Genomic DNA, 70092 nt, shown 5'->3' on the forward strand with positions numbered 1-70092 from the left:
CATGTTGCAAGCTGATTTCATCCTCTCAGCAACCTTATGAAGCTGGTACTCTCCTTACACCCATTTTACAGATGAGGAGCCTGAGGCCCGGGGTGGTTAGCAACTTGCTCAAGGTCACACAGCTAGTAAGTGGCAGAGCTGGAATCTGCACTTAGGCAAGTCTGGTCTGCCAAACCCCTCATTCTTGAATCCTAGACTGCTAGATTAAAAAAATTATCGGGGCCGGCCCTGTGGCCGAGTGGTTGAGTTCATGCGCTCTGCTTCGGTGGCCCAGGGTTTTGCTGGTTCAGATCCTGGGCGCGGACATGGCACTGCTCATCAGGCCATGTTGAAGAGGCATCCCACATGCCACAACTAGAAGGACCTACAACTAGAATATACAACTATGTACTGGGGGGCTTTGGGGCGAAGAAGAAGAAAAACAAAAGAAGATTGGCAACAGAGGTTAGCTCAGGTGCCAATCTTTAAAAAAAAAAACAAACGTCAAAGTCTAAACTTACCTTCAGGTAGTTGTAGGACAAGAGGCCCTGGGGGACTGAGCCCCCGAGAGCAGACTCCCACCTGTATCTGACATCCACTCAGGGCGTGCATGTGCTCAGTGGGCCACTGGTGCTCTATTTAATTTTTCACCTTTCTTTTCTCTTTGTCCTCAAAGCATATTAAACATGCACAATCTGTGATTCTATTGTAATCTAAGTGTGAAAGAAGACCAAAGGGACTGTGAAGTGAAGGCAGGTGCCTCTCTGCCTGCAGTGGTCAGGGAAGGCTTCTGGGAAGAGGTGGCATTAAAGGTATAAAGGGTGAATAGGAGTTTAAATGGCATTCAAGGGAGGGAGAGAAATTCCAGGCAAGGAGAAGAGTGAAGGTAAAACCCTGCAAGTAAGGAGAGACTGTCTTTGAGGACTATCAAGTCCTTGTGGGTGGTTGTGTGAGCCAGGCAGGAGGCAAGGGCAGGGGGCAGGCCGGGCCCTAAATGCCTCACTAAGGAACTGGGACTTTATCCTGAAGGTGGTGATGATCAGTGTTTGGACTTGGGGTTCCCTGGGGACTTCCCAGCTTCACACTGTAGCCCATGAGGGGAAACTGAGGCCCTGCAAGGACCAACCTCAGCCTTCCCTACTCCATTCCCCAAGGCTCTGCCATGCTGACTGAGTGCCTCCTCGAATGTTCTTCTCATCACGTCTGGCAAATGAAGAGGCTCAGTTCTGTGGGTCCCCCTGGAAGGGCGTCTCTTGGGGGTTGGAGGTAGGGTGGCCAGATAAAACCCAGCATGCGCACGCTCAGGTAAATTTGAATCTCAGATAAACGACAAGTGATTTTTTAGTATAAGTATGTCCCAAATATTGCGTGACATATATTTACCAAAAAAGTATTCATTCTTTGTGTGAAATTCCAATTTAATTGGTTTTTCTGTACTTCTATTTGCTCAATCTGTCAAATCTAGGTGGAGGGGAGCAGGCCACTTTCCAAATACAACTCAACCCCCTGTGCCTCCGTCACGGTCCCCAGGGAGCAGAACCTTCATGAGTGATCTAGAAGGAAGGATATGCCACAGGGTGGGACCTCCTGCAGGGTGCGAGGTGGTGGGGCTATCTGTGCAGGTTGTCTCCTCGGCTTCTATGTCTATGTGTCACCCCCCCCAACCTCGATGCCACAGTGACCTGCAGGAGGACTCAGAAGCTGGAGGAGACCTGACGGGAGCTGCAGGATCTGCCACTCTGAGCTCTGCCCCCCTCGCCCACAAGATGAACAGCAGGTCAGCAACAACCTGAGTGAGCCGCCTCTCTGCTTGGCGCCCTGCACAGACCTTCAGAGCGTAAAACGATGGTGGCTCCTTCACTTGTGCCTTTGAAATCTTGAGCAAAATGGCACACGTGGCCAGTGTCAACCCAGAACCATGCAGGAAAGGAATTCTGGGACATGCAGCTCCAGCTTAGCCAGGTTGACACAGTTCAAGGCCCTGCAGCTGGTGAAAACCATGATTACAAGGAAGGGTCCTGGGGCTACGGGGCTGCATCCCGGCTCTGCTCTTGAGCAGCTCTGCAGCCTGGCGTAAGTTTACTTCTCTGTGCCTCAGTTTCCTCACCTGTAAAACGTGTACAAAATGCACACCTCCCTTGCAGAGTCGCTGAGAAGAGAAAATGAGGCCACGGGTCCAATCTGGCAGCTGACCCCTCATAAGCAGCTAATGAATAATAATTACTATCTGCATCAAGAGTTTGCTCTCCATCTATTTTGCTCTGGAAAGAAAAAGTCACTTGTCTTCAAAGATGAAATGTTAAGAAGCAGACTCTTGCAAAATCCTCTCTCAATTAAGTTACTCACCAGGTTAGTCTTGGAAAGATAACATAAACCATCTTCAAAAGCTTCTCCACAGGCCAAGATTAAAAACAGACACCACACGCACACTAGTTATGAATCTCTGAGGTCTTAGCAGCCTTTTCCCTTCCCCAAAATAAACAACACAAATAAGCCCTAAGTGATGAGAAAATAGTAAAATTATGCTTCAACACTGCTGCAGATCTTGTGGCTGCTGATTAAAAGAAAATCCTTTCCTTAACAAGGCCGCTTATGAAAAGGAAAGCCTGGCAGTGGGGCAGGTATGGAGTGGAAGCCAGGAGGCCGGCCAGTGGGTGGTGGCCACCACCAGGGGACACTGACAAAGCCAGGTGGGCCCCGGAAGGATGGGGGGCAGAGGGCTCAGAGGACAGTGGCCCTCTCCATTCCTAGTGCTCAGAGTGGTAGGGAGAAGGGTGTTCCGTCTGGCCCTTCATCATTTGTGACCCCAGGACCTGTTTTCTCTGCTGTCTCAGTGCCGTGCCTTATTTTCACAGCCGAACAGAAAAAAAAGAAGCAACTTCTCTCTCGGTGGTTGGAAGAATGGGGTAAATTGGCGCTCTGTGGAGTGTTGGAGGCTTCTCTCTGACTCCCACTGGAAAAGGCAACCGCTGGGCAGTCTTTTGAGCACTTAGCCTGATTCTGAGATTGTCTTCTAAACGACTGGTAATTCCAGACTGCAACAAGAAATAGGAACGCATTCAAGACTTGTGGGTTGGTGCCAGGGCTGGAGAGGTGGGGGAGAGCGGTCACAGGAGCAAAGCAGGCGGAGGACGTTCAGAGAGGGAACTGCAACTCCAGCGTGGATAACGGCAGTGCAATGAAAGGCAATGTGGCAATCTGGATGTGGAAAAAAATGTTTTTGTGTTAAATCCGACCATCCCACTTCTAGGAATTTCTGGGCAATGATGCTTATGGTAAAATTGTTTGCAAGCAGGGAAAAAATAGAAATAGCCAAACCTCCATCAATGGGGAATTCATGACCTTCTTCGTTCCTCCATTAGTGCCCCTCCGGTCCATCCCTACCCAGCAGCCAGAGTGGTTTGTAAAGATGCATATCAGAGGGGCTGGCCCAGTGGCGCAGCGGTTAAGTTCGCACATTCTGCTTCAGCGGCCCAGGGTTTGCTGGTTTGGATCCCGGGTGTGGACATGACACCACATGGCATACCATGCTGTGGTAGGCGTCCCACATATAAAGTAGAGGAAGATGGGCATGGATGTTAGCTCAGGACCAGTCTTCCTCAGCAAAAAGAGGCGGATTGGCAGTAGATGTTAGCTCAGGGCTAATCTTCCTCAAAAGAAAAAAAAAAAGATGCATATTAGAGCAGTCTGCTCCTCTGCTCCAGCGGCTTCCTGCTTCTCTCAGGATAAAACCCCAGCTCCCCACCATGGCTCACAGGTCCTGTGTCACCAGCCCCAGCCCACCTCTCCACCAGCATTTCAACAGTGCTCTTTCTCTACCTCTAGCCAAACCACACGGAGCTCAGTCCAGCCTCACGGCCTTTGCTCCGGCTGTTCCCTCCGCCTGGAATATTCTAGCCCAGGTTCTTCCCTTGCCTTCCCGCCTCTTTCTGCTGGTGGCAGAAGGAAGGCCATGTCCTGGGGGGAGTTAGGACTCTGTATGTAAATAGTTGTCTCTCCTCTGTCCAGGATCTTGCCATCACTTTTTTCCTTTATCTTGTTTCCTTCCTAGCACTCAGCATAAGGTGAAATGACCTCAGTTAGTTATTTGTGTGCTTCTTAATCATCTCTCCCACTAGAACTGAGAGCAAGGACTCAATGTGTTGTGCGCCTTGGCCTGGTGCATTGAAGCCGCCACTTACAAATGAATGAATGAAATGAGAATACTATGAAGCCATCTGAAAGAACGAGGTAGGTCTCTAAGTCATCCTTGGAAAGGTGCCTCAAATATATAAAGAAGTTGGATATGAGCCCATGGATGTAGGACAGAAGTCTATACAATAGGAAAGCTACCAGTTTTTTGAGGGCTCACTGCCATCCAGGCCCAGTTCTAACCACGTTTACCTTGATTGTCTTGTCTCATTTGATCTTCACAGCAACCCTTTGGGGTAGGTACAGTTTTAGGCACCATTCTGCAGAGGATGAAATCGACACAGAGAGGTTAAGAAACTTGCCCAAGTTCACACAGCTGGAAAGTAAGGAGCCAGAAAATGAATCCAGAGAGTCTGACTTCCAAAAATACATTCACTAAATGGTGTAGAGTGGTTATCTTAGGGAGTGGAGAGGGGCTGAGGTGAGATCCGGGAGGCCCCGGGATGTCAGGGCAGGGGTCCGGCTTCCAATGTTGTTCTTACAGCACTGTGTGAACTTGAGCAAGTCACTTCCCTTTTCTGTGCTCAACGAGGAATCCAGGGTGGTGGTCCAGAGCTACTGAGAGGAATAAATTGGATAGTGCACCCAAAGGGCCCAGCACAGGCCCTCAACACACGGTAGCTCTTAGCAAAGTTTATAAATGTTCGGGGAACCAGCCTTCTCTGCCTGAAAACCGTGTTCTGTTTCTTGGAGCCAAGGCCACACCGGGTCTCCACAGGGCCTTGGCTCAGGACAAGGATCTTCCCTTAGGGCCCAGACGCTCCTCCCAGCTGTTGCCCACTGCTGCTCCCACTGCGCTGGAATGCGACTCCCTGGGCCCCTGGCCAGGGGAATGCGCAGGGGTCATTCTTGAAATAGCTGAGCTCCACGCAAGGTGTCAAGAGCAGGGAGGGCGATTTCAAGGGGCCTTTGCTGCATCTCTTGAAAGATGAGACTTTAAAACCTGTCCTGCATCAGCGGAACACACGGCTCGGAAGGGCAAGCAAGTGAGAAGCAGGTGGCCCGGGAATTCCGTGGGCGCCCGGGCAGCGCTCATTCCTCACAGATACAGGAGGAGGGCGTGGTCTTGGGCAAACTCTGCTTGGGACTGTGCATTTGGGGCCCCTGCAAACCCCTCCTCTGGGCACCCATCCCTGACTGCAGCTTCACATTTATTTTGTGATTTGGTGACCCTCTCTCATGTGTCTCCTCATCCCCCAAGAACCAGGGACTTTCTGCTGCACCCTACGTGTCCCCGGGGTGACCTGCCGAGCATGCTGGGTAAATACTTCTGGAATGATCGAATTTTCCCCTTCCACCAGTTTTGTCATACTGAAAAGGCCCTGGGGCTTCATCCTGCATCTAGCACGCATTAGTTGGGTAACTGAACTTTCTTTCCAAGACTGTAAGGCTCCCTCCGGAGTCAGTTGGTCTGGATTTGAACCCAGGCTCTGCCTCTCACCAACCACTCACCTTGGGGGAAGTTTCTTAACTTCTCTGTGCCTCAGATTCCTCATCTTGAAAATGGGGTCCCCACAGTGCCCACGTCACAGACATGGAAAGCATTTCCAATAAGGACTGGCACAGAGTAGGGTCTAGACACATATGAACTCGTATTTTTTTAATTATTATTATCAAATCACCTTTATTAACCTATAACTTACAAACAATAAAATGCACTCATTTTCAGTATGCACTTCGCTGCGTGTTGATAACGATATACACCCATGCAAAGCGCCACCTTGATGGGCACAAAGGACGCCGCCATCTCCCCAAAAGTTCCCTGTGCCCCTTGGGTCAAGCCGCTCCCCTGCCCCACCCCCACTGCTCTGTTTCCTGTCCTGATGGATTCGTTGTCCTGGTTCTGGACTTGACATCAGTGGAATCACACAGCGTGCGTTCTTGAGCATCTGGCTTATTTGGCTCAGCACGCTGTTTTTCTGAGATTCATCCACACTGTCCTGTGTATCAGGAGTTTGCTCCTTTTTATTGTTCTAACTCATGTTATTACCCATTATTTTCTCAGTCTCTGTTTCCTCATCGGTAAATTGAGGTCAATAATTTCCACTTCACGGAATGTGGTGAAGAACAAACAGGACTGTGAGAGATGCTGAGGCCTTGGGGATCTCCCCACAGAGGACCCGCATCCCACACTCAAACAGCGTCCGCTCCTAGCCCCTCTCCCTTCGTCCCCGTCGCCGAGAGGGCCGCTCCCAACCTTCCAGGGAGCCTGGAGCCCAGAGGTCAGGGGCGTCGTGGAGCCGACGGAGAGAAACCTTCCGAATGGATGCACAGCCACGCGATGACGGCCGTGTTTATAAAGCAGATTGTTATTTTTTAATTCTCTGCCTGGTGTCCTTTCCCCTACTTCCCTCTTTTGAGGATAATTAAAATGCAGGCTGGCACTCCCTGCAAAGAGACAGCAGAAGATTTAATTGCCCCAAGAAAAATTTTCCAGCAAAAGGTCCTGCCATAATGGCAGCTCCCAGCCAGCTGCCCGGGCTCCTTTGCATCCCGCGCACGATATTAGCGGTAATGCGTTCATCTACGTGTGCGCCGAGTCCATTTACTGGCACTGGGGGAGCCGGGGCAGGACGGAGCCGACAGCCGCAGTCAGGCCACAGGCTTCTCCCCATTAAACTCTCACCCGGCCTCATTCTGGAGACAGGCTGTGGCCCAGATCCACGAGACCGGCTGCCGCGCCAGCTGATCCTGCCCAGGGCAGGCCTGCGGGGGCAGAAGGCTCGGGCGCCTGGGAACGGCACCTTCCACCAGAGGGCTCGGCCTATTGTCCTTGAAGTGGGGCCAGGAGGACACGATTGCAGCGCCCGGCCTGCTCTCGACGTTGGGCCATCCACCAGCCGTGCCAGGGTTGTGCAATTGCAGGATGGAGAAGGATCTTTGCAATCTCTCATCCTGTTTTCTAAGTATAGGCCCAGTTTTCCCAGACGAGGCATCAAAGACTCAGACAAGGGTCACTGGCTCCTTGCCTGTTGGGGAGCATGCATCAATTTTTTATGAAGTGATTGCTCTGAACCCAGGATCACGATGAAAGGCAAAGGGACTCAGTGGGAAAAGTCAGACGGACCGGGGTTTGAGTCCTAGTTGCAAACCTGCCAGCTGGGGCACTTTCAGTTCTGCTAAGATGCCGCCGTCTCCTGCTGCTGGGCTTTTCTACATGCTCTTCATGCTCTTCTTTCCTCACCTTTTCTTCCTTCCTCCCTCACCCCCTCTGGCCCTTCCTTCGTCCCTCCTTCTTTCCTTCCTTCCTCCCCAGCCACACATCCATCCTCCCATGCATCTATCCATCCATCCATCCATCCATCTTCCCTCCCTCCTTCCCATCCATTCATTCATCTTCCCATCTTCCCATCTTCCCATCTTCCCATCCACTCATCCTTCATCCTCCCATCCCTCCACCCCTCCTCCCATCCATCCACCAAACATTTATTTGATGCATCTATGGCTGAGCACAGGAGTAACACTGGTGAGCAAGCCAAGACCCTCCTTACCCTGAGGCAGCTCCCAGGGCAGTGGGAGAGAGAGATGTTCATCAAGTAATCACGAGGTAAATGTGTAATTACAAATTGTGACAAGGGCTACAAAAGGGAAGTTCTGGACAGGGTTGTTATGGTGGTGTTTAACAAAGAAACTTGACTCAGTCTTTGGATGGGAGGACAAGCAGGAAAGACCCAGCAAGTGTTCCAGGCAGAGGGAGCAGTGTGTGCAAAGGCCCTGTGGCTCATTCCGGGAACTATTAGGAGGCTGGTGTTGCCAGTGCAGGGGGTGATGGGGAGAGTAATATAAGATGGGGTTGCAGAGCTTGCCCAGGGCCAGCCCACATGGGAAAGGCTTGCGTCTGCCTGGTGCTGGCTCCTCCGCACCCTCTTTATCTGGCTAATTCTTACTCATCTCTTAGGTCTCAGCTCTGGAATTTTCTCTGCAGGGAGCCTTTTCTGTCCCATGCAGGCTGAGTGAGGCCTGTGAACTTTCCCCTAATAAGAAAAATATCCGAAACTTGGAAAGAAGGCAAAGAAGGTGGCACTTCCTTTTGTTGCCACACTGGTGCATTGTTTAAAAGGCCCACTAAAGGATGATTAATTCTATGGGGGGTATACTTGAGCTTGACTTTCTACTCTGTATTTGTATATATCATGTTTTATAACTTCCGAAAATTACACATTGACGCCCCCTCATCCCAGTGGCAGTTGTCCACATGTTGGGACTTCCAGAAGTTCTGGCTCCCTCACACCCCATGAGCTCATCAGGTTGTGATTCATCTTTTGTCAACATTGTATCCTCAGAATTTTGCACAGGGCCAGGTTCACAAGAGAAGCTTGAGCAATAATTACTGGCTGAATGGGTGATCTTAAGCTTATCTCTTCTCCTCTCCGAGCCTCAATTTTCTTATCTGCGAAGTGGACATCACAGCTCCCATCTCCAGAGGCAGTGACGGTTCAGGGAAATAAAGAATGTAAATGCTCGGGATCCTGTCTGGCACCTGGTGGGCTTCAGGCCCGCTCCTTCCAGGGCCCGGCTCCCAAAGATGGGAAATGAAGTTCTGGTGTTGGGGAGCTCAGGGTCACGGCGTGGGGAGGAACCACGTCACTGGGGCGGAGGGTGATTCACTGTGGGACCGGGGCGGGCAAAGGCGGCCCTGCCTGGTATTTGGTGGGACAGGAAGACCAGCCTGGCCAGAGTCGAGTCCAGGCTGGGGAGGAGCAGGAAGAGGTGGGGTGTAAGGAAGGGGCTTGATGGGTCAGCTGGGGTGTAAGGAAGAGGACCCTGGAAACCAGGCTGGGGTGCTGGCGTCCCCAGAGTGGGTAACTGGGAGCCACCCCAGGCTGATGAGGAAGGGAAGGACTTGATAAAAGTATTTCAGCCAGGAGAGGAGACCCGCCATTGTTGAGCTCCTCTGAGGACCTGGCCTTAGTGTGTGCGTGTGAATGGTGTGTGCGAGCGAGTAGGTGTGAATGCGTGAGTGTGATTGTGCAAATGTGTGTGAATATGGGGGGTGGATGTGAGTGTGTGTAAATATGTGTGCGGGTTCACTGCGGTCTGCCCCACACCATTGCAGACGTCCTCAGAGCTGTTCCTATTTAACCTTCTCTCGGTCCCCAAGGGGAAGACTTGTACTATGGCGTTTCACAGGTGACCACCGAGGCTCAGAGGTGGAGTCCTTTGCCCGAGGTCACAGGGTGAGGACTCAGTCCGTGCTGGCTCCCGTGCCCTGGTGGAGGGAGGAGGGGTGTGGGCGGAGGGTGAGTGGGGAGGGGAGAGGAGTCAAGGGAATCTCAGTAGACGTGGTGAAGACAGATAAATGGTTCATCCTTGTCTTCGGCCTTGGCCTCGCTGCCCAGTTTGGCACTTTTTCTTTCACCGTTTCGTGTGCTATTTTGGTCCCTTGGATGCTATCTTTCATATGAACTCAGCAACGCTCCCCGAGCCCCTCACCTGGGCCAGGCGCTGGGCTGGGCACCGAGACCAAAGATGTGGCATTGACACTATCTTTAAGAAAATGTCAGGTTGGGGCAGGCCTCAAAGCTGGGGTGGGTTGAGTCCCAAGGGAGACAGGGCACTAGTCTTCTTAAATTGTGTAAGTTATTCACAGGGATTGCAGACACGTTAAGCGTGCACTTGATGGATTTTTAAGGGATCCCATGTAACCACCACTCAGATGGAGATACAGAACATTTCGTCGCCACGGAGGCCCCCTCCGTCTCCTCCCCGTCACTGCCTCCTTCCAAGGATAGGCTCCTTCTGACCTCTGTCACCAAGGTTTTTCCCTGGTTTTGAATATCTGGGGCACATGTCTTTTTGGAAAGCATTTTCAATTTCATAATTCTGTATTCAGAAAAAAAACGGAGACCCTGGTCAAGCACAGGGCCATGGTTAAAGGGGGTGAGGGGGACAGTGGGGACCTCAGCGATGGCAGGCTGAGCCCTGGGGAGGCCCGAGGGTGTGTCAGCTGGCTGGTGACCAGGCAGGTGACTGGGACCATTCTGATGCTCTGATGCTTCGAGGGTGAGAGCGTGTGGTATTTCCTGGCTCCTGATGGAGCCCAGTGCACCTGAACAGTCTGTGGCGCCCACCCTCTCTCCAGGGACATCTAGCCTCCATCAGCCATCCAGGGCCCACCCACAGCCACGGCAGCACCGCTTCCTGGCTGGCGGCCCTTGAACAAGATGGGTAATCCCTCTGTGCTTCAATTTCTTTATTAATCGGGGGATAATCATAGTTCCTACCTCATAGGTTTGTTAAGAGGATGGAGTGAATTAATATTAATATTTGGACCGAGTTCAGGAGACTGTCTGATACGTAGTAAACGTTTATGTAACAATGAAATGAAATAAATAAGCCTTGATGAAACCTTGGCTGGTGGGAATATGCTAGAAGACACAGGGACTTTTACAGCTGGGCATTAGCATCTTGAGGAGGGGGCAGAGATTTTCCTGATTATCATGTAAAGTGGGTGGGGGCTGTGGATGACTTCTGGGTCCTCAGGGAGCGGGGTCCTACTGTTCTCCTTTAGATGACATGGAGCCCGGAGGAGCTGCCCGATAAATGCCAAATGCTTGAGTGATTCCCTGGTGGGCAGGAAGAGGGTCGCTTGGCTCCCATCAGCTTGCATTCCGCCTGCCAACTCGCAGCCCTGGAGGTCTGGGCGGTGGAGGAGTGAGGCCCAGGCGCTGCATAAAATACATCCCCCGAGGGTCCTTGCCTGGACCCGCCGTCCGTCATCCCCCACCTTCCCAGAAAACGGAAGGCATCTCCCTGGCTTCTTGGCCTGGATTTGTGCCCTGATCCCCTCATCCCAGCAAGCGGCACATAGTTCCCAGGTTCAGCCCTGAGGGAGGCCGGGAGCCGGGTTCTGTGTCTCAGCCGAGGGCCTGGCCTGTGAGCAGGCGACCTCTGAGTCTTGGGAGGCTCCTTGCCTGCCGTGGTCCCTGATCACATGGAGCAGGCCCAGGGCTTGGGGGTGCTCCCAGGCCCAGCTCCACCAGAGTTCACTGTGTGAGATGGGCCAGGTCATGCGTGCTTCCTCAGCCTCAACTTTCCTACTCTGCAAAATGGGCGGAATGAAACGAGGCAGTACAGTGTGGTGGGGGAGAGCCAGACTCCTTGGGTTCAAACCCTGTTCTGCCATGGGAGACTGGGGAAATGACTTACCTTCTCTGTGCCTCAGTTTACTCACCTGTAAAATAGGGTAATGAGAATTCCTACCTCACAATACTGTAAAGCACTTGGTGAATTTCTTACCGTAGCAGGCATTAGCTATTATTACTGCTAATAAATTTGCACAGTCTGTGCCAATACACTATGCATTGATTATTAACTTGTGGTTAGAAGTTGAGCACTGAAGTCAGACAGCTAGAGTTTGGGTCTCAGTAACACCACTCATTTGCTGTGTGACCCTGTATAAGTTACACCACCTTTCTGTGCCTTGTCTATAAATGAGGTCAATAATGTTTCCTACCTCGAGTGGGAGGTTTAAAGGAGTTAATCGATGCAAAGTGCTGACACACAGTAAACACTAAGTATTATTAATATTATATTAACATTATTATCTAATTGTCACTAATATGATTAATATTCAGATGGAGAGGAGGTAAGGAAAGTGACGTTTATTGAGCACCTACTGTATACTAGCACTTGACATGAGTCATCTGGCAAGGACACTCTAGGACAAGCAGTAGGTTTCCTGCATTTGGTAGAGGAGGAAAGTGAGGCTCCGAGAGGGTGGCCCGCTTGTCCAAGATGCCCTGGGTCGTGAGGGGCAACCAGACCCCCCCGTGCAATGTTTAGGGTGGGAAGGAATGACCCAACGCTTAGCAAAGGCTTCCTATGTGCCAAGCCTGAGGCTCGGTGCCCCACGACCCCGTCATCTTCACACTAACCCTGGCAGAAGGTAGTGTGGTCCCCATTGTTCCCATGACAGCCCGAGTCTCAGAGAGGCGAGCTGCTTGAATTCTCGCAGCTACGAAGCGGCAGAACTGGGATCCGAACTTGGTTGTCTGTTGGAATTCTGCGTACACCGGCTCCCTCTGAGCCAGGGAACAGTCTTTGTGTCTATAAAACCCAAGCGAGAGGCCCAAACCCTGTGATGGTTCCAAGCCCTGGGGCCACAGGCGATCCTCTCCCAGGCTCCTGGGGTCGGGGGACACACTCCCAGAGACATGGACACTTGACACCCAAAGGGTCGTTGTTACCCAGAAATCTTTATTACAAAAATATTTTGCAAGCCAAAAAGTTTAAGTTGCAACTATATACAAAATGGGGCCTGTTTCCTTCCCAGCGGTCTTAAAATAAACTCCTGAAAACACGCTCCTTCCGCACTGTTGTTTCGACTTCTTCCTTTTCCTGGGGTTCATACACAAGGTATGGGACTCTCCAGGCTGCCAGGCTGAAGCTAAGCTACACGACTTCCTTGGCCTCATTCTCTTACTCCCCTTCCAAAAGTCAAACTTAAATTAAATTAAAATCGCACCAAGAAAACATTCTTTTAAAATTGTGTGTGTGTGTGTGTGTGTGTGTGTTCTCACACGTGCTCACTCTGGGCAGAAGAGAGGGAGACTAAGGTTTACAAGCCAACCTTCTGGAATTTGGAAATAGCCCGAGCCAGGTGGCTGGGCCACTGTGCTCCCAGATGCCACAGAGAAACTCTGGCTCGTCGGGCCAAAGCTGCCTGCATGGCTGTTGGCTCAGCTAATTCCTGGATGCTGTCATGTAAAACACCAAATCTTTGTCCCCCAGAGGGCTGGGTGCGCTGAGCATCCGGACTTCCACCGGGACGACCTGCTGAGGGGCAGGACAGCTCAGCTTCTAGCTCTGACAGCCTGAGCCAGGAATCCCCTGGGCATCAAACGGCTGGACCCAGGGGGCAGTGAAGATGAGTGTCTTAGCTCTAAGAGTTGATCAGTTGCACGTGAAGACCACATAAACAGGGCCTGCAACGTCTGCTTGCCCTGGGCCCAGCCGGGCTCCCACACTGAACTGGAAGGGTGGGGGGGTCAGAGGGTAACGAGGTCACAGCCTCTGCCCAAGCTCCTGAGACAGAGGGACAGAAGGCGGGTGAGTCCTGGCTTCACAGCTGCCCAGTCCTCCTGTCTGTTTTGGATTTATTCCAGTTTGATCCCAATAGGGTTTGAGAGCAGAGATGGAAGATTCCTCCTGTAAGGACCAGCTCAGAGAGCTGGGATGGGGGAAGGTTGCTAAAGGGGTGGGGAGAACAGCCAGGCACAGCTTCCTACCCTACATGGCCCTAAAGTGCTTGTGAGATGGAGGGGAGGGAGGGCCTCTTTCCTCTCCCCTCTGTGTGGGTGAGTAGACTGAGGCCTTAGGTCTCGGCAGGACTGCCCCAGGAAGGAGGCAGCCTGCAGGAGCACTGGGTGGGTTCGGACCACACTGGGGGCACGGAAGGCATCAGTACCAGCCATGTGGCTCAGCTGAGAACATGGCCAATTTAGTCCTGGAGAGAAAGCGAAGCATCTCCATGGAGTAGCCAAACTGGAACCTTCTTCGCTATCCTCAGGGCTCTGGAGGAACTCCGGGTCTGCTGTCCGAGAAGCCCTCCGGGACAGCCGGCTGTTAAACCTTAGACTGCACAAGAACCACCACGCACTTCAACACACGACAAAGAGCCAAGAGAACGCTGCTGTCGTTTTAAGAAAAAAACAAAACAAAACACCACAGATCAAATTTTCTAACACCTCAGTTTCAAGATTGCACGTTTCACATTTCTCAATAATTTACAGGCGTCCACAGCGAGATGTTGCTGAATTAGTGCTAGCTGGAGGAAGCAAGCTCAGGTCTAGAAAGGAGAGTTGGGTCCACATGGAGGGTCACGGTTGGGATGATGGGTCCTCAAGGAGTCTTGGAGGGTGAGGAGGAGGTGGGTTTTTTCACTCGCTCCTTGGTGGTGGTGGTGATGGTTCCTCGGAGGGTCCTCTCCTCCCCCAGGGCCTGTGGCTCATCAGTCCGGGGATGGGAAGATCAGGACTGTTGGCAGCAACCTCCCCAAGTCTCGGGATGCGGGTCCCAGAGGTTCTTTCTCCAGCTTCTCCATGGATGGGGCAGTTGGATCTAAAGGGAAAACTTTTCCCAAAGCCCCAGCTGGGTGGTGGTGGTGGGAGGAAGGGGTGGGGTTTTCTCCCTCCTCATCCTGGAAGATCAGGCTGCAGAGCATCAAGGAGGCAGTCAGGGGTCTCTAAGACCATGACCAAGACCCACACGTTGAGGGAGAGAGGCATGAGAGTCCTTGGACCCCCGGTGGCTCTGGCCAGTTCCCAGGTCGGTTCCCTGGCTGGTCTGGCAACATCAGCCTCCATGTGTGGCAAGACAGGGGGCCGTGGCCACCCTGGAAATGCTGGAGAGCCACCTGAGTTGGGGAGACAAGAGCCAGCCTCATTCTTGGGTCTCAGGGCCTGCGCCACCTCAGCCCTCTGGGAACCGGGCTGGCTGTCCTCATCACGGCTGCCCCATGTGGGACAGGAAGGCTCGTGGGGACAGGCCCTAGAGATGACTGCGGTCCTGTTCACTTCCTCTGGACCTGGACGCTGGCATACTCCGAGTAGGATGGCTCCGGCTTCGGGGCTGACTGCTTGGGGGCCCGGTTGAGGTGGACCATGTCCAGGTCTGCGTACGTGAGCGTGTCCTCGGTCCCTGGCGGCGGGCGTGCCTGAATGCTGGCGTACTCCGTGTGGTTGTTGGGCTCGGCAGCCGAGGGGGCAGGTTTCTTCCCCTTGGGCAGGTTCAGGTCAGCATACGTGATGTCATTGTTGTCCTGGATCTAAATGAGATGGAGAGAAGGTCATCCCGGAGCCCCCAGCCACTCATCCACCCATGGATACCCAGTCTGGATGCTTCTGTCTCCTCTTGGCTCCCACCGCTCAGCCCTAATTCGCAGCCCCATCTTCTCTGGCCAAGGTCACCAGCCTCCAGCCCTCACCTTCCAATCCACCTCCTCACACAGCCTGAGGGACCATCCTGAGCGCCAGTGGCCATCTCACAGCCCTGTCTCAATGTCATCTCCTCCAGCAGTCTGTCCCCCCTTTTCAATGCTCTTCCCTCTGCTTAGAGTATCTGCCCCTCTCCTTTTCTTTGTAAGGAAACCCAATCTGCTCTGTGCATTTCAGCTCGAGAGCACCGCTTCATCCTGAGAACCCCTTCGGCTGGGTCCAGGGCTCCTTCTCTGTGCTTCCTCAGCCATGTTTCTCCATTACAGCACCTGCCACCTAGGACTGTGTCTGTTTGGGGATCTGAGGAGATGCTGATCCCCACCCTGGGAGGGGACATTCATTTATTTACTCGTTAATTCAACAGATATTCACTAGGCATTTGTTAGGATGCAGAAACCAAAGGTGGCACAGAAAAAGCCCCATCAGTAATGAATGAATGAATGGATGAATGAATGAGTGGATGGACGGGTAGCAACAATTTCAGCCCTGTTCAGGGTGAAGCTGGGGACTGGGAGACGGAGGATAGGGGTGTGTGAGTCATTGCTGTCCTGGATCTAAATGAGAGGGAGAGAAGGTCATCTCGGAGCCCCAAGCCCCAGAGAGGATGGGGTGGCAAATTAGGGCTCAGCGAGCGGGAGCCAAGAGGAGTCAGAAGCATCCAGACTGGGTATCGATGGGTGCCAGTTAGCAGGTGGTACAGGTTCTGCAGTCAAAACCCAGAGTTTGAGTCCTGGTTCTGCTCTCTCCAGCTGAGGGGCTTTGGGCAGTTTACTTAGCCTCTCTGGGCCTCAGTTTCCCCATCTGTAAAGTAGGGATGATAATAGTGTCTGTGGCCAGGGTCACTGTGAGGATTGGATGAAGTCAGCCAGGTAAAGCTCTCAGAACGGAGCCTGGCACGTATGTAGTGAGCACTTACACTGAATAAATGTTAGCAATCACCCACCGCCTGGCAAACCTGCATCTCTCTCCAATCTTATCACCCACAACTGCAGCCTTAAAATTACCCATCATGACTTATAAACTTGGCTCCCTCTGTGCCTGGCACCTACGCTGTAAAAGAAGAGGGGAGCTGCTGACAACCATGACTCCTAGTTGGCAGTTCCCGATGGCTTCCGAGCCCCAGGCGATGACATGGGTCAACTTACTTAGGCCCTGTCACAACTCTGCTTGGTAGCAGTTATTTACCCCATTTTACAGGTGAAGAAGCTGAGACCCAGGGAAGTTAAATAATTTGGTCAAAGTCACACAGCTGGAAAAGAGTCAAAGTCTGTTGGACTCTGCAGCTGTGGTCTCACCACACAGCTCCTCTGCCCCTGCCCACTCCTTCTTCCCTGGGAACCCCAGCCAAGAGCACTAAGTCCCCTCCCTGGAGGGCTGGCCCAGGGCACTGGGAATCCTAGACGCAGGCTGCAAGCTCCAAGCACTGGGCTGCGCCTGCCCTGCTCCCTGCCCAGGGCCTGGCACATTGTAGGTTGCTCAGTAAGTCTTGGCTGACTGAGAATTTTGCACAGGTTTCAATGACCAGCTCTTCTCAACATCGTCCTTTCCCTGGAAGTTCCAGAAAGAAGTCCGGAGGTAAAACGACTAGGGAGAAGGTCCCCCTCCCATGCCTGGAAATTGTCTCGTTTTTCTAATTACCACACGAGTTCCTGCCCAGGGCCGCCGGGGGCCGTGTGGGGTCAGGAGAGCAGGCCACATCGTTTTGACCTACAAATGCTGTGCCTTTTACCAAGCCGACTCTTTTCAACAGATTACATCTAAAAGGATGACAACTGCGGGGAAATGTCAAGGACAGCCGGCGTGCTCTCCTTCTGGGTGCAGGGCAGGGCCTGTCTGCTTACAAGACGTGAGGAGCCCTGTGCCTCCAAGGTCTCACAGTGTCAGCGGTGAGCAGCAGGGCTAGGTTTCTCGGAAACAGGCCAACCGTGTTGCCTGTGAAATCCCTCAGCAATGTGGGGGGACGTGGCCAGCTCCGGGGAGTATGCCCTTGCGTGAGGTAATGAAGGACACAGGGTCTTTCCGTCAAGGGCTGGAGGAGGAGGTGGGAGCGAGCCGGGACGGGTACTCCTGGTGGAGGGACCAGCCTGGGCAAATGCATGGAGGCAGGACTCAGGATCCACAGCAAGGGAGGCTGCAGCCTGACTCCAGAGGCACCATTTACATAGAACCCATTGTGAAGGGGGCCCCCTGGAGTGGTGCAATGGGGGCACTGAGTCAAGGAGGCTGGGACGGACCCTCCTGGCTGGAGCAGAGGATGGGGGAAATTAGGAATGCAAGGATCCTCCACCCTCCCCAGCCTCCCGCCCTGGGGAAGGAGTCTTAATTTAGAACAGGATCTGCAACTCCGGTTGATGTAAGAAAATCACACCATCGGGTTTCCCGGGAAGGGCACCTCACCAAGGACTGTACCTGGGTTATTTCTCTGGCGTTCTTCTCGGGCTCATGCAACCTAAAAAGGAAAGAGACAGATAAAAATATCCTCGCTATCTGAAGTGCTCATGCAAACTGATAAGAATAACATTTAGGTTCCACTTCCTATATGGGCGGAGGATGTGGATGCGTGATTCACGACAGAAATACAACTGTTTATCAAAAGTCTGGAGAAGAGGGTCGACCTCACTAAAGAGGAATTTCAAGCTATGCACTATTTTTATTTTGTAACCTACTCTATCAGCAAGGCTCTTTAGGAATTATAATCCTTCGTGCTGGGCAAGGTATGGGGAAACTGGGACGGTCCCACGTGGCCAGGAGCAGCGAACTGGCACCACCCTTCTGGGAAGCAGCTTGGCAAAATCAAGAGCTTGGAAGGTGTCCTCATCTTTTGACTCATAATTACACATTTTTGGGGCACTTGTCACAGAGGGGGACGGGGGAGGGAGGTTTACACCTGACAGCTCTGCCAACTGGAAATTAGGATAGATTCGTAAAGATTTAAAAGGTTGATGAGGTTTTTTTTTTTATTACAAATGATTACATTAAAATGGTAAGTGAAAAAGCAACATTCTCTGTGGAATGATCTCAATTATGAAAAATGTGTGGGCAACTCTGGAAGGAATCACAGTAAAATGCTCCCAGCAGTGGTCTTTGGGTGGTATTTGTTCCTGCTTTTTAGTTTCCCATATTCTCCAAGTGTTCTATATTATACGCATCTAGGTGTTATAATTCAAGAAAAAGAAAAGAGAAGGACCACATCTCTGGGTTAATCAGAGAAGCTGTTCATGCATTTGATTCTGTAATTGGAGGCGGTGGCTTGGCTCACGGCAGGGTCATGGTCAAGGTGGAGGGCGAGCCATCTGCAGGAGCTGTGTAAATTCTCGAGCCGGCAACTCTGGGGATGTTAGCCTGGATAATGTCAGAAATGAGCAATGGGGCTTGGCAGCGGGGTTATTAATGGGTTTGGCATGACTGCTTGGCTCAGAAAGTGGTTCTGGGGCATGACAGGCCCCACGTGGCCAGAGAAACGGAACCTCCAGGACCAGGGGCACCGTCTGGGGAGAGAGATCATGCAGATCTAGCTACACCCCTCCTGCTTCCAAACCTCTGGGGCTCCCTACTGGGTCAAGTCCATCTCATTTGCTCCCCTGCCCTCATTTACCCACTTCTTCACCCACTGAATATGTCAAGAGGGCTACTTCACATGTCAACAGCAGCCTTCAATGAACCCCTTGGCCACTTTTTCTCCTGTTAACTTCTGTGTATCCTTCAAGACATGACTCTGGGGTCACCTCCCTGGGAAGGCTTCTCTGACAGTGCTGGGCTGGCTGGGCTGCCCTTCTGTGACAATTTCAAACCTCCCTGTGTATTTTCATATCTGGTTTCTGTGTCCATCTGTCTGTCTGTCCGCCTGCTATACTTCCTCACCACTAGGTCCAGGAGCTCAAAAGTGACTTGGAATGAATGCCAGTCAGACTGCCCCAGGGCCTTTGCACACTCATTTCTTCTTGCCTCTTCATCTGCTTCCCTCCTCCTCTTCTCTCAGATCCTGTTTCAAACAGCCTTTTCTTGGGGAAACCTTCACTGAACCCCCGAACTCCATTCTCAGAACACTGGGTTCCTCTCTTTCAGAGCCATGTTACAGACTGGAAGCAATTATCCGTTTCTTCATGTCTGTCTCTCCCTGGTCTTTCTTATCTCAGAGAACGGCACTGTCCACACAGCATGCCCCTGTGCTCAGGCTGCGGAAGTGGGAGCAATCCTGGGTTCTCCTCTCTCCTCCTTCCAGCCCATGTCTAATCCACCACAAGGCTGGTTGACTGCCTCCAAAACACATATCCGACCCAACCGTTCCGTCATCTCCACCATCCCAGCTCCCTGGATTCCAAGGGGCCTCCTTCCTCTCTCCTTGCATCTATTTCTGCCCCTCTGGGGTCCCTTCTCCACATGTAAAAGGCGTACCTGATGTCACACCATTTTTCTGCTCAAAACTCTCAGCCCCTTCTCGCACTGTGAACTCTATCTCCGTGTCCTAACCGGCGAGGTCGGCACGATCGGCCCCTCGGACGCTCGCGTCTTCCACCTTGCTCTCCCTTGCTCACTCCACTCCCTGCCCTGGCCTCCTCCACGTTCCATGAACACATCCAGCTGCTCCTGCCTCAGGGTCTTGGCACTGGCCATTCCCTCCGCCAGATATTCCCACGGCTGGAGCCCTCTCGTCCTTCAGCTATCTTCTAAATGACCCCTCCTCAGACCAGCCTTCGCTGATGGCCCACTGCACCCACCCCCCAGCTCTGCTCCATGCCCGGCTTTATTTTATTTAGTCAGCATCTGCATCACATCGTGTACTAACCTCCCCGTTTGTTTGCTAACCTGCCCCACCAATGGACCATGAGCTCATGGGGAGGCAGGCCAGGGACTTGGTCCCTCTCATTCACCACCAGAGCCGACACCTAGCAATGGGCTGGTGCCATGTTAGCACACCACAAATCTTGTGGAATGAACGAACGAATGAATGAACATTTATCCCATCAGAACAAAAGCGCCATGAGACCAGGGCCTGTGTCTTTTTCTCTTCCCTTTGCAATCCCCCAGCTTAAGGCCTGGCACTGAGCTGGGCTCAATCCAGATGAATAAATGAAAGAATCGGGGAAACTCTAAATATTCCAAGTATAAAGGCAGGGAATGTCTGACAAGTGAGCAAATAGCAACCGAATGAACCCCAGTGCCCAATTAAGGGAGCGGAGACATATTTTTCTCTTGTCTGAGGCAGGAAAGATTATAGACAGTGTTCTGCTTGTGCATTCCCAACCCAGGGAGTTAGAAGGAGCCAGTCCCTGCACCAGCCCTGCAACCTGAAGGGCCCTTTGAGCTCAAAGCGGCAGCATCCCCTTGCGCCCTCCCTGAGGGGCTCGGCTGCGACCTACGCCAACATCCTCTGGAAAGCAAGCCTGTGATCCCAGCCAGCCGAGCTGAAGCCGGCCGCTGTGTAGGAAACCACCATTACCGCTCACAAGCTATTGCTTTGGTTTAGAGAGATGAAAGGGAGCAAGTGATCTCGCGGCTCCCCTGGTAGGCTCCTGCTAGAAAAATTAAAAACAGGCAGAAAATGGTTGGCTTTTCTGGGGAAGAAGAAATAGGCAGCAGGAGGCATCAGAGAGTGGGGAAGAGCCTTGGCTTCAGGGTCAGAGAAATCGGGGCTGGAGGCATAGGCCCAACACTTACTGGCTGTGGGACCTCGGGGATGTGACACCACTTCTCTGAGCCTCAGTTTCCTCAACCACACATAGGGATAGTAATAACCTTCTAGAACAGGGGTTCTCAAAGTCCAGCTTGGGAACAGCCGCATCAGCACCACCCTGAGAACTTGTTAGAAATACAAGTTCTGTATCTGAAACTCAGGGGGCAGGGCCCAGAAATCTGTGTTTTAACAAGCCCTCCAGGGGACTCTGCTCCACACTCAAGTGTGAGACCCACCGTGCAATTAAATTGGGATAATCGTAAATCACAGGGTTTTTGCGATAATTAAAATCACCAATGGACTAATCTAGGTAAAAGCACAGATGCAGGCCTGGAAGACGGCGCACGCTTGATAAACGTTAGCTGCTGACGCTGTTGTCATTATTATTGACACTGCCCTTTTCTTCCAGAAATTTAGTGTCTAACTGGGGAGATAAGACAAGTAACAAATAATGACAACAATAAAAATAAAACAAAAAAGAGAGATCCTTCCATATTTGGGGCCGTGAAGCCACCGAGAGGGAGAGCTTTAGGAGTTGGGAGCAGGAAGAGACTGGGGATGCTGCAGTGGTCTGGGATGGCACTCATTCATTCATTCAACAAACCTTTAATGAGCACCTATTCCATTCTAGGCATGGTGCCAAGTTTAGTGGCTTTCAGCAGTGAACATGAGGGAAATGGTCCCTGCCCTCAAGAGGGGTGGGTTATAATATAGGGACAAGTGCAGAGACACCTTGAACACACCAGCGTGTCAATGCAGGGGCATCAGTTGAGCTCACAGGAGGGGCCCCTGTCCCTGGGGGTGCTGATATCCTCTCTGAGCCCAGAAGGAAGAGCAGGAGGCACACAGCTGAAAGGAGAGGTGCCCACTCTAGCGTCCATGTCACACAACTCCAGGGGGCGCCGTGCACAGAGCCCACTGTGACTGCTGTCCCTTGGAGAGGTGGAGACCCTGGGTGGTACATGAGCAGGGGTGGAGGGCACACCTCATGGAGAGAGGCCGGTGCACAAAGCCTAGGAGGAAGGCGAGGATGCAGCGTGTGGGAGGATGCGAAGGAGTGCAGCGTGACTGAGCCGCAGACTGCGAGGACGGGGGGTGGCGGGCAGTGGAACTGTCCAAGTCAGTGGGGCCGGACCATGAGGGGCTCGAGGGCCCCAGCAAGGCATCTGGGCTATCCTGAGGGCCATGGGGAGCCAGTGAAGGTTTTAAGGCACAGGATGGGAGCCGAGTCTTGCCCTTGGAAATGAGCAGACTTGCTATACACACACAGCACCTCCATTGCCCCCAACCGTGGGACTGTCCTTGACTCTACGTCTATCACCAGCAAGTCCTCTTGGCTCTCCCTCTAAAATATATCCAGAATCTGACATTTCTCAGTCCATCCCACCACCCTGGTCCAGGCCACCATCATCTGTTTGGATCCTTGCAGCAGCCTCCGCCCCAGCCTCTCTGCCTCCACCCTCACCTCCTGGGGACTGCTCAACACACGGTGGCCAGGGCGATACTCTTAAAACAACAGTCAGATCATCTCCCTCCGATGGCTCCTCAACCCACTGGGAGTAAAACCTGAGTGCTAAAGGCCACATGTCCTGGACCACTGGCCTCCACTCCAAATCCTCAGTTCCTGCCCTGCAATTCTGAAATCCACAAAGCCCTGAAAAACCAAAAGAGCTGCAAAACCTGCGTGGTGGCAAAACCTGGTCTGAACGAACGTGAAGCTATTTATGGCTTTTGTTATTGTCCTTAGTACGGATGTTTGCGTGTTTCCACGCAGGCACATCACGTGGCAGATTATGGGGAGCTGCATCTACTCTGGGGGTGACAGCAGGGGCCTTCCTGAAGGCTGAGAAAGTCTGGATTAGTAACACGTCTGGCTGCAAGGGCTTCAGCTAAGAGACTGTGGACCTGCATTCCCCTGACCTCATCTCCTGCCCTTCCCCTCGTCCCTTCTGCTCCAACCGTAGAGGCCTCCTCCAGTCCTCCCGGCACATCCCACCTCCGGCCTTTGCCACACCTGCCCTGTCGCCCAACAGGCACGACCCCTTCGTAGCTCGCTGCTCACATCTCCTCTTTAGAAGAGGCCCCCTTGCCGGCGGCCTAAGATAGCCCCCACCGTTAATCTCCAACCCCTTGCTGTGTTTGTCACCACCTGATGTGACATGACATATCATTTCGCCTCCACACCTACTGTCTGGTTCTCTCACCAGCATCTGAGCCCCATGGCTCTTGCTCACTGCTGCATCCCCAGCGCTCAGCACTAAGCGGACGCACAGTAGGGAGTTAGCAAAAATCACTGAAGACATGAATCAACAAACTAATGTACTGTCTGTGATGTAACGTCATCGCCTGAGCCTGGGACCAGGCCACGGGCTTCAGGAGGGCACACAAGCTTTCTGTCCTCCTCACCCCGGCATTCCCAGGGCCACCCGGGCCAAGGTAGTCAGTAAATATTTACTGAATGAAGGAAAGAGCAAAGTACACAACTTGGATCTGGGGGTGGCGCGTGCAGGATGTGTGGAGGCTTCTGCCACAGCCCAAATGGGATTTGATAAGGGTCTCGCTGTCTGTGGACAGCACGCAAGAAGTCAGTGCCTCCGCGTGCTGAAATCCCCTCATTTGAGACAAAAATTAAAAACGGACCTGGTGCGAGGAGCTTACAAAGGAAAGAAGTAGAAAGGTTGATGGCATGGGAGTGAGGGTCAGTGGGTGTGGCTGTGCTCTGCGGTGTTGGGGGTGGTCAGTCAACCAAACCACAACTGCCAAAGCATCCTACCCAGCATGCACTTACCTTGTAGAAGAAGTGGAGCCCTTGGCTGAAAGAGAAAAGAAACAAAAGCTGGTTATTTAACCTAGAAATACACTTTTCTTATGTAACATTTTTTCTTTTTTTTTTGGCAAAGGTCACCTCCAGGGACGTTGGGAGGTTGGGAGGAATTGCTGAAATCATTTCCTTCAAACCACAGGAAACTCCCACACCCAGCCCAGTGGGGTGTCTATTATCTTCCATCCAGAAAGACCAGGGAGCTGAGTCTTCCTGCTTTCCTACCTCTGGGAGTTGCCAAAGGTCAGATCCAAAAGCAGCCTCCAGCCTGGGAGGGGCCAAATGCCCTACTCTGTCTGGGCCTCACCTCCCTTCACCACACACCTTACCCAAGACCCTGCGACAAACCTGGGTCCCAATCAAGGCCTTTCACTGCCGAAGAACAGCTTCTAGCAGGGCTGGGAGTTGGGGGAGCAGGTGTGAATCCCACTTCTGCCACCAACTCACTCGCTGTGTTACCCTGGGTGGGTCATTTTCCCTCTCTGAGCTTAGATTTCAGTGCTTTAACTCACAGCGTTGGGCTGGACATCCATTTATTTTAAATGTCACCACTTTCTGAAAAAGGATCTTGAGGCAAAAATGGTCCATCTGGTTCAGAGATTCTAAATCTGTGATACAGGGCATCCCACAGAGCAGTCCCCAGGGTTCAGCCAGCATCTGACTCCCATTTCACTGTAAAAGTGTAATTAAAAAGCAACACGCACACTCAAATGTGCTCCGCACCGCATTTTAACAGGTTGGAGGCTGCCGCGAGGCAAGAATTCTCATGGCCAGGTTCACGCTTGGTGCCCGGGAGGTGTTGCATGTTTAGATGAGCAGGTACCAGCTAGGAAGGCTGCAGCTTAGCATCTAATGTCTGGATGGAGGAAGGATGGGTGGAGGGAGGATGATGGGTTGCAAAGCGCTGGGACACGAGTCGTCTCAGGGAGTCCACTGATGGGACACTGATCACCCCATTTATACCAAAGAGACTGGGTGACTCCTTAGGGTCCCACGGCTGGTAAGTGGTGGAGTTGAAATCAGGACGTTTCACTGTGAGTACTGAGGTAGAGGATGGGCAGACCCCTTCAGGGACCAATGAAGGGGTGTCTCATTAGTGGGGAGGATGTGCAGAGTCTCAAATGTGGTCCCTGCAGACCCGCTGCCCAGGTGAATCCTGGCCCCATCACTTACCAGTTGTGAGGCCTTGAGTAAGTTTTATAGCCTTCCCATGCCACAGTTTCCTCATCTGTAAAATGGGTTTAGTAAAACCACTGCAGGGGTCTGTGATGAGAACAGTGCCTGGCACATCAGAAGAGCTGAGTGAGTGCTAGTTGTCACTGTCACTGGAGACGATACTTGAGAGCTGGGCTCTGCACACAAACAGACCCACCAGGGTCTGCAGCTCTCCAAACGCCCATTCCTCCTCTGGACACCCGGTCACTGACGCCTAAGCCCACAGGAATGAGCTCATGTGTGCTGGGAGCCTGGCATGGTGCCCAGGGATGGGCCTCAAAGTGGGGCTGGGATTTTACTAAGCGTGGCTGCCGTGAAGGCCATCTGATGGGCTGGCCTGTCACCCTTGGTGGGCGAGTCGCCCCGCTTCCCCACCCAAGGAGGAGTCCTTCCTGTGTGGGGCTTTCCAGGAACTTTAGAACCCCTGCATGGATCTCCTGGTGGAACCTCTTTCCAGATTCCAGAAAGGTGGGCCTGATTCAGCTCTCCAGGATGGGGAGCTTGAGGCTCGGCTGGTACTTAGAGCTGAGTCCTTCTAGCCAGCCCACGTCAGAGGGAAACTTGGGGGGCAGAGGTGAGGGGTTGCAGAAGGGATGCGTGACCGATACACAACGTGCCCATCCGAGCTCAGCCTGTGGCCTGGGCGCAGAAAGGCAGCTCAGGACGGCAAGCTGCACTTCACAGGCTGTGGCACACAGCGGGTCACAACCAGCACTTTTAAGAGAATTTAGCACAGAGTAAGACAAAAAGGAAAATAGAGTTCCAATTTCATCTATAGGAGTGTGTGTGTGTTGAGTTGAGACATGAAATGTATGCACTTCTATCACATGTAGTAAAAAATGTTTCAGAAACACTGGCTTAAAACTGTCTCCTCCAAGGGTGGGAAAGAGAACAGCATGATTTGAGGCCTGAGGACGCGTCAGAGCTGTTATTTCACAGGAGCTTATCTGTGTCTCATAACTCTCCTCCCAGGTAGGTATCACTATACATTCCCATTTTACAGATGAGGAAACCGAGGCTTGGGGAGGCCACACTGACTGTTTAGAGTATATCACAAGGGTCTGGAACCCTGGTTTGTCTGATTCCAAAGTCAGAGGCCTTGCTACAGCACCAATCCCCACCACACACACACACACACACACACACACAAAGGCACATAAGCCAGGGGACCATGTCTTGGATCTGGACTTGTACCCTCCAGCTGTGGAGTCCAAGGCCACACACCTCGCCACTGTGAGGAGAGCTGTCCAGAGAGGTGGCTCATGGTTCTGGGCTCACACGCAACACTGACGACAAGAGCCAACATTTATTGGGCACTTGCTGCGTGCCACGCACTTCCCTCACATTTTACTTGTCGTCTCCCATTTAGTCCTCCCCACAGCCTTGGTGGTACTATCCCCCTCCCTTTGGGCCTCCTGCCCAGGGCTGGTCACATAACCTGGACAGGGAAGGTGAAGAGATGTCTGCTGGGGGGGCTCCTGGGAAATATTACCACCCCCCGAGACCCTCTTGCCCCTTTGGCAGCTCCCTGCTTCCCACCTCAGTAGTGGTCCCCTGAGGATATGAGGCCAGGAGCAGGGATGGGCATCTTGCACCCACGACGGGAAGGCCGTAGGAGGGCCCCACCCAGAGGCCAGCCTGGCGCAGGTGCTGCACCAGCCATGGCACTGCTCCCTCTGGACTTCCTGTAACCGGAAGGGACTGGACGTCTTCACGGCTTAAGCTACATGTAGCCCAAAGCACTCTCATTGCCTCTCCCTCTGGAAGGACAGCCCAGGGGCAAACTCTTGCAGGTGAAGAGAGGAATCCACTCACCTTTCTTCTGTCTGATTCGGAGGAGGTAGAGGGCGGCGATCAGCAGGGCCACCAGCAAGGCACACACCACGCCCACTGCAATAAAGATTCCGTTCCAGCTGGAAGGCTTGTCTGGGGATCAGAGGGAACAGAGGCTTCATGGACACAAACGAAAAACGCGAAAATTAAACCCACCGCCCCTTTTCACCACCAGGCAGGCGTCATCAACCGAGAACATCTGGCTGGGCCTTCTCAGATATTTCAAGCCACACAGGCACGTTCACACGTCTGCACACACTTCCCCACGCGGCTCACCCACGGGCAGTGAAAAACCACGCTGAGGTGCCAGGAGGGAAAATGCTTGTGGCTGCCAGCCCTGGAGGAAGCCCAGCTGCAGGATGTGGGCAGAAACCTCACTCCCAAGGAATGGAAACATGTTCCCCATCATCTGCGTGGACCACAGAATAGCCACCAAGGCAGCACAGGTCCATCTGAAACTGACTCACCACTGGGGTGTCCCACAGCAGCTGGGGGGAAGGCACAGTGAGGAAGGGCAGACATCTAGCTGGGCTATGGGACTCTGCAAGATCTCAGGGGCTGTCCACTGATCTCAGCCTGGGACCTGGGCTGCTTCGGCGCCAGCATACGAGCTCTGAAACTACACACTTGAAATGGCGACAGGGACTTGGCTGGCCCCACGGCACAGGCAGGGGATCCTACACTAGAGCATGCTAGGTAGTCAGGAGCAGGGCTCTGAGCCACAAAAACATGGGTTCAAATGAATGCCCCTAGTTGTGTGACCTTGAGCAAGTCATTTAAATCTCCACACGCTGGCTTCTTCTGGTGTTACTGAGACCCAAATCATCTCTACCTCATTGGAGAGCTAACTAACCAATCAAACAGCTAACTCACTCTTTTATCCTTTCAAAAGTACTTTTTGAGTGTCTACTATGTGCCAGGCTGTGCCAGGTCCTGAAGCCACCATGCTGAGCGAGACAGCCATGGTCCCCAGCAGCTGAGACTCAAAGCTGAGGAGTCACGAAGCTCATCTTTCAACACTGCCAAGAGCAAGCACAGAGGCCCAGAGAGAGGCAATGACTTGTCCAAGGTCACCCAGCAAGTCTGTGACAGAGCCTGAGTAGAAACCCTCACATCCTCTCTCCCAGGGCAGTACTCATCCTATGAAAACCAGGAACCGGTGACATCAAAGGGACATCCTGACAGGGCCCTACGCCTTCTTTAGAGCTCCTCGTTCCCTTGAAGGATGCACGAAGGAAAAAAATGGTCTCCATTCTAATCCATTCCAAGAGTCTGCTATGTGAAAGGCATAGCCATGCTAATGACAGGTGATGGAACATTCCACAGTGGCACCGAAATGCCAACTAGGTACTGCCATTTTGAAGAAAAAAGAGAGATCCATCAACAACATGTTGGAAGGGGGCTGAGAAAACGGCACCCTGCACCCTTTACTCTCCCAGGAGAGTTGCAGTGGTATCACTGTCCCATTGGGCATGCTCTTGGCCTAGAAATGCTCTTTGGGAAAGTGTCCCACAGAAAGAGCTGCACATGGAACAGAAGATGCACACGGACATTTACTGCAGCAGAGATTACAGTGAGATAAGCCACAAACATCCTGAGGCTCCCTGCCCCCATGCCCAGGGTGGTAAGCTTGCAATAGAAGCCAGGGGGACTAGGCAAGGGTTAGAAAGAGCAAGGAGGAGGGGGGTGGCTGACATGGATGGTGACGTCATCATTGTCAGGTAAAGAAAGCAGAAGGCAGGATGCTGTGAACAGGATAAGCTCCCTCCCTCCCTTCTTCTTTGTTTAATGTGCATTTATGTCAAAAGATCTGTAAAGATATGCATCAAAATCTTACCAGTGGTGACTCTTGGAGAGTGGGATTTGGGGCAGGAGAGCTCACTTGTAAGTTCTACTTTATATTTAGAGACTTCTAGATTATTCTATAATAAGCATTAATTGCTACTTTTAAGATTTAAAAAAAGATAAAGTTTAAAAGGAGCCACATCCATTGGAGTGGAGGCCTCACCAGTGGTTCCACTTGTGTCCTGCTCCTTCTGGTGGGCAGAGGCCTTCAGCGTATGCTGTTTGCTGATCGTCAGCTTCCCGTCATGCTCCACCTGGCAGGTGAGCACCACATCCTCCCTGCGGGTGGATGAGTTCACCAGGAGCCAGCTTGTCCAGCTAAACGTCCCATCCTTGTTCTCTATGAGGGTTGAGGGCATTTCTGTTCGAGTCACATTTCCGTTCTCCAACCAGGTCAGCTTTAGTTGCTGGGGGTAGAACTTGTTCGCCTGGCAGGTGATATTCTCTTGGTTCTCTGCCATGGGGTGTTGGGAAACCTCCAAGGTGGGCGGAACTGAAACAGCACAGGGCAGAAGCTCTGACCTTATGGAACAGACAGATCACAGAGGAGGGCTCCATATCTGACCTGCCACTACAGATGGGAACCACACGGGACAGTGCCAGGCATGCAGCAGGCGCTCAAACACTGAGGCTACTATTTGCATATGAATGAATCACAAACCACAGTGCTGGGCGCACAGTAGGTGCTCAGGTACTGGTAGCTTCTATTAGGGTCATAATAAGTAAAATCAACAAGCACAGCCCTTGGCATACAGTGGGAGCATAATAACTGCAGCAAAGTAAATAAAATCACCAAGCATACAGGGGCTGGGCTTAGAGTAGGTACTCAGTGATTGGAGCAGCTATTGGTAAGTAGATGACACTACCTAGCAAAGAGCTTGGCACAGGGCAGGTGTTCACTTGGCAGCTGCCACTAAAACAGGAGTGAGTGACCAGCACATCCAGGAGCCTGGTGATTGGGAAGGACTGTCAGGAATTGGGTTCCAGGCAATTCAGGCCTGGAGCAAACAGCGGGGGGAGGAGCTGGCTTGGGCGCTTGGGTGCAGGTGTGGGCTTGGGCTGGGGGGAAGGGCATCTACCTCGGATGGTCTCAGACAAGTTGGCCGTCCCACGAAGAGGAGGGGCCCCCTGCAGGGTGATGTGGGCCACCTCGCAGATGACCTGGGAGCGAACATCCCCCGGGGCCAGCACCACCTGGGCTGTGCTGGAGATGTTGTAGGACACGTTGTTTTCCTCTGGGTCCACGTTGGTCTGGGAGGCTGAGAGCTCATTCCCATTTTTGAACCATTTCAGGGTGATGTTTCTGGGGGAGAAGCCGTGGGACTTGCAGGTGAAGTTCACTGTCTGCTCGGGCAAGGCCCTCGCCGTGGGGCCCGATACCACGGGGGGAGAGGGCTTGGCTACAAAAGGAGCATTTGTAAACAATAAACATGACTGTGACTACATCACTGATCATAAGTGTGTGACACTGTTAAGAAGCTTCACATGTATTACTTTTCACTCCTTCTACTAGTGCTGGGAGGGGGGGTCAGCCTCATCTTACAGAGGAGGACAACAGGATCCAGAGGTGGACTCTGAGTAAGGGGCAGAGACATGGAATTCCAGACCTGAGTTCAAGGTCCAGCTTCCTTGCTCTGTCAGCTGATTTCCCACCAATCTGGGTGCAGGAACAAAGTTAATGATGGGTCTCACTCTGTGTTGACTGTTCCTGGCTGACCTCCTCTGGAAACCTTACTCACTTCAGAGAAAGCATTTACAGGAGTAAACGCAGGGAAACAGTGGCACAGCGGGACCACCATGAAAGCTGGAACCAGGCTGGCCGGCCGATGAGAAGTGTGGCCGGGGCACATCCCAGCTCCTCCTCTGTGAGATGGGCGGCCGGCAGGCATTTCTCCTTCCTGGGTTGCAGTGAGGGTTAAATCAGGCAGTGGAAGCATTTTTGCTTTGAGCAAAACAGAAGATGCTTCACAAAAATAAACACAGATCCATCTTTAACCCAGACTTAATTCATATCCAGAGCTCTCCCTTCAAGTATTTATGAATTTACTCCATAGTTTTCTTTCTTTCTACAAACTATCCAGCAGGGTCTAACTGTGCCAATGCCCACATTTGAAAGAGTAGGGATAAAAGGATGTTTTTCTGAATCTGGATTCTTCTTTCGTGTCAGTTTTGGGTTGAAAACAAAGATCACTGAAGCTGAGAAAGCCAAAGGTGGTTAATCTCTTAATTGTTGTTAAGTCAGAAGAGACACAGACACAGGCCTATGGAGCAGTGTCCTGAAACACACACAATTCAGTGAGTCAAAAGTGAGGGCAGTCTCTCCCTGTAGACGGGTCCTACAGGGTGTCTCCAAATTGTCAATTATTACCCAACACCTTCTGCAAGAGTCACAAATATTTGCCTTTGTGAATAATAAACTTGCTCCCTAAAACTTGCTAAACGTTTTGAGGACATATTAAGGAGCTGTCACTTGAATAAGTCAAATCATAAAAACACCAGCAGCCCCGATGCCCCAAGACAGATGAGATGCTGTGATCCGTCACTATTTGTGGAGAGCGTCTTGGGAGGCTGAGCCTGCCTGATCCCTCTGGGCCCCTCAGCTCCTTAATCCACCCGCCAGCCCTGTGAGGGAGGCCCGAGTGTGGTCCCATTTATGGGATGATGCTCAGAGAGGAACAGGGCTGGCCGAGGGCGCACAGCAGGTAAAGGGCAGACAGCATCTCACCACACACATGGCTGATTCATTTTAGCGTCTCTGTTTTTCATCCTGAGCCTCAGTCTCTGTTTCTCTACGAAGTGGATCAAAACACCACCCTGGAGATGGGTGAGGATGTGTGTAAAACCCAGAGCCTGGTATACAGTAGGTGCTTAATAAATAACACCTGTGATTGTTATCACACAATGTGGTCATTCCTAGTTCTGAAACTACCCACTGGTTTTAGGTAAAACGAAAGCTTTGCAGAAACACCAAGAAAAGTCTTGCATCCAGCTCATGCAGCTGCCATGAAAAACTCAGTAGAAACCCCAGATATATGGTTCCCTCCCTCTTTTTTCAATAATCCCCTCAGGAAATAAGTTTGGTGAATTGGCTTCCAAAACACACAGGCGATGGCAGGCGTTTGCTGCAGATCAGCTCTTTACAGAAAACTGAGCTTCTGAAAGGATGGAGGACCGATTTCCTCAGGGCCGTCTTGGTGGGTGGAGGCAGGGAGGGCTGGGGGCTGAGCAGGAGTGTTTGCAGGGATCCCAGCCTGTTAGACGCATGTGTTTAGAGATGGGAAGGTTTCCCCAGCGATGAAGCTCGGATCTGAACAGGGCATCTGGGCTGCCCGTCCTTGGGGTGGAGAGGGCAGGAAGCTGCTCTCAGCCCCAGGAGCATCTGGGAGGCGTCCTGACACTCCACTCGGGCTTGTGTTCTTGGGCTCCGAAGAGCTGTCAGGGGCACCTGCTATTCTGAGGCACCCACAGCCCAAAAGCTGTTCTCACAGCCCCAGCAGCATGGGGGAGCTTTCTTGGTCGGGGAAAAATCACCAGGCTCCTGTATCACTCATCGCATCCTGCGGAGGCTGTGTGATCATCCACCTTCTACAGGGGAGGACCCTGAGGCCCAGCAGAGGGCACTGGGTCCCAGCCTTGACGTAACGCCTCTATTTGGGGGTGATGCTCTGTGCTGGCTGATTTACACATAGCGCCTCAGATCCTTTCAACTCTCCTAACAGGAATCCAGGATTATCCCCATTTTACAGTTGGGGAAACTGAGGCTGAGAGAAATGAAGGGACTGTCTCCTCCCCCCACTGCATCCCAGGGGGAATCTCCTGTGAACCCCAAGGTTTCATGTCCATCACAGGGCAAGTGCCCACCTCCCTGAGCCCCCATGCTGACCCTCCCTCTCCCTCTGGGATTCCTGACTTCAAGCATTTACAGGGAGGAGTCCCTTCAGAGTGCCCAGGCTGGTGACCCTGCAGCAATAAAGGGAGGACACGGGCTCCTGACAGCTGGTCTAGAATGTGACCTTGCTCTCACAGGGCCCCCGCACCCCTAGGAACTGCCTCCTCCTCGTCCTCAGTCTGCAGAGTCAGGAACGGGCTGCACGGTGTTGCTGGGAGTGCGGGCCCCTCTCTGCTCGTCCACACTGCCCTTCCCAGAGCTGCTCCCGCAGGCTTCTCGGTGAAGGAGCAACATCACCACACTGGGGGAGACTCCTGAGTGCTGTGACGTATGCTGAGCCCAGTGTTTTAGGAACAGGCTCAGCCCATCATGAGACGCCTGCAGGATCTGTCTGACCTGGGGTTGGAAAGATAACCCTACTTCCCACACAGGCCTTTTTAAAAAAATGTGTATGGCTGAAGAACAGAGCAATGCAAGATTTTGAGGAGAGGGTTGGAGCTTTCTCCACACTGTGACAAGCACAGCGGGGTGCTGCAGAGCAGGGCTGTGAGTCAGGCTGCTGGGGGTTCAGCCTTGGCTCCCCTGCCTGCTCAGGTCAGGTCCCCTCTCTGAGCCTCAGTGTCCTCCTCTGTTAAAGAGCTACACATGGCCCCTCCCTCATAGCACTGGTTATAAGAGTGAACGCCATGATGGAGACACAGATCTGGCCCACTGCTGCTGCCTGTCCCCTCTGCCTCCCTCCTTTCTCATCCAGGGCAGCGGCTCAGGGAAGCGGAGTGAGCCCTCTACTAGAAGGCAGCAGGTCTGAGTGGCGGTGGAGCCACTCACCAGCTCATCTAGGCAAGGGACGCACCATTGGGAACTTTAATAAGATCTGCAAAATCAGGACAAAGCCACCTCCCCTGCCTATGTCTGGGGTTGTGGAACTTGATTGCTACCATGACTAGAAGGGAAATTTGTCAATATCCACACAAGTAAATACACAACCCTGACCTAGCAAAGCCACCTCCAGTGGCATCTCCCACATGAGTAGGTGGTGCATGGACAAGGTTATCCCCTGCAGGGCTGTTTTAATATCCCAAGGTTGGGAACAACTTATATGCATGGACAGAAGACTAAAAAATGAAGGATGTGATCTCTATTTGACAGATGTTATGCTGCTGTTGAAACAGTGGGCAGCTCCGGGTGCTGATATGGAAGGCTTGACTGGGGATGATATGGCTGAAGTTTGGGAGAAGCTCCCAAGTAACTCAGGCCTAAGGGTCTGAATGAGGGGCATCCTGAACTTTGGGAAACTGATGGAAAGGAGAAGTCTGGCTCGATGTTCAATGGTTTGGTGTAAGGAGGATATAAGGTATAAGGATGCCTACTATGCACCATGTTCTTTGAAGAAAAGAGTGTCCAACACCACAGCAGGAAGGAGCCTGCCTGGAATCAGATCAGGTTCTGGAAAGATCCCTCACTCACTGGCCACGTGACTGTGGGCAAGAACCCCATCATCTCTTGACGTCCGGCTCCCCATCGGGACATTGGGGGTTGGGTTGGATGGGTCTAAACACCCATTGTGCACTGACATTTCAGGATTCAGGACCCTGGTCTCTGGCAGAAGACCCTAAACGAGCATCTTTGCTGCCTCAATGGGGAAAGGCTAAGTCACCCACACGGGGAGCTTCTTCCATGGCTGAGGGATTCTGAGATCACCCAGCTCTGCCCAGAGCCTTCAGTGACTGTGTGAGTTGGTTCCTGAATCACATAAGGGTTTTCTGGACAGACACACAGCAAACACCCAGCCTCTGTGCATCTCCTACAGCCGGGCTGTCAGAGTAAACAGTGAGTCTGTGCCTCTTAGGAAATTCCTCTCAGTGTGATGTTTCTGAAGATGAAATGAAGAACCACACATTCTCCTCTCCCCTCCCTGCCCTGCGTGGATTTCCCCCACAGGGAGGGAAGCGAACGTGAGCTTCCTGGGAGAAGATACTTTGCCTCCTGTGTCCACTGTGGCTTCTCCAGCACCCAGAGCACAGCCTGGCACACAGTAGGTGCTCAGTAAGTGCTGAGTAAAGGGAGACTCGGCCACATTGAGGGGCACTCTCTGGAGGCAGGGCGAGGTCTGGCTTTGTGACTGGGCAGGTCACTCAGACTTTCAGTTCCCTCGTCCCTGGATCCAAAGGGCTGGACAGGATTGGAAAAGGCAAGAGCTGTGGAGCCAGGCAGATAGGGGTTCCAGACTTTTCTACCCATTTACTAGCCGTGGGGCCTTGATCAACTCGCATGACCTCTCCAGGCCTCAAGTTCCCTGATCTGTGGAAGGGGGTGAAATCAGATCATGAGTATAGACACCCACTGCCACGCCTGATTCTTGCTGTTGCTCAAAGAGTGGAGGGCATTATTTTTGACCTGTTGCCACACACCAGGGGACTTAGGAGGCCTATGCCATACTCACCACTCACGGTGAGCTGGGTGCCTGGTCCAGACTTAAACTCCACGTCAGGACTCCCTTTCTGGAACTTCACGCAGTAGTAGATACCAGTGTCTGCTGGGGTGATGTTACTGACGCGGATGGAAAAGTCCATGTTGTTTCTCTCTGTGTTGTCTGAAACATTTGTCACTCGGGGGAAGTGGCCTCCTTTGAAACTGTAGATTAACTCCCGGCCTGGCCCTGTCCCCCTGAACCACTGGATGGGTCCCACGGGGTACAGGGAGGTCAGTGTGCAGCGCAGAGTGGCCGTCTCTCCAGCTGCGACAGACACTGACTTGTCAGGCTGTTTCACCTGCAGGTCCTCACCTGCCGCGCCTGGAGGGAAACACAAAACAGTTGTTTATTCATCTTTAAGTGATCCTGTATGCTTTTTCTCAAGTGTCTATCAACAACCACTTTCACTGACTGAGTGCACACCATGAGCCGGCCTTGAGCTCAGCACACTGCATGGACACTGCATATAACCCTCACAATGAGCCCGTAATGTGAGATATCAGAAGTGAGGAACTGAGGCACAGAGAGGTTAAGTGGTGTGGCAGAGAGTAGGTTTGAGCTCCTGAGCCCTCTCTCGAAGAATCATGCCTGAGCTGGCCTCTGAATTCAAATCTGAATTCCCCAGGAAGAAAGGGCACAGTGTTCCTGACAGACGGAACAGGCTGGGCAAAGGCTGAGAGGTGGGTGGCAGCAGGGTGTGCTGGGGGCTCTACAAGGAGTTTAGATTGTGTTTTGGGCCCAGCCCAGGAAGCAGGATGCGAGCAGAGAAGCTGTACTCAGCAGTCGAGGCTTGTCCAGGCTCTGGAGCAGTGAGGTAGGAGGACTTGGGTTCAAACCCTGGCTCGGGGCTTACTGCTGTGTGACCTTGGCCATCACTCGCGTCACCGAGAAGATCCTGTGCGTGTGCTGAGCACGGCCGAGCACCACATGAACACGAGTGCTGCCCTTAGTCTGGGCAGGTCCCTTTCCTGCCCCGGAGCCTTAGTCTCCTCATCCGTCAGTTCTACGACCCCATCTCGATGGAGCTCTGGTAGGACCAAACCACAGGCCTGGGCCAGGACAGCGCAAAAAGCAGTATCTGGTCTTTGGAGTCGTCTCTCCTGGTTTGAAATCTTGCTTGACTTTTATTCACATGTGACCTAGTTTACCCATCAGTTTTGAGACTCAGTTGCTTATCTACAAGAGGGTTCTGAAAAGATGACAGGCAGAAGTCACTCAGCACCAAGCTGGGCATGGGGAAGCTACTGTCTTACACAATGAATAAACGAGGGAGGGTCTGTTGCTCAAACTTGACTCCCACCCACCCTCGCTGATGCTCCTGCAGACCAGACCCCTGCTAGATGCTGGGGACTCACAGGAGGTGGGCCCAGGTCAGGCCTCAAGGGCTTTGGGCTGGGCAGCTGGAAAGAGTCCTGGAGGTCAGTGGCAGGTAGGGGACTGAGCCCCCTGTTAGAGCACTGGGGCAGGTGAGACAGGGGCTCCAGAGAGAGGAGATGGGGGAGGAGAGCAGGACACAGCCAGGAAGATGAATGGGCAGGTGCAGTTGCTGTGAGACGTGCCACAGGTACTCAGAGCAGGGCACAGTGAGGGCCCTGATTTTGAACAAGGCAGGGAGAAAGGACAGATGATGAAGACCCTGGAGAAACAGAGAGGGAGAGACACACAGAGATGGGCAGAGGGAGAGGCAGACAGACAGAGACAGTGAGAGAGTGAACGGAGTCAGGGAAAAGAGAACAAGAAAGACAGAGACACGGAGAGGCAGCAGCCTGGTGTAGGTGTGGACAGGCCATCTGGTCTCCGCCTGGGCATTCCACTGACCCACGATGTGACCTTGCCCTGTCCTGACCTAGGCCACCTGTGCCTTGCAGGGATACAGCCAATGCCCTGAGCAGCCCCCTCTGGTGCTGGCTGAGACCCTGTGAATCTACCCACCAGCTCATGGCCTGGCACCACCCCCCTGGCAGGGGCCAGGCGCCCAAGGAAAGGGAGGCCCATGGACTCCGGTCTGCCCTCACTATGGGCAAGCCCAGAGCCTCAGGACAGGCCTCTCATCCACCTGCCTACTGTCCCAGCCCTGACTCCCACGCCAGGGATCACCCTCATGGAGCAGAGGAAGGAACCAGAGTCCACAGAGGGCAGAGGCTGGGGTGGAGCTGGTGGCCAGGTGTGTGAGAGACACATGGAGGACCCAAAGAGGCAGACAGCGACCCAGAGACATGAGAGGCAGCACCAGCAGCTGCCAACAGCATCGAGCCAGAACACTCCCAGGGGGTCTGCATTCCAGCATCGGGACTGGGCAAACTGGAAATGCCACTTGGAGGAAGCACAGGCGCTGGGCCGCAGGCCTGAGAGAGCAGGGGTTCCCCTGCAGCCAGCTCAGCATCCGCCCTCCCTGGGCCTCCAGTCCATCTTCCATAAACAGGGGGTACAAGAACCCTGCCCCCAGGACAGTCATGAGGACGATGACACAGTTGCACATAAGCACCTGCCACATTGGTGCAGGTTAAATTGCAGTTTCTGTCCCCACTTATTACAGATACATTATTTACATACTTGATTTTCTCAGGATTATCATAGTCCCCCCAACAAGGACGCAGGGTCCACAAGGACCTGCTCCCCACCCCCTGCCTGGAACACTGTCTGGCACACACTGGGCCTCAATAAATACATGTCAGATGAACACATCCATGAATGAAGGAAGGAGGGAGGGATTTTTCTGGCTCCTGGGCAAATCCCCTCTCTGAGCCTCTTTGCTCATCTGTAGATGGAGCTGCTATAGGCATATCTAGGAGACCTGGAGCCTGGGACCGCGCCTGGCCCACAGATGCGTGTAACAAATGGCAGTTATTATTATCTTATCAATAACACCACACAGGGCTGTGAGTCAGCGGTCGGTCGGTGAGAGGATCTTCGCGAGCAGGAGAGGAGGCTGCGGAATCGGGCGGGCGTTGTCGGAGCCGGCTATTCTCGTGGTGCAGCCGGAGGCCTGCAATCACACCCCGGGAGGCGACGCGAGAATCTGGAGATGTGCAGGCCTGGCTCCCCCCCACTTTTTTTTTTTTAGCTCCTCTTGAGCTCTCTCCACCAACTGCAACCAGATTTAGGAGGCTCAATTAATTAGCTAGTGTTTATAAAGCGTTTGAAGAATTTTAAAAGTGCGACGTAAGTGCCAAATATTATTTTAATCCGTGTATGTGTGTGTTTTTTCCAGCAGAGTTTTTCCTCGCTTGCTTGCTTTTCTTTTACTTTGCAGGTTCTGTTCTGGGAACTGGGCTTGTTAAAACTCACTCCTGCGGTTCCGGGCCTGGGGTCATCACACTCGCATCGCCGACAAAACCATTCCCTGTTCTCTCTCGCCCGCCTGGCAGACAGAGCGACGTCCAGGGGCCTGAACCGCCTCCAGGAGAGGAGGGCAGCTGGGCGGCCATTCCCACACGCTGCTGGTGGGAGTGGAAACTGGAACATCCTTTTGGGAGAGCAGTTTGGCAGGAAGTCCCACAGGTGTGAAAGCTGTTCGCCAGCCTTTGCTGGGCTGTTCCATGACGACATAACCCCAAATATGGAGCGGGGTTCCCGCATCACGATCTTGAAAAAGTTGGGAAAAAACCCAAACGGCCAAGGATAGGGGATAGTCAAGTGAGTTATGGCCTAGATGGAATTACAGGCAGCCATAAAAAGCCATCACCATGAAAACTGTGGTAATCTGGAAATTTTTGCACGGCATAATTTTAAACGATATCGTGATTATGCAGGTAAAACCTGTTCTCTGCAAAGCATTTAGAGAAGACAAAAAAGTATAAACACAAAATAATAATCTCATAGAATACCATCAAAGCTAACTGCAATCAACATTTTGATGTAGTTAAAATACAAGTGAATAAAAACAATGCAAAATCATACTCAGATACCTAAAGATATGTGCAAACACTTTGCTTCATTCATTTAGGTGTTCTGATAAAAAGAAAAAATTGGAAATATCCTAAGGTCCAAGAAAAGGAGGCTGGTTGATCCCATGATGGTGAACTCACACGATGACCAAGTCTACAGCCATGAAAAAACAGTACAGAAGCATAATTACTGTCGCAGAAATATATTATGAGATCAGAGTCAGCTACTGATTGATGGATTCAGTGTGACCCCAAAGCTCTAGTTCTGGAACAAATGTATATACCATATTAAGGATTAGCAGTGATTAATTGTGAGCAGTAGATTTATAAGGAATTTTACATTTTCTATTTGCATTACTTGTGCCATAAAAAAGAAGGAAAAACTATGCTTTCAGTATGATCATGACTTTGTAAAATAAAACAAAACTATGCCTAAATAAAAACTGCAAGGGGTTAAACGAAGCTATGAAACGCGACTCTCTTTGGATCATGAATCTAAAACTTAGGTTTTTTTTTTTCCCCTCTACTTTGGGTGTTTTTCTGATTTTCTAAACTGGATGAATATTAAAGAATATTTACAGGATCCCATTTTGTAGTAAGAAAAAGCTATACGTGTAATATGCATATTCCATACGCATTTATTGTTTGAGTGAACCTGCCCTCTAGGAATTTTGCCCGTTTTGTTCACTGCCAATTTCCCGGCTCCTGACACAGTGCTGGCACACAGTGATGCTCAATAGATACTTGCAGACTGACTAACAGATTGACTGTCTAGAGAAAAGGTCTAGAATGATCACCTCCATGATGCTGAGGTGTGTTACATCTAGGAAATGGGACCTGGGGTGGGGGTGGGCACAGGAGTGGATGTGTGTGTGTGGGTTTTTTTTTTTTTTTGAGGAAGATTAGCCCTGAGCTAACATCTGCTGCCAATCTTCCTCTTTTTGCTGGGGAAGGCTGGCCCTGAGCTAACATCCGTGCCCATCTTCCTCTACTTTACATGTAGGACGCCTGCCAGAGCATGGCTTGCCAAGTGGTGCCATGTCCGCACCCGGAATTGGAACTGGTGAACCCCAGGCCACCAAAGCGGAACATGCGCACTTAACCACTGCGCCATCAAGCCGGCCCCTAGGTGTGTCTTATACTTTATAGTAAACAATATATTGAAGTCTCTCTCTCTCTCTTTTTTTTTTTTTTTGCAGTGAACAATTATTGCTTTTGGAAAAAAAGTAATGAAATAAAACTTTCGAGTAAGTTTTCTAATGGGGGAAGTAAGCACAGTGGGTGGAAGGGCCCCGTGCATTTGTTGCAAGAGGAACCCAGTGTGCACAGGATGAGGGGGCCACAGCACAGGGGCAGTCAGCGAGGAATTCCTGGAATCTACCAGTAATGCCACCAGCACCAGGCCCTGAGCTGAGGGCTGCGGAGCGGCTGTGTCCCTGGCCTCATGGAGCTTGCACACGAGCGGAGAAGACAGACTTTAAAGAAATAACTCTGATGATGACATTTGGAATGAACCCCAACCCGTTAGCCGAGTGACTCCCCCTGGCATCTCTGACCCCATCTCCCACCCCCTCCCAGGGACCGCTGCTCCCATCACCCCATCTCCTCTGTCTTCCAAGAACAGGCCAAGGAGGGGTGAGAGACGCAGTAAGATGGGGCTGAGAACTGACCAGCGGGCTTGGAAAAACATACTTGATTTTTTTTTTACAACATTCACATGTGGCTTTTGAGATGAAAAAAGAAGAAAACGCCTTGCATCAGAAGCGAAAAAATAAGCATGGATGCTTCTCTAATGGAAAAAACAAATCAACTTAGAACTGAAACTTGCTGGGAGGGAAACAGACTGCTGTGATGCCCAGGTGTGACTCCGCCAGGGCCTGCCTCCTCTGGGTGCAGAGGCACAGCTGAAACGTACATTTCGCAGGAGCCAGCCTTGCCCAGCTGGGTGCTCACTGCCACTCGCTCGGGAGCCTGCCTGTCCCCTGGAAGCAGTGGGCCACCAGGGCAGGGCCCTTGGGGATGGGCTGGAGGCCACCCCTCAGGCTTCCACAAACTCAAGGAGCCTGGGGCCTGGGAGACCATGGCCAGAGCTCTGCCAGTATCTGGGGCTCAGGACCCCAAGACGGCTCGAATGACACCCCGGCCCCCACAGAAAGGCAGCTCAGCATCCCCTGCCCTGAGCACATCACTCCTGGCCATTCTCGGGGGCTGCTGGTCTATCACCCACACTCACAGCAGCACCTCATCAGGCACCGCCTTTGGCATCTTCCAGGTTATGATTTGGTGGCTGTGTGTGAGAGCGTAGTGCAGGAGTGTGGATGAAAGAGCACACACACAGGAGCGAAGGAGAGCAGATGCGGGCATGTGTACACACACATGAGTGTGCTGAGTGCAAGCATTCACACACACTCATGCAGGGGTGGACCATGCAAGGGGGCATGGGCACATGTGAACGTGTGCACGAGATGATGCGTGTGTGTGGGGATGGGCAACAGTGTGGCTCAGGAGTGTGAATGGGGGCCAGTGAACAGGGGCACAAGGGAGTGTGAACTGTGCACAGGAAAGCATCTGAATCATGGGCGGCCTGGGTGTGCGCGAGCGTGTCAGTGGCATGAAAGGGTGTGTCTGTGCCCGAGGGTGTGAACAGATGTCTGGGAGGGGTGTGAACACGGGGGCGCATGTGAACATGCGTGTGGGAAAGGGAGTACAGGAGTGGTGAGCACGTGAGTGGGATGCGTACATGTCTGTGTGCAGGGAGGGCGTGTGTGTGATGGGAGTGGTGTGTGCACGAGTGTGAGTGTGACGTGTGCTGACATAGGTGCTGGGGAGCACCGACTGTGTGCCCCGCTCTGCGTCTGTACACCCGTGTCTGTGTCTGTGCCCAGCTGTGAACGTGCCCGGCACGTATGAGCTTCCACGCACACACAAGGACGCTGAGAGAAGGAGGCGGCAGAGACGCTTCCCTCAGGTCCAACATCTGCTGCCAGTGGGCGCGGTCCCGCGTGGCCCCTGGCCCAGGGTGCTGCCCCTGACCGGAGGCTCAGCTTCTGAGCACCTGCTTACTGTGAGTGAGCCCCAGGGCACAGCGGTGAGGCAGCCAGCCCAGAACCGCCCTGCTGGAGCTGACCCTGGGCGGGAGGCAGCATCCCTGGGCTGGATTCATGGGGGTTTGCACAGGCAGATGGTGATGTGGACCCTGCAGCTCCCAAGGGGGAAGCACAGGGCACCGGTGCAGGTGTACCAGGGCTCCGACAGCCACAGGCAGGCACTGAGTTTCCTCTGGAGTCGGGCTGATTCATTCACACCCTCTCAAACCTCACTCTGCTGCCAGGTTCTGTCCTAGATGCCACAGGACACAGAGCTGAGTAGGATGGGTCCCTGGTCATGTGGGGCAGAGTCCTGGACATGGGCGATGACCCACTTGCAGGGTAATCAGTAAGGAAGAAGAAGCTTGGGGGTGGAGTCTTAGAAGAGGGGTGGGATCTGGGAAGATGTCCTGGAGGCGGTGGTCCCTGAGCTGGGTCTTGAAGGCTGACAGAGGCTGAGGAAAAGGGAAGGCATTCCAGGAGGGGGGACCCACATGAGCAAAGGAGCAGAGGGGAGAAAAGGGCTCTGCACAGGCCAGGGATGAGGGCAGAGTCCTTGGGACATGCTGGTTGGCTGTGAGCAAGCTGGGATACGGCTAGCCTGGAACTGGGCTAAGCTGGTAACTTAAAGGATGGCTTCAGTCATTGGCCGTCTGAACAGCAGGCCATCACAGGAGCAGTCTACTGGTACCGGGGGATAAAGGCATTGGGTGGGGACGCCCCGGGTGCTGCCGTAGAAACTACCACCTGCACTGGAGCCAGCAAAAGAGGGGACACGTGTGGCCTTGCAAATAAGGTGGGGGCGGCCCAGCAGCCTGGGGTACTCTCTCCTCTGCCCCGCTTTAGGCAGCTCTGGGAACTGGACACTGTGCCATAGCCTTGCAGGGAGAGGGCAGACCCTGGTGGCCCCTCCAGGTAGCAGGTAAACTCCTAAGGTGCTGAGACAGTCTAAAGTCGGGTTCCAGAGCCAGAAGACTGTATGTCTTCTCCCTAGTGGGGTGACTTGACAAAGTCACTTTTCTCCAAGCCTCCACTTTCTCCCTGAAACAAGGGGGTGCCGCCATCTTTCCCCCACAGTCAGCCGTTCAGAGGGCAGAAGAGCTGGACTGGGAACTGCTCCTTCCTCGGCTCCCTCTCCCCATGTCCCACGATCCATCAGCGGCATCTGCCGGCTCAACATCCAAGACATGGCCAGACTCCGGCCTCTCCTCGCCACCTCTACTGCACCACCGTCCCTCACCTGCATCCTCGTCTCAGCTTCCAAACTGGCCTCCCTGCCTCCACCTCCCCTCTCTACAACACGCACTGCCCCTGCACCCAGAGGACCCTCTAAAACCGAAGCCAGGTAACACCCTTCCTTTTCTTAAAACCCTCCTGCAGGCCCCACAAACTCAGCAGGAAACCCAGAGATCTGCTGGTGGCCCCAGGGCCCTGCAGCCTTTCTCTCAACCAGCCCAGATTCTCCACTCACCTCAGGGCCTTTGCACTTGCCATTGCCTCTACCTAGCACTCTCATCCCCTAGGTATCCACACTATGGTTCCCCCACCCCCTTCAGGCCTATCTCAGAGGCCTTCCTTGGCCACATGTACAAACCACTACCCTCTTCAAGGCCCCTGGCTCTGCTTTATTCTTCTATGTATCACCCACCACACAACACATTATGTAGGTACTTGTCAATTTCCTTAGCATCCATCTCCCTATCTGAGACTCACTTACAAAACTTTGAGAGCAGGGACTTAGTCTTGTTCCCTGAAGTACCCTCCAGGTTTACACAAGTGCCTGGCATTGGTTAATGTACGCTCTGGTTTGGGTTCCAACTCTGCCATTCACGAGGCCCTAGGAAAAGTCTTAACCCCTCTGGACCTCTGGTTTCTTATCTGCAGAATGGGGATGATGATAATAATAATAACATTAGGGTTGTTCTAGGATGACCCGGGTTAAGGCGTGTGAAGAGTCAGCGCCGGCCTGGGCGCAGGGAGCACTCAGGGCAGGGCAGCCGGCACCTGCAGCGGATGCTGAGGGATGAGGGGTGACAGATGGCCACAGACTAAGCCTGGGAAGCTAAGGCTTCTCTCTGAGGCAGAACCGGCTCTCCCCCAACGTGACCACCCGGGGCCGGACCCACGAGCGGGCTGAGCACACTGTCGGCATGGAGGCCTGGAGGGCCAGAGGCCAGGGTGAGCGTTCGCTGGGTGTACACCAGGCCTGGAGGGGATGAAGAAATGCTTGCAAAGCAGCAGGGAAGACCCATCAGGATGTGTGTGCGGTAAACACCCTTCATATTTCCCAGGCCTGGGGGACCAGACGAGGCCGGGAGACCATGCAGGGGCACCAAAGTCCCCATCCACTGGCCTTGGTGCCTCGACAACCTAAGGGCCTTCTTCTCCCCTTCCCATTTTGCAGGGTGAGAAACTGAGGCCTGGAAGTGAGTCCTGGAGAGGCTGAGAACCCAGTGGTGTCCTTCCAACCTCTGGGCACCAACCGTCCCTCTAGGACAGGCCTGGTGCTGCCCGCCTTGCTCTTGTGGGTACCACGTGCGGATGAGGCCAGGTAACCGGAGGCCCTGATTCAGCCGTCTCGACAGCCAGGGGAGGCAAGCGCTACTGTCACCAGCCCCTCCTACAGGTGAGGCAGCTGAGACCCCGGGAGGCAGGGCTCAAACACAGACGTCTGCCGTGGGAGCGCGTGTGTGATCGCTTCCCCTGACGGGGTCCCCTCCAGCTCAGGCTGTTGGATCTCGGGCTGCCAAGGACGTGCACATTTTCCCAGTGGAGATAAAGGGCCCCTTAAAAGTGATGTGCATTTATTAAACCACGTTTGCCGAGGCTTCAGCTTACGCTGCTGCCGACAAGCAGTCTCCAATGCGATTTCTCCCCAAGCTGACACTACTCACCGATGCCTTTTATAGCGCTTTTGCAGCTCGCAAGAGCCCTTTCCACAGCTCTTCATTCTCTTAACCCTCAATAGTCCCCGTGTGGGAGGAAACAGTGGTAGTGTTCCCATTTTGCAGATGGGGAAACTGAGGCTCAGAGCAGGAAAAGACACTTGCTCCAGAGCACACAGCGAGTAAGCGGCACATCCTGGATTCAAACTCAGGAATGTGCTCCACAGTGGGTGCCCCTCCACCGCCTCCCCTGCTCGAGAGGGGCCTGGGGTGTCATCAAGACGAAGGGCCAACTGGGCATTCAGGCTGGAGCATCAGAGCTGCAAGGGACCTGCAGGAGAGCAGCCAAGCTGAGCCTCCACTTCACAGAAGGGGAAACTGAGGCCCAGAGTGGGGCATAGTGGGTTTTAGGTCTCCCCCCTGGTAAGTGATGGAGCTCCACCTGCTCTTTAGAGGCCAAACCATAAAATGATGACCACACAACAATAGCAGTAACAGTAACGACGGCTAACAAGCATTGAGCACCGACATTACCAGGAACATCACAGGCCTCACCAAACCTCTGCAGGGACCCAGCAGGGGAGGGCTGTCAACACCCCCCTTCACAGGACAAGACTGAGGCTCAGGGAGGTACGGCCACCTGGCCAAGCCCACGGGGCTGCGGAGTGACCTGACTCCACCCACGTCCTCACCCATCGCACCAGGCGGCCTGTGCAGTGAAGGACCCTTCGGGGGAGACTGACCCTCAGTTGGGCCCTCCAAACTGAGCCCCATTAACTACATCAGGTTTCAGGGTTTGCCTGCCCATCTTGGTGTCTACACCAGGGCAAGCAGTTTCGTGGAGCCAGAATGTTATGTATAAATGCGGGGGTGTCCTGGCCGCTTCCCCCGACCCCAGCTGGTACTGATACTTTTGTGTTTCCTGATATTTTAGGGCTCCCTGTGACAGCAGGACGGGCAGGACTGTGGTACGGTCATGGCCCTGGCCACAGTGGCGGGACTGTGCAGTGGTTAGGGCGCAGCTCTGCTCTGGGCCCAGCGTTACTGCCTGTGTGGCGTCACGGCTCTGAGCCTCCTCCTCAAATGGGCGTCTCAGTGCCCGGCTGCTCCTTCAGTCAGCCAACAGGTATGAGCTGAGTGCTGTTGCCAGGCCCTGTGCCAGGCCCAGCAGTGAATAAGACAGATGTAGGCCCCACTCTCATGTAGCTTCCATCCTAGTGGGGGAGACAGGCCTGAAATAATGAAACCAATATAGAGATGGCCATGAGGGCTGGGAAACAAACAAATCTGGCCCCATGATAGAGACTAACAAGGGGGACCCTCTTTTAGAATGGAGTGGTTGGGAAAGGCATCTCTGAGGAGGTGAGATTGCAGCTGCAACCCACATGAAGCAAAGGCCAGGGAAGGTGTCCCTGTAGGAGAGGACAGCAAGTGCAAAGGCCCTGAGGTGGGAAGGAAGCTGGCGCATATGGGGCCAGAGAGAAGGCAGTGGTGGCCGAAGCCCAGGGAGGAAGGTGAGTGTGGTATAGGATGAGGCTGGAGAGAGACATGGTCCAGAAGATGCCATACCTCATGGACCATGGTAAGGACTCTGATTTTATTCCATGGGGTGTGGGAACCACTGAGAAGTTTGGAGCAGGACCAAAGAGGACTGGATTCACTCCAGCTGCTGTGGGTGAAGAGCCAGAAAGGGGCAGGAGGGGGAGCAGGAAAGTAGTAAGGAGGCTACAGCACTGATGGGCCTGGGCGCCCATCCTAGCTCTCCACTTACAAGCTGTGTGACCTTGGGCAAGTCACTTCACCTCTCTGAGTCTCAGTCTCTTCACCTGTCCAATGGGGATAATAACATTTCCCATCTCACAGAACTGTGGTGAGAACCAAATGAGATGATGTACAGAGTTATGATCCTACCACCTGGCCCGACATGTTCAGTGTCAGGTGCTCAAGGAACCAGATCCTACTTGGTCTGGCTTCGACCTCTCCTAACTCCCACACCCCATCTCCCTTCTCTCCCTGCACTGGCCTCCTTGCTATTCCTGGAGCATAGCAAGCTCATTCCAGCCTCACGGCCTTTGCACTTACTATTTCTCAGCATGGTGTGCTCTTCCCCCAATATTCCCACAGCTGCTCCCTCAATTTTATCCAGGCCTCTGCTCCTGAGAGAGGCCCTCACTCTGTCCCCATTCTACCTTCTACCCCCTCATCCTGCTTTAGTTTTATTCACGGCACTTGTCAGGGGCACTTGTCTCCACCTGATGTAATGTTTACTTGGGTCTGTCTTATCTTCCTCACTAAAGCGTCAGGTCTGTGAGAGCAGGTATATTTGTCTGTCTGGCTCCCAGTTGTATCCCCAGCATGTACAGTCACGCCTGGCACACAGGAGATGCTCAAAAATATTTGTTGAATGAATATTTATAAATGACCATAATAAGGACAGCAAAGTGGTTTTAAGAGTAAACTGAGGCTTGGATCCAGCTTTAACTCTCACTGGCCATGTGGCCTTGGGAGGAGCCCAGCTTGGCTTTGGGGAGCCTGGTTTCCTCATCTGTAAAATGGGGGTGCAGGACTCCCCACTTTTTGGCTCACTGCAAGGATTAGACGGCAGTGCATGTCGGAGAAGCACATCAAGGTACTGAGGAATGAAGTGATCCTGAGATCCGACACTTGCTTTCCCATCCTGCCCTGGCCCCCACCCCAGCACGCTGAGGGACGGGTGCGACAGGAACAAAGGTCAGTGTTGAAGCTGGGTTTGCCCCGCCACTCCTTCTCATTTTGCATATGTCTGAAATTTTCCAAAATAAAAAGACAAGGAAGAGACAGCAGGGATGGAAGGCTCAGCTAGCGCCCAGCACAGTGCCTATTTCCTTCCGCCACGGGCTTCCGTTTCTGCAGGACACTGTCGGCTTTGAAGAATGCGGGCAAAAGAGGCGGCCCTGGCATCGTCGCCCCCTCCCCGCGCAGGCCAGCCCTCCGGGCTGCAGTCTCCTCGCTCACTCCCTCTTCCCCTCTCCCTCCTGATCCATGCACCTGATCTCTGGCTCCTGGCACTCATCTGCAGCCATCGGACACCCTGCGCCCCCAAATGGATGTGCCAGGAAATCCTACAGACACAAAGAACCAATTCTGCATCCTTTCCGACTTCCCCCTCGCTCTGCTGCATCTCTCTGGACTGAGGGACTGGCAGACCCCTGGCAGGGAGAGTGCATCCTGCAGACGGCTCCCTCGGAAGAGCTGTCCCAGGAACGCCCAGGGTCATCGGGAAAACATTTCAGCTGTGAAAATAGAGGCTTCCTCCTCCAGCACAGGATGGAAACACATCTTGGGAACACCCGCCACCTCTGTCCACCTCCAGGAAGAAGACACTGATGGAGAGAAATATGAGAAGAGCACCAAGATGCCAGCACCCCTGGGCTCAGTTTCCCTACCTGTTAAACAAGGTTAAGCAATGTCTAGTTAACCATAGGGGCTCTGTGGTCAAGCTGATCTGGGTCATCGTTCCGACTTCTGCCACTTACTGTGTGGCCTTGGGCTAGTTGCTCCGCCTCTCTGAGCCTTGTTTCCTCACTGGTCAAACGGATCTGATAATAATTGTCCACATTGCCCAGGGTAACTGTGAGAATCACTGGGAGACACACAACAGGTGCTGAGCCCACTAAGTGGCCGGAAATGATGGTTCTCGTTATCATTACTTCAGCATTTTCCCACGGAATACAGGTCCTGTCAGATGTTCAGCTTTTTTTTTTTTGAGGAAGACTGGCCCTAAGCTAACATCTGTGCCCATCTTCCTCTACTTTATATGTGGGACACCTGCCACAGCATGGCTTGTCAAGCAGTGCCATGTCTGCACCCGGGATCTGAATTGGTGAACCCCGGGCTGCTGAAGCGGAACATGTGAACTTAACCTCTGCACCACTTGGCCGGCCCCAGATGTTCAGCTTTAGCGATAGAAACTTACAGTCCAGCCCAGGGGGTAAAAGCCTTGGCCCGGACGACGGGGGCTGGGTGTCTCACCCAGGCCTTGCCACGGATCTGTGTGCGAGTTCCTGCCTGCCGTGGGGCTGCAGTTTTCACAACGAGGCGCTAGACTGCCAGCTCTCTCAGGCCCCCTCCAGCTTCCCGGGTCTGGGAATCCAAGATTCCAGACCTGTGGATCAGGACAGAGACACCTAGAGGCAGGCTGTGCCCACAGCGTGCAGTCCTGGTAACAGACAATTCAACAATTCAATCTCACTCGCCGGCTTCCTCTGAACCTGTCCATCCCCCAGCGGCACAAAAGCTACAGGAAAACATCAGACAGGACGACCTTCGCTCCCTCGAGAGCTTCTGTCATTTTGTGAGGACCCACTATGTGCAGGGAGCTGTGCTGGGCGCTTGACAGAAGTCAGTCCCCTTCCATGGACAAGGAGATCCAGGCAGAACAAAGCAATGATGATGACAACATTGGGTGATAGGTACCGAGCATCGGCCACACGCCTGGCCTGGCTTCACGCATTCTACAGGCACGAACTGACTTCATCCTGGAAACAGAGTTGTTGATGTCATCTCTGTCTTACAGATGAGAAAACTGAGGCACAAGTCCAGGACACTGTCCGAGGAGGAGGGGGAGCTGGGATTCACACGGAGGGGGCCTGGCTTCAAGCCTGCGACTCGGCGCTCGGCTGTGCCGTCTCCACAGAGAGGCTTAATGATCACTAAGGTTGCAGAATCACCATGCCAACCAGGTGTGAGAGTCAAAGGTGTATGCCTGTGGCTATCAAACAGGGAGAAAGCAACAGGCAGCCTCAGCAGGGCAGGTAAAGTCCTGAGGGGAGGGCTCGGGAGGAAGAGGCCCCTTGGAACACAGGGCAGCGCAAATTGGACCACGAAGGATGAGGAGCATTTGGACATCGGAAGATAAGGAGATACAGGGAAGGACATCTCCGATGACAGGAACGGCATAGGCAAAGGCACAGAGATGTGAGAGTTTAGCTGAGGGCATGGGTTTGTACAAAAGCATTTCCCAAACTGGGTGAGGCCGCATGTTAATGGGTGTTACACAAACCAAACGCCTCTTATTCATATGTTTGGGGAACATTGGAGTAAACAGGTTCCAACTTGGGATTCCAAAACCGCAGGCCTCCTCAGGGTCTTTTAGATGCTAACGGGCTTGAGTAGCCAGGAAAGCTTGGCCTGTGGGGAGGCGGCCTGGGGACCTTGCAGCATCTCAACAGGCCAGCTCTTTGGAAAAGACCAGGGCTGAGAAATAAGGCCTGTCAGGGAGGAAACCCAGGCCCCGTTACAGTTTGGGTTTTTTTTAAAGAAAACTTGGACCCACTCAACAGTTTTGAGCAGGGGAGTGACATGCTCTGGATTGTGTTGACAGGCCAGAAATCTGAGCACATTTGAAATGGGGGGGGGGAGCCTACCATCAGTCCAAGACTACAAATAAGAAAATAACCTGTCGCACAGAGCCATTGGAAGCCTCGCGCGCGCGTGTGGGATCCGCACAACAGTTTTAGACTCCTTCCTCTCACTCACCCCCTCTCCATCTGTCGCAAAGGGCACCAGGAAGAGGCAAGGAGGAATATTCCAGCTCTGGGGGCTCCAGAGCTCGGCGGCCCAGGTTGGGGGGTTCTGACGGGAGCCGCATCGCTGGCTCCTATGAGTCGTTACTGTGAGGGCCAAGGGGCTGCCAGGGTCTCTATCCTCAGTGCGCTCTCAGAGAAGCGCTGTGACTCAGTTAGAACTTTCTGCCCCAGAAGGAACCCTTCCACAAACCAGGTCCTGAGCCTGAAGGGGCCCCTCCCGCCGTCTCCAGCTCGGCCTAAGGAATTGTGATTACGTCAGGGAACTTCGTCCCTCAGAGGCCACCCAGCCAGGAGGCTGGGATACAAAACTCACTCACTCCTGGACAAGTCACCTCCTCCGTTTTGGACTCTATTTTCCTCTTCTGCAAAATGGGGAAATAACAGCCCACTGTGCTCTGCTTCACTGCCTGATGAGATCACACAGAAAGACGCTGTGCGTGCAGCCTGGAACGCAAGCAACACTCAACCATCATCGGTCCTCCCCACTTCTCCCAACACATGGTTCACTTTGGGACGTCCTACGTGCTGAATGACTCCAAGGACGGGAATGAATCACAGTGCGAGTCTCCTCTCCACGGGGTTGCTAAAGGAATAATTAATGCCAGAAAGCACCCAGAGCACGCCAGGCTCGAAAGGACCTTCTAACAGGCAGAGCCCATTGGAGCCAAAGCACCCCACTACCTGTTCTTGTGAAAGAGGAAGTGAGAGGAACTTCACCACTTGGGAAAGTACAGACAGCCACCAGCATGTCACCCTTTGCCAAAGGGCCAGGCGCTCACCAGAGGGCCTAGCTGTCCCCCCAAAGCCGGAAACCAAGCAAGAAGCCTGCAGGGTCAGTGGCAGGCGCTGCAGCTGCTGCAGAATCAGGCTGCCCAGGTATCCCCAAGCCCCGGACCCCTGCCCTTCTCCCAGTCTCAGAATCTCCCTCAGTAAAGTTGTTTTACGAAACAGACCTGTCGTTTGGCTCCAAGAACATAGGTTGGTGACTTTACTGGCATCTTTTTAGAATTTCCCTTTGGCAGCATTAGTGCTGAAACCAATCTTGAGAAACTTCTTGCCCTGCCTCCCCAACCAAGATAATTTACATGACCAGCCCCCTCCAGACGGCGATCATGTGAAGCCACAGCGATCATGTGACGCCTCCCGGGCTGACAGCTCTGCTGAGACACCAGTCGTCATTCAATCCCAAGCTGCCTTCCAAAGCTGACATTTGAGTTTCTCACTCGAACAAATCCATTTTCTTAGAAAATTGGACAACTGCCTCCTTCTACCTCTGTGCCCTTCTGTCCTGCCTCTCTTCTGCTTTGTCATAAATTTCACGCCTGGAGCAACCGAGGGAGGGGCCTGAAGCCCCATCCTTCAGCCAAACCAGGGAACTCCATGCCAGGGCCTGGCGTGTGACCAGGACCCCCCCCCCCCGTAGAACACAGAGCGAAGGATGCTGGGAGGTTTGAACTATGACGGGGACACCCCATCCCTTCCTCACCACCCTCAACCAAGAAATTTATTCTCACCTTCTAAGATTTATTTATTTCAAAGTTAATCTTGGCCCCTCTGCTGCTCCCACTTTTTCAGGCTATTGATGCTGAATGGATTGGAACGGAAGTTTTATGGCCTAATCTTTACCGTTTTACAGATTGTTTTTATAGGCAAAAGGGGGAGATTTGCTCACAAGAAGGGTGTTGGTGTTCCCAGCCAGGGCCCAGGAGAGGCAGGCTGCCCATCCGAACACTTGTTAATCAGTGTCACAGCTCATTTGCCAGGGCCTGAACCACAGGGTCCTGGGTGGAGAAGGGTCTGGAATAGACATTTAGAAATTAACTTGGGTCCAGTTCCCCGCTTCAGGAAAATGAAGCACTTCTGAAAGCCTCTCATGCATTTGCAGGCCAGGAAGGATGGCAGGGCAGGCCCTGGACTTGTGCAGGGTGTAAATGGCTGGCTCAGGCAGGAAGGAGCAGATCGGAGATGCCACTCGCCAGAGAGACACGAAATGTATCAGTGCTTCCTTCTGCCCAGCAAGGACCCAACTGTAACTGAAAGATCCGGGGTGCGGTAGGAGGATGCCTATGTGGATTCCCGGGGCTCAGGGGAAACTGCAGGGCAGAGAGAAGCTGCTGTCCACCCCCACCTCTCCCTCCACCCACTCTTTGCTAGCTCTCCCTTTCTCGGTGCTATCAGATGGTTGCCCGTCTCCAGGCAAATGCAGAAGGGGGGGGTGGTGGATACTGAGCTCATCTTTACCTCCTTCCTCAAGGGAGGGAGGTGCAGAGACCCCTCTGCTGGCAACACAGCTTCAAAAAACAAGTCCCATTCTTCTCCCCCACCCCAACTCTTGAATGCCGTTTCTCTGCCCCCACGCCCTCCCAGGAGACCGTGGTTTTGCAAAACCCCTTTAAGAAGCAGGACTCCTGAATGGTGACCTCACCCCTTGGCGAACACACGGCAGGGCAGCCTTCAGAGCCCACTGCTGGAGACAGCAGGCGTTTGATGCAGGCCAACAGAAAGGCTTGCTCAGAGCCACAGGTACAGCCCCATGGACCACCTGAACCGCAGGCAGCCGCCTGGAAAGCCTGGGGAAGGCAGGAGGAAGTGGGGGGCCGGCTGGGAGAGAAGCAAGGAGCAAGACCATCCAACCAGGGGCTTTGGCAACCAGTGAACAAGCGACGGTGTTTTCACATCGGGATCTGTTGCTCACAGCAGCTCACCCTAGGGTTACCGGGCCTCCTTTCCCCTCTCTCCACCAAACACAGGCTAACGCTGTTTTACTCCGTGCACCAGAGGGAGAGCTCACTCTTCCCTAATTGCACCAGCCTGTTTCTGTTCCATCCCAGGCAGTATCGGAGGACCTCTGCCCCCACTCCCTCTCTCAGACCCTAAAGTCAAACGTGTGGAAAACAGGTCCTGAGAAAGAGCTTCTAGAGAAGACAGGGCTCCTTGCTCTGAAAGCGGCTGACAGCCTGCCCCTCCCGTCAGATTGGGCAGGGGCCCGGTGAACCAACTCATCTGGGTATGTCCCAGGGCCTGGCACAGTGCCGCACACTCAGAGTGCAGAGAGACCAGCTTCTATCCTTGCTGTGTGACCTTGGGCAAGTCGCTGGCCCTCTCTGGGCCTCAGTTTCCGCATCTGTAACCCTGGCTACAGGCATTTCTCCCCCATTACTGCTCGACATTAGCCGAGAGGATCCCAGTGGCTCCCAGTGGCGGTCTGAGAGGCCTGAGCCCGCAGTTTGGGGACGGCAGCGGTGGAGCGTAGGGGGTGCTTACCTGTCCAGGCGCAGGACGCGGCGAGCAGCAGGCAGAGCAGCGGCCCGAGGCGGCCGGGGGCCGGGCCGGCGGGCTCCATGGGCCGCGGCTGCGGAGCGAGGAGGGAGAGCGGCCGTGAGTGCGCGCTCGGGCGGGCGCAGGCTGGAGCGGGGAAATGACTAAGACTCCCCCCTCTCCCCCCCACCTCCCCTCCCGGCCGGGCTTCCCCCCCCTCCCCGGAACGGGCGCCCGGAGCGGCTTAGGAGCTGCCGTCACCGCCACGATTTTCGGAGAGCTCCCCCTTCCCGGGAGAGACCGAGAGACAGGAGGGGGAGAGACCCCGAGCGCGAGCGCAATAAAGCCAGGACGGCCGGAGAGAGAAACAGACCCGGGGGAGCCAGGCGGAGAGCCAGGGGCGCGGAGAGCGAGCGGGGAGAGGGGGGAGCGCGAGCGAGCCAGGCGCGCGCAGCCCGAGACGCACCGCGCGGCCGAGGGGCACCACCGGCGGCCGAGGGGCGGCCCGGCCGGGTCCCCCCACCCCCGCCGCCCACCTGCCCCGCCCGGGCTCCTCGCGGCGCCGGCGGCTCGGCTCGCTCCGGCCCACAGTCCGGCCGCTGCGCCCGCCCTCCCGGCAGCCCGGCCCCCTCCCGCCTCCTCCCGCCTCCTCCCCCTGCCCGCCGGGGAGGCTGCGGGCTCGGCCGCGCCGGCACCTTGTCGCCTGGCGCCCGCCCGGGGAGGGAGCGAGGGCACCGGCGGCCCCGCGCCCCCGCCGCCCGCCCGGCTCCGGACTGGACGAGCCTCGGGCTCCAACAATGTGCCAGTTGCGAAGCCGCGCCGCTGCCCCGGCCCCGCGCTGTCCCCCTCGCCTGTCCCCTCCCGCCGCCCGCCGGGCTCGGACCTGCGCCGCCCGCGAGGGCTGGAAGGCGGGGGGAGCGCCGCCGGGGGCTGCCCAGAGGCCGGGCCCCCGCGCCACTTAGCGCAAACTTGTTTTCCTAAGGTCAGCGCCGCGAGCTGGCGACATCGTCCTCTTAAGGTGGACTGGGGAAGTTGTGGCCGACCCCCCTGGCCTCGGACTCCCGCCGCGGTTGGTCCCTGCTTCCCGCTGGGCAGCGGCTGGAGGCGGGGAAGGCGTGGGGGAGTGGAGGGGGACACGGGGGCGGGGGGTCTGCCTTTTGCCCCTTGCCAAGCGGCCTGTGCCCCACAGCTGAAGGCCCCTCTTTGGGGTGGGCGCCGGCCGGAGGGGCCCAAGTCTTTGAGAGCTGGGCCCGAGGTGGAGGAAAAGCAGGAAGTAAGTGAATGTAGGGGGAAGGGGGAGAGGAAGGAGAGAGTGATGGTACAAAAATAGCGTGTGTGTAGGAAGGACTTCGCTGCTGCCTGGAAAAGAGGCGCAGGGGGAGAGGCAGCTAGAGGGGGGCTGCGGCGGGGAAACCAGAGGGCAAGTGTCCGGTCCGGGCCTCCCTGGGCAGGTGGGCCCTCTCGGGCAGGGCAGGTGCCTCTCTGTCGGGGATGGCCCACTGGGGGGTGGGGAAGGCCCAGGCAGGGGTGTGGGGGGGAGAGGGGACACAAGGCCTGGGCTCCAGGGAGATGACAGACAGTGAGGAAGGTCAGGAAGAAAGAGCAGAGCAGGGGCCTGGAGGCGAGCACAGAGGCTCCCGTGAAAAAGCAACCATGTGCTCCTTTCTCTCCCTCTTTCCCCACAGGGCAGGCTGTGTTCCCAACAGCGGCCAGGTCCGTGTCAGGGAGTGGGCGTGCTGGTCACCTGGCAAAAGAAGGCTCCCCACTATGGGAAGGGAAGGGGTCCAAGACCCTCTGCCAACTGGAAGGTTTGGGGCTCGGAAGTAAGCAGTAACCAATTTTGCTTCACATGGTCAGTAAGAGGATGTGAATGAAGCAAGGTGGGAGAAGGGCCAGCCCTGTAAATGGAGGAGTCCTGGCCCAGAGAGGGAGTGAACTTGCCTAAGGCCGCACAGCAAGGCCTGGGATAGAAACAAGATTTGATTCCTGATTCTAAAGACCTTTGCAAAGTGACCCGCCGCCCCCCCCCACCCCCACCCCTGCGAAATGCCTGGTCCAGGTGTTGGGCTAAGACAGGGAAGGGGGCAGGGTGCCAGCGTTGAGAGCATGGAGCAGACTCCCTGGTTCAAATCCTGCCAGCCACCTCTGAAGGGCTGCATAGACTTGAGAAAATAACATTTCGGTGCCTCAGCTTTCTCATCTGAAATGAGGCCAACATGAGTATAAACCTAAAAAGGCTGGTGTGTGCGGATTAGATGACTTAATATTTGTACAACACTTTAAAAAGTGCCTAGCATGGACCAGGTGCCACATAAGCATCTGATAAATAAGCAACGTGTTTGGCAACAGTCCTCAGAACCCACAGGGCCCTGGGCAGTGTTTGAAGGGCAAGGGGTTTTCTTTTCTTTGGTTATGGGAGATACAATGACCCACACAAGGTCCCCGTCCATGAGGAATTTACATTTTAGTGGGGAGACAGATGTGTAGACTAGTAGAAATAATTAATGAACAACAGAACATGGAGCTTAGAGAGTGAGAAAGCTGTGTCGATTTAAATAAGGGTAAGGCCTTCCTGAGAAGCTGGAAGCTGAATCACAAGAAAGGCCAGCAAGGTGAGGATTTGGGGATTCACTGTTCCAGAAAGAGGGAGCAGCACATACAAAGGCCCTGGGGCCAGCTTGGCTGGAGGGAAATGAGCGAAGGATGGGGGAGCTTGGTCCAGCAGGGTGGCCTTGCAGACCTTGGTAAAGAGCCTGCATTTATTCTGCAGATAGGAAATCTTTGGGGGGCTTTAAGCAGGGGAGCCCCTTGGTCTGGTTTGTGTGTCTAAAAGGCCACTCTGGCTGAGAGTGGAGGGTGGGCTTGAGGGAAGGGAGCATGGAATCAGGGCACCAGTGAGGAGTTTGTTCTGGGGTCCTCTTAGTATCTGAGGTCCGGGGAGGGAGTCTCCAACTCTTCAGGCGACATCCCACCAAGCTGATGTGACCAGCTGAGGCTCCTGGGAAAATCCATCACCCAAATCCGTCTGGGGTGGGAGTGGGGTCAGGGGCTGCTGCTGAAGGTCAGAGATGAAGTGGACTCCTGGCCTGGGCTTCCAGAAGGCTCTGCCATTCGCTGTTCCCCAGGACACACACACACACACCCCTGCCCTGGATTAGGATGCTGTGGATTAGGCCAGGCTAATCATTGCATCACCTGCTATTTATATACAGCACTTTTGGCAAAGGCGTCCAGGAGGGCTGCCCAGCATGGGGGCCAGTTTCATCCTCAGGCTTCAACCTCTGCCTCAGGAGGGGACCTGGGCCCTTGTCTCCTGATCCAGCATCCACATAAAAATCACCCTTGACTGACTGTCAAGGCTGGGAGGTCATTGAGACCGTTGGGCAGCTGGGTATTGGAGGTCACACAGAAAGATTATGGCAGATAACTGAGGTGAGTCAGCCACCTCCATGGGAGCCGTCCTGGGCTGCCCTGGATGAAAATCGATCTGCCTTATACATGTACCATTCATTCACGCTCTCACTCACGATATTTATTAAGCATCTACTAGGGGCCAGGCTCCGTGCTAGGCACTGGGGATGCAGCAGATGGGAAACAAGAGACAAAAACTCTGGCCCCCTGAGGAGGAGCTGACACTCTAGTGGGGCAAACAAATAGGTTTGTAAAATATTTAGTCTCCCCGATGCGGGTAAGTTTACAGGGGGAAATAAAGCGGGGAAGGTGCCCAGGGCCAATGAGAGGGGAGAGGAGGGGCTCAGAGAGGCCTCAGAGGAGGTGATATTTGAGCAGAGACCTGAGCGAAGGCCATGGGAAGCCCTCGGTGGCTCCATCCTTGCATTGCCAGTGCAGTCTGCCGGCACATCCCGCGGGCTCCACCTTCCTCGCGTCTAGAAGCAAACCACTTCTCAGTGCCTCTGCTGCTACCGCCCTGGCTGCACCTCCACCGTCTCCCACCCGGGCACCATCTTTCCACCCTGGTGCCCCTCTACCCCATCCATTCTCCGCTCAGCAGCCAGAGGGATCCTTTCGTAGAAGTCAGATCACATCCCTCTCCTGTTGTCCAGGGTGGGCTGGAGAGGAGACTGGAAAGAGCGCAAAGGGGCTTCAAAGGCAAGACTCTGTCAATTTGACTTATGAATTGACTTTACGAGCCTCAGTCTCTTCATCTGTGAAATAGGAATAAGCAGGTCCCCGTGATAGGAGGGGTCGGCAGTGACATAGATGTGAAACCAACCAACTGTGGAGGGAGTGTCTCTGGAGTCTGCCTCTGCAGGTGGGGTCCTGGCGCCCAGTGTGTACCGGGCCCTTCCATGTGGGTCACCTCATTGAAGCCTCAGGAATCCCACTATGGTCCCCAAGGTGAGGAAACCAGAGACTGGACCAGGGTGACTCGGCCTGGGCCTGCTGGAACCTGCAGGGACCCAGCTCTGCCTGGCGCCGGCCCTGCCCGGGCTCCGCTCCTCGCTTCCCATAGCCCTGGGCTGGCGTCAGCCCACAGGCCCGCCAGGCCGCCTTTGTGTGGGGCCTGTCAGGAGGCTAGAGCTGCCAACGACCTATTTTTCTGGGCAAGAGGAGCCATTTGGAGTTAGAGGCCTCAGCTGTGGAGCCAGAACAATAAAAATAAAAACAGTAAGGATTCCTGGACCGGGGAATGAACTGCCCCAGAGAGGAGCTGCTGACGGGCTGGAGAGAAAGCGGGTGGGGGGCAGGAGCTGCGGGTGTCCTTACTGCGCCCCTGCTCTGTTCTCTGACCCGTAGTGGATTGTCCCCAAGGCTCACGGCAGCCATTTTATAGCCGCGGAAGCTGAAGTTCAGAGGGATGGAGTGACTTGCCCGGGACACACAGCTGGCGAGTGGCCCAGCCAGTGAGAATTTGAACTCAGTTCTCCGAGTAGTAACAACAGTTCCCATTTGTTCAGCATCTGCCATGCTTTACAGGCACGTTCTTGTGACATTCATACCACACCTGGGAGGGGGTGCTAATAATTCCTCCATTGGTCAGTCCAGCCCAGGGGCCCAGTGCCAGGCTCTGGAAGCACATCCTCTGGCACAAACCCCAGCGCAGCCTCAGACTAGCCATGGAGCAAGTTACTTTCTCATCTGTGCCTCAGTTGCCTAGATTTGGGGATTGATAGAACCACACCTTAAAAAGTTTCTTGTAAGGGTTAAATGTGTTAATGCAGGAAAAGATGTTGGCTATTGCCATTGTTTTCTCCTGGCATGGTGGCCCCAGGGCCTTCAACAGTAAACAGTAGGTTGTCAATAAATATGTATTCAATTAAACAAGTGACCTGCCCGAGATCCCGCAGTAAGAAATCGGCAGAGCCTGGATTTGAAGGTGGGTCTCTGCGAGCCTGCGTGTGAATGCATCCCGCTTATAATCACCTCTGCACAGCCTCCCATCTTTCCCCCACGGCTGCTTGGGAAGCAGGGCTGTGGTTCTCCAGCTGAGCAGGCGTGAGCATCACCTGGAGGGATGGTTAAACACGGATCCCAGGGCCCCACCCTCAGAGTGTCTGATTCAGTAGGTCTCAGGGGACGTCTGAGAATTTGCATTTCTCACAAGGTCCCCGGGTGATGCTGAGGCTGCAGGTTGGGGACCATGCTTTGAGAACCGCTGAATACACTGGTGGGAATGTTTCATGGGCCCCATCCCAGCTTTCCTGTTGGTCTGTCAGTGTTCTGTCTATCCCTGTGTTTCCCCACCCAGGAGAAAGCAAAGGGGGCAACAGCCCCCGCTCAGTGACTGCAGCCAGTGCCCCGGAGCTGAGAGACTGTGACAGATCACGGAGCCAGGGCCTGGGGGAGCCGTGCTGTAATTAGAGCTTTGCGGGGAAGTCAGCGACTAAGCAACTTGGCAGGCCGGCAGGCAGCCCGCCTGAGCTCGTCAGGGGTGGGACGGCGCTGTCAGGCCCTAAACACTGTTCTCAGGCTCTGGGGATCTGGCTCTACCCGGAGCCGAGCCCAGCTGCGCGGAGCCGAGCCTCCCCCACACGTCTGGGTGGGGGTCCCCTGCAGGGGGGTGATGCAAGGACTGGCATCAGGACACAGAGCTGACGCCCCAGCGTCCACCGGAGACCTGAGTTCAAGTGCTGACTCTGCCCCATTAGGACGCTGGTCGTAGCCAAGACGTAGGGGCGCGTGCCAAGCCCAGGCCTGAAGGATTTCAGCGGATTCCTCCCACTCCTCGCTCCCCCTCTTACGTGGACACAATTCTTACCCCCATTTCGCAGATGAGAAAACTGAGGCACAGAGAGGTTAAGGAGCTTGTGCAAAAGCACACAGCTTGTAAGCTGCAGAGTTAGGCTCTGAATCTGGGAGTTCTCATTCTCCAGCCCCTACTCCCAACCTCTGCCCATTCTGACTTCTACTTTGAAACGAGCCAGGGGACCCCGCAGTGCCCTCTCTGGGTATCCCTCACCACCGAGGGGCTGGCTTGACGATTTCCAGGCCCTCTGTGGTGCCCAGCACTGGGCCTGTTGATGCGATGTAGACAGGCAGGTATCTGGTGACTGAAATAAGGAATGGACACAGGAGTCCGTCTCTCCCCAGCTGTGATGGGACAACACAGCCCAGCGGCTGAGAGATGTGCGGTCATCTAGGCTCTGCCCCTCCCCAGCTGGGTGATCTTGGGGGGCGGGTCTCAGCCTTCGTGTCCTCATCTGAAAACAGGTTGAGAGCAGGATTGATGGATAGAAAGGAGGGGGCTGGTGAGAGAGAGAGACAGACAGACAGACAGGCAGAATCAGCACTGCCAGCCGAGACCTGTGTCTGGCCCCTGCCTCTGTCCCATCCTCTGCATCTTGGTTCCACTCTTGCTCAGGCAAAACACCTTGGCGTCCTCCTTGAGACCTCTCTTTCTCTTCCTCCCCTCTCAGTCCTGCTGGCCCATCCTCTTGGCTCTACCTTCAAAATAGACCCGGAATCTGACCACTGCTTACCCCTGTATCACCCTCTGGCCCCACCCACCTCCATCTCTGGGCTGGATTAATGCAGTCACCTCCTCACTGGTTTCCTCCTTCCTGACTGGAGTCCCCATCTTGTCCCTCCTTCAATCAAAACCCCCCAAAGCTCTCAATGTGGCCCACAAGGCCCCATGTGATCCCAGTGACCACCCCCTCCCTCCCCCTTGCTCCCTCCACTCCAGCCATACTCTTCTTCTCTGTATACCCTGAACATGCCCAGCAGGCACTCACCTCAGGCCCTTTGCACTTGCTGCTCCCAGAGCCCTCTCTTCCCAGCTAACTGCCTGGTTTGCTCTGTCTCTTCCTTTGGGTCTCTGCTCAAATGTCCCCTCCTCAGAGAAGCCTGTCCCCACCGCTCTATCTAAAAGTGTCCCATCATTTCTTATCCCTTTACCCCACTTTATTTTTCTTGATAGCATGTAAACATTATCTACTTCTTGTTTGCTATGGCTTTCCCCAACTCAAGTTTGAGCCCCCCGCAGGGTCTTTGTGTTTCTTCTCCAGCACCAGGAGCTGTGCCTACACGGAGAGGGCCTCAGGGCCTCCACAGACAGCTGCTGCCAGCGAAAGGTGGAGTCGGGCAGCGAGCAGCTCTGCCCATGAGGCCGAGGGGTGCAGGCTGCTCTGCCCCAGTGGCCCAGCTTGGCCTGGGCTTCCTCGAGGAACAGATGTCCTCATTGAACTGGGTTCCCTTCCCAGGCAGAGACGCCAGGACTCCAGTTGGCCTCATTCCTGTTCCCGAGAGGAAGTATCCATCCCCAGGCAGGAAGCGGCCTGGCTCCCAGGGAAAGTCACACACAGCACTTTCTCTGCTCCCAGCTTCGGATGACCTTGGGGCAGCGGATGGCCACGCCGGCCTCCACTCGGCCACTGCCACTGGAGCAAGGAGGAAGGTGGGCTGGGAAGTCCCGTAGGGCTCTTTGGCCTGTTGCCTCATCGGAGCCTCGCAGCCTTGCTGCATGCGGCAGGGCGTGGATCAGCCTCACCTGGCTGGAGTCCGTTCTTCTCGCTTCTCCGCATTGTGCAGACGAGCAGACAGAGGCTGTGTGAGGGGCAGAGCCTGCCTGGGTCAGTGGCAAACAAGGTCTTTTGATACTAAATCCCATTCCGCATCCTTATCCCCAATCCCCCTCCCCGGCCCCCAATCCCTGGGCACTGGGTCGCCTCATCCCTGAAATTCACCACCAGCATCCCCTCCCTCCCTGAGTCTCGTTCCCTGTCCAGAGAGAAAGCAGCGACTGTCCCATGTGATAGGTGAGGAGACCGAGGCGCAGAGACGGACGCGGGCTGGCCAAGTCTCACCGCCTAGAAGCATGGCGGGCCGAAGCAGAAAAGGTTAGTCTGCATTCGTCCTCCTGGTGTTTCTTCTCATTTCCAGCAAATAACTGGGCTTAGTAAATCGGTACTGAGGGATTTTGGCTGAAGGGTGCGCCTAGTAAGGCCCGCTTAGTTTTCAGTAAAGTCTAAAACTGAAGAAATAACCAGAGAGAATTGGGACAGTCTGGAGGAGAGGAGAAGGCAATGGAGAAGCTGAGGGTCCCAGACGGGCGGAGGGTGCTGCCCGTCCCTCCGCAGGACTGGTGGATCGGGGCAGGGCCTCTGGGGCAGGCCTCACAGTGACCCGGGAGCTAGACCTGGGTTCCACGGCCTCTGTGTCCCCACAGGCCCCACAGCCTCACAGTGCTGCTGAGGCAGCTGGGTCCCGCGGGGTGGTACAATGGGCATGGCCTTCATTCAGTCAACAGATATTGATGGAACACCTACTATGGGCCAGCTGGGTGATGGAGGCATTCGCCTTCTAGTGGGAGAGATGGAAAAATGAACACACGAGGTATGAAATACACTGTATACTCCATAGGCAATGATGGCTGGTGACAAAAATGAAGCAGGGTGAGGCACAGAGACTGATGGTGGCGAGGCGGGCTGCTAATCTATGCAGGGTGGCGGGGAGGCTCTTGCTCAGGGAATGGAATTTCCTAAAGGAAGTAAGAGGGAGAGCCATAGGAATATTGACAAAAGGAACAGCCAGTGCAAAGGCCCTGGGGTGGGGTGTTCAAGCACATGGGGGTAGCTGGGAGACCAGAGCTGAGTGAGTGAGAGGAGTGTAGGGGGAGACAAGGCTGGAGAGGAAGCAGAGCCTGGTCCTCACAGCCTCACAGGAAAGGCCTTTGGCTTTTACTTAGAGCAAGATGGGGCCCAGGAGCTACAGGGAAAGCAGCATAGACAGATCCCTGGAAGGCACTCAGATTTTCTGGGACTCGTTTAAGACTCTGGAACTGAGCCAGCTCTGGAGAGGAGGGAGCCCCCAGAATGACCAGGGTTGGGCTTGCTTCCCATCCTCCCAATGGGATAGGATCACAGAGCAGCTGAATTGAACATAATGCAGGGCTTCTCAAACTTTAACCTTGCTTAATGTAGATTCTGACTCAGTGGGTCCGGGGTGGGGCCTGAGATTTTGCATTTCAAACAAACTCTCAGGTGCAGCCGAAGCTGCTGGTCCAAGGACCACACTTTGAGGAGCAGGGTGCCGTGTCCTGCCTGCTGCTCCGTTTCAAGCCTAAAACCTTTCGGGATCTGTTTGAGGCTCTTGACAAATTCTGTAGCCCCTCCCGCTCGGCTGAGGGCCTGAACCTTGCGCCTGTTGCCTACAGGACCAGGATGGGTCTTTCTCCTTGGCCCCACCCGCTCCGCGCGAGCCCCCCTTCCGGGCCTGACGTGGGCTTGTCAGGGTGCAGCAATGGGCCCGGAGCCGCCTGCTGCAGGGGTCATGACTTTGGGAAGACTTTGCCCTCCGTGCTTCCGTTTCTTATCTGTAAAAGGGGAAAAACATGATAGCCTTTTTTACAGGGTTGTTTTGAAGATTCAAAGAAATAATATATATCGAAAGGAGTTATGTCACTCTCCCTCCAATTCCACTTGTCCTTTAAGATAGTGATCTATGTATTTTCATCTCATTTTTTCAAGTTTTTCTATTTTTGTGTATGTTCTGTGAAGTACATATTAGCCAAAAAAGTATATAATAGTTTATAAATAAACATACGTTCTGGGTGCATGTTTAAAATGTTCTTCCTGATAGGGAATATGATAAAAATAATTTTGAAGACCACTGTTTTGAATCCCAGTGGAATTGACAGAAGTAGAGAATATTAGAGCTGGAGGAGATTTTAAAGGCCTTCAGTTCCCCCAGCACTCCCTCTCCCACCTGATACACAAACCTCTCTGTTATACTAGATTGCCGCTAACAATGGGGAGCTCACTACCTTTCTGGGCATTCTATACTGTACGGCTCTGGGAACAGTTTCCTGAACTCAATGCTGACATGAGCTCCAGCTGCTCCTGAGCCCCCACGGCCTAAGTGAACTGCTCCCTCCTGCTCCACTGTCACAGCTCTGGGCTCTCCCAAGGGCCCAAAGCCAGGCTGTGTGCATAGTAGGCCTTCAATAATATCCCATGAATGAGTCGGGGTGGGAGGGGGATGAGAACAGAATGAGGAGGGTGACTTTCCCACCAATTCTCATCTGGAGGGTGCCCTAACAACTTGGCGCTGTGTCCCCCTGGGAGTGTGTCATTATATGTAATAGACATCTGTCTGTCTGGGCTTGTTTGCATGTGTGCGTGTACTGCTCTGCACGGCTTTGTCTCTGGATGCGTGTGTGTATGTGCGTTGCACTGCAAATATCCATGTGTGCTGTGCATGTCTCTCTCTGTGTCTTTGTGTGTCTGGGTGCCTGGGGCCTTTCTTTGTGTGTTTCACGGTGTGCGTGTGTCCGAGTGTGCATGTGAGTCTCCCTGCCGCTGCCCAGCCCCTGCTCAGGGAGCCGGCTGACTCTCTGCAGCCTGGTCGACTTAAGGCCGTCTGAGTGGCAGGCAGCAAGGGTTTCACACCCTCCTCTCCCGCTCGGCTGTGCTAATCACTGGGTTACATGCAGATGGCAAATGTGCGGCTGCCAGGCTTGGAGGAGGGCCCGCGGAGGGGTGTGCAGAGCAGCAGACACCGAGGAACGAGAAGACAATCTAAAGGCAGAAAGGGAAAACCAGCCTGCTTGGCTGTGGAGTTAGGGGTGCGGCGTTCTCTCCAGAGGCATGGATTTTATTACGAGCACGTGATGGCCGTGATGTTTTCCTTCCTCTAATGGAGCTAGAGTCTTAGAATCACAGGATTCTAGAATCTTAGGCTTCTGGATCTATAGAATTCTAGAATCTCAGGCTTCTGGATCTATAGAATTCTAGAATCTCAGCCTCATGCAACTCTAGACTCTTAGAACCATAGTCAAGGATTCTAATCTTCCTGGGATCCGAGCACACTCAAACGTGTTCTCTTCCTCCCCTTCTCTTGGCTTTCTTTCGTACCGAATCATTGCTCAGGAATGACCTTGAAAATTCATCTAGTCCACACCCCTGCCCCCAGCCACCCGGGGGGGCGGGGTTCCGGGCAGGGCAGTGGAGAGACAGGCCCTGTCAGTGGGGACGTTCTTGGGGATATCGGACTGGATTCTGCCCTTGCCAAGGACTTGTCTCCTGAGTGGTCTGGGTTCTCTGGTTACCCCCGCCACCTTCTGCCTGCCTGGACTGCGTTCCCCTCAAACACAAAGGCGCCTGTGTTCCCAGGGCATGTTTTCAGCCGTTCAGGAGCTGGCACAGCAGGCTGCAGGTGTGAGGAGAGCCAAGGGGCGGGGCTCCTCTGAGGTCCTCAGCCTGGAGGCTCAGGAACCCAACCCGGGGTGGGGTGGGCGGCTAACCGGGCGGCCACATTCCCCAGAACATCCACTGGGGTATCTCCTGCCCCTCATTGCTTCTCAGGATGGCAGCTTAAAAGGCCAGACTAGGTCTTATCCCAGGGATGCTGGGAGCCACGGACTGTCCCAGAAGGAGGTCACTCCACTGTACTTTGAATTCCTTATGACTTATGCAAACTCCTCAGCGTGGCAGCTGTTCAGGCCCTGACTACTACCCATTCCATCCCTCCCTCCCACACGTGTCCAGGCACACTGAACTCCTTGCTTAGCTTGAATCTATTTTACTTCTTCACGCCTCCGAATCTTTGTGTAGGCTTTTTCCTTTCAGCTTCTCCTTCATGGTGCAAACTCATTCATCCATGGAGTGCAGGCTCCTGCTCAATTGTAAGTGCCAGGAGAGAGAGTTTGACTTAATTAATACTTTATTTCCCAGAATCTACAACAATGTTTGGCACGCAGTAGGTATTCAATAAATGTTTGTTGAATGACCAACTACTTGAACGTATCCTTCAAAATCGGCTTATTTCCCCTCTGAAGGCTCTATGACACATGTTTCCCTGGGACCGGCACCACCCCTAGGATTACCTGCAGCCCAGAACTTCACGACACTACACCGTGAATCTTTGCTTACTTAGTCCTCTTTACTAGACGGGAAACTCCTTGAAGCTGGGACCATATCTAGTCAATCCTTCTACCTGCAGCATCCAGTCCAGAGCCTGGCACCCAGCAGGTGCCCAGGAAATGCAGAGCAGTTGCCAGCAGTCCAGCTTGGTCACTTGAAATCCCCTGTTGGTCCCAACTGTGAGCACTGGTCCAAGCTGTTGGCAGCATCTGCTTCAAAGTCTCGTTTGCAATTATACGTTCCCCGGCTCTTGCCACTTAATATTTAATAACCGGGTGGCTGGCCTTCTCTGGCAGCCACTTAAGCCCTTGATTGCCTCTTGTCTGAACCTGGCCCTGGGTGAGGCAGGGACCACACTGGGGTTAAGTATAAAGCCCGAATCCTGAGTCTGGGGCCAGCAGGAGGCTGGAGCCTGAGGGACAGGAGGGAAAAATGCCCGCTGGCTTGAGGCTCCTGGATGACCTCACCAGAGAAGGTGGGTTGGGCATTGGCTCCAGCTGGCTCCACCTCTCCTCCCCGCCACATAAGGCTGTGCCTCCTCGTCCCCTCGTGGGCTGTGGAGGAGGAGGCAGGAAAAATGTCAATGGGATCTTCCTTGACTCACATCCGAGCTACGAGAGGAGGGAGAAAGGGGGATTCCGCCAGGGCTGTGTCCCAGGAGGAAAGGTGGATCTATGCTGTGTGGCTCGGCCCCCAGGAGCCAGCACCTGTTCATGTGGGAGCCCATGGTGCCACGGAATGGGGGCTGGCAGCCACGCTGGCCTCTCCTGGCTTAGGGCTGGGGACTCCTTCCAAGTTGGCTTTGGAAGGAGATGTGTCAGTGCTGATGACCTGACCCTGGGGATCGCCCAAGCTGCCGCCCAGCTCTGGGAAATCCTGCAGGCCTGGGGAGGCCGGGGTCCCCTCTGCAGGCCAACCTCTGCGGGCTTGCTGGGGCAGGAACAGCAAGTGGAAAGGTTCTGAGTTTGGACTGTCGGCACCACTGAAGCCGCGGGGTCCAGGGGAGGGTCAGGAAACGGCCCTCGGAGTCCGTTTCTCAGCGGATGCTGGGAAGGTGCTGATGGAATCCATGCCGGGGAATCTTGCAGGCGTTTCAGATCCCAGAGGGGATTTTCCAGGGTCAGAAGACTCCATTTCTGGGTCTCGCTCTGCCTGTAACAAACCCAGTGACACCGGGCAAGTCCCTGCCTGGTGTTCACGTTGTCACTGCACACGTTGGATAGCATGATGCTCTGACCCCTTCCAGCGTGGAGAGTCTTCCCTTCTTGCCTGAGCAGTCATCTGATGCAACTCAGGAAACGGAGAGCAGAAATGCCAGGGTGTGGTCTGCAGGGCGGGTCCCTTTACAAGGTCGGGCTCGGTGCAGAACGCTCTGCTTTTATGACGGGCGCTATTTATCCAGCACTTCCTATGTGCAAGATGCCATGCGAAATAAATCCTTCACTGACACACCTAATCTCACTTAATCCCTGTCATCCCTGTCCCCTCTCCTTCCCTCACCTCCTTATCCATCCACTGGGCCTATGGACAGCATCTTTAAACCTAGTTCCAGTCGTTTGCTCCTGCCCACCTCCCCCAGTGCCACCCTTACCAATGGCCATCTGCTCCCACCTGCAGCTGCACCAGCCTCCTCTCAGCTCTCCTGCTCCCGTCCTGGCCCCTGCAGTCCATCCCCAACCAGCAGCCGGGAGGCCTTGGAACAATCTACATTGGATCCTGTTCCTCCCCTGCTTTTGAACCTCCAGGGGCTGCCGTGGTGTTTAAAATAAAACCCAAATGCTACAGCCGACACTGCTTTATATACCCGGTTCCTCCATCCTCTCCATCCTGAGGTTGTACCATCCTCGCCGCCCACTGTGCTTCAGCCACACTAGCCTCCTTGGCTGTCCTCGACGTGCTGGTCAAGTCTAACCCGGGCCTCTGTGCCTGCTGTCCCCTCTTCCTCAGTCCTTCTCATGACTGCTGGCAACTGGAGGTGCCAGGGATGCGCTCCTTGATTTTGCCCCCAGCTGGGTCTCCTGCCTTGAGGCTGGGGGCTGAGCATCTAGGATGAAGCCCACCTTCACCCACACCCCTCTGCCCAAAGGCCACCCCCTGCAGTTCCTGTCTGGGCTGCTGAGCCCCCAGGAGGCCCCCAGGCAGGTTGCTGGTCAGTGATCTCAGCCCCCTACCCTGTGGGTTTCCCACATTCCTTCCCTCTGCCGCAGTGGCTCGGCAGGCATTGCTACACAAGTTAATGGAATAACAAGACACTTTACCCATTATCTGATGCAAATATCTTTTGTTGCCAGCGCCAGCTTTACAGCTCTGATCTCCCCACGGCCTAGCCCCTGGGCCTCCTGCTCCAGGCCCCCCGCCAGGCCAGGGGGAACCCCCTAGAATCCCAGCCAGGAGGGGGTCAGGAGTTATCAGCCCTCCTTCCAGCTACCTTCCAGCGAAGCCCGCTGTGTGCAGGCCTTTCACATACTTAATCTTCACATAATTACGTGCAGTTCTGCCCCCCATTGTGTAGACTTGGAGACGGAAGTCTGCGTTGCTGTCAAACGGGGCATGGTACAGTTGGGGTCTGGACATGTACCCCAGGGCTTGACCCCATCCCCCACTCATTCCTTAGGACTTTATCCTTCTGATCCCTCAAACCTTGTCTCTATTAGTCACATACTAGCATCTCTCTTTACAGATGAAGAGGAGGAGGTGACTTGCTCACAGCCACACTATTGGGACTCTGTGCTCTTGCTAGGGAGCCAGGAAGTTGGACATGTGAGTGTAGGGGTGCAGTGGGGGGTAGGATAGCTCCCAAAGCTTGACCCCTTGGAAGCTTCCATCCCGTGACCCCACCCTGCCAAAACCCGCCTGGCCTAGTTCTTATTTAGTGCCTCATGCGCGCACAGGGAACCTGGAAGGTGTTGGCGTCACTGGGACAGAAGACGGCTCTTCTCCAAATGATAGTGTGAATCTCCGAGGACGGACAGCAGGACAAGCAGCACCTCCCCCTCCCACCCGTCTCTCCTCCCACCCATCTCCCCCTCCCCTCCCCGCTGAGGATGTGGGGAGGAGAGATGGGTGTGACAGTGCACAGGGAGAGGTCTGGTCAAGGAGGTGGGACACCTGGTGCAGGCAAAGGCTGGGAGGCTAGAATGCGAGGGTCCTCCCCTCGTCACTTCAGCTCTCGGTGGGTGACCCCACGTGTCCTCAGCCTTGAAGCTGCGCCCACCCTGTGACTCCCACCCAGTATCTCCAGCTTCTTCCTGGACAGCCCTCCTAGGTGCCCACTGGCCTTCAGACTCAAAGTGCCCGTAGAGGAGCTCACCGCCTCCCCTAACTGCTCTCCTCCTCCTGGGTGCCCTTGTCCTCCCAGTTTCCAGAATTTTCTCACACCCAGTTGCCTGCCTCCCTCTCCCTCTGTCTCCACAGCAGCCCGGCCCCAGTCCTGTCTGGTGTACCTCACATCTGCCCCACGCTCACTGTCGCTGCCCAGCTCAGCCGCACCTGCCCTGCCAGCCACAGGTCTCCCTGCCTGCAGTCTCTCCGTCTGCTTTCCGGCCTGCCCATATCACAGGTCTGGCTTTCTGAGTGCTGGCTGTGTCCTCCACCCTTCAGTGGCACCTCTGCCATCCTCAGGCTGTAGTCCAACTCCTTAGCCGGGACTTCAAGGCTTTCCTGAGTCACATGGCATTTCTCTGAACATGCCTCCGGGCGTTTGTATAAGAGCACCGTTCTTGCCACCTCTGCCCAGCAAACTCCTGCCCATCTGTCAGAGCCCAACTCTCGAGAGCCTCCTCTGAGAAGGCTTTTCCAACAAGCTCCCCCTGTGGTTGAGGGGTTACTCTCCTGTGCTTCCCCAGCCCGTGTGTGCCCCTCCCCTGGTGAACGTCGCCATGATGTTTGCGAACTGTGCCTGCTTCTTCCTTTCCTACAGCCGGTGGGCTCCAGGCCCGGCCTGGCGGGGAGGGGTGGGCAGTTGGGGACAGGACACTGACCTTAGCTTAGCAGGAAGAGCAGGGGCTCTGGAGCCTCCACCTCAGTGGACCTGGGTTCCAATCCTGCTCTGCCACTCTCTGGCTGTGCAACCTTGTACAAGGGAACTTAAGCTGCCTGTGCCTCAGTTTTCCCACCTGTAAAATGGGCAAAATAATCTTAATACCTCCTCCGTGGGGTTGCTTTGAGGATGAAATGAGCACAAAGCACGTGGAAGAGGACCTAGCACATAGTGGATGCTCATTAAACCG

The 70092-nt window shown here is 54.1% G+C and overlaps 1 protein-coding gene across 5 annotated transcripts; it reads right to left on the reverse strand.

The window, feature by feature from the left end:
• Positions 1 to 12349: 12349 nt before the first annotated feature.
• Positions 12350 to 54563, reverse strand: LOC106823033 (tyrosine-protein phosphatase non-receptor type substrate 1). Of its 5 annotated transcripts, none has more exons than XM_044747925.2 (9): positions 54424 to 54563; positions 53547 to 53634; positions 34828 to 35178; positions 29575 to 29895; positions 28659 to 28988; positions 26633 to 26743; positions 23570 to 23594; positions 17517 to 17556; positions 12350 to 14938 (listed from the first exon to the last, which is right to left on the reverse strand). In XM_044747925.2, the coding sequence occupies exons 2-9, from the start codon at positions 53623 to 53625 to the stop codon at positions 14684 to 14686; spliced, it is 1512 nt and encodes a 503-aa protein (XP_044603860.1). In that variant the 5' UTR covers positions 53626 to 53634; positions 54424 to 54563; the 3' UTR covers positions 12350 to 14683. The 5 variants fall into 5 exon arrangements, with proteins under 5 accessions (XP_044603860.1, XP_044603859.1, XP_044603857.1 ...); XM_044747924.2 differs by lacking the exon at positions 54424 to 54563 and adding an exon at positions 54236 to 54383; XM_044747922.2 differs by lacking the exon at positions 54424 to 54563 and adding an exon at positions 54077 to 54149.
• Positions 54564 to 70092: the final 15529 nt, after the last annotated feature.

The sequence above is a fragment of the Equus asinus genome, chromosome 15 (assembly GCF_041296235.1).
Source record: "Equus asinus isolate D_3611 breed Donkey chromosome 15, EquAss-T2T_v2, whole genome shotgun sequence".
NCBI lineage: Eukaryota > Metazoa > Chordata > Mammalia > Perissodactyla > Equidae > Equus > Equus asinus.

Bases quoted from the DNA above. Each gene is read 5' to 3' on its own strand.
- LOC106823033 (XM_044747925.2), bottom strand. From the start codon at position 53,625: ATGGAGCCCGCCGGCCCGGCCCCCGGCCGCCTCGGGCCGCTGCTCTGC. The intron at 35,179-53,546 runs GTAAGCACCCCC...GTTTCCCTCCAG, and splicing joins CGCGTCCTGCGCCTGGACAG to GCGCGGCAGGTGAGGACCTG. The intron at 23,595-26,632 runs GTGAGTGGATTC...TTTCTCTTTCAG, and splicing joins CCGAATCAGACAGAAGAAAG to CCAAGGGCTCCACTTCTTCT.